Genomic DNA, 72,089 nt, shown 5'->3' on the forward strand with positions numbered 1-72,089 from the left:
ATGTGGTGCCTCGTCACCCCCTGCTTTAACCCCATTTTTGCCAACAAATGCATGACAATCGCACGCATTGCACACACTTGCAGGTCATTTGTGGTGCTTCCCTGCTTGCTGCTCACCAATTATGACATGTTGGGTAGTTTTTGCTGTAGGGTGCCGAGCATTGGAGTAGCAATAGAGGTTGCAGAGGTCGTAATTGCAGCCTCACCCATGTTCCAGGGGGCCCGTGTGGCCTACCTGTCATATTAGCATACCACAACAAGTGCACAAAATCCCACGAGTCTGGCTTGGATTTTGATTGTCTCTCACAGCCGAGTAGTTAAATAGTTCTGCAAAGTAAAGCATTGTGGCCATGGGATCTAAGCTTCCCCATCTGCTGCAATTTGTAGCTTAGAGGGGGGCGATTGGGGATACTCTGCTCAACCGTGCAATTATATTGCTCCCCAACTGCATGTTCAAATGAGGCCTAAAGTTTGCCATAGATGGATCGAAATTCCCTGCTGAACCAGGCAAATTTTAATCCATCTATGGGCAGGCTGGTGCGGATGTCTGCTGTCAAATACATAGGAGGGATTCCCCCAATCCACCTATCTGCAAGGATGAGTGCTGTGAACAAGGCTTCTCGCCGAAACTAGCCTGCTGCTGACTGTACTCACTGTGAAGGCTTGAAAATAAATACGCTTGATGGTATGGAGCTGCCGGCTGCTTTTATTCGATGACCGTTTGTTTATTGGTGTGTGGGAGGACACCTCAGCTTGGATACCTTGACTGCAAACTTCCAAAGTAAGGCTTTGTTTCCCACTGTTCTGAGCCATACAATCTTTGATCAAACCTCTCTGCAAGGAGCCTGAATTGGGTGTGTTTGGGAATTTCTCCCAGTAACAAATGTTGACCAGATTCACGGCATAAGAGCCTGGGCATGGGCTAGTCCCTGTGTGCATCTCAAGGCTTCATTTTCAGTTTAGATTGAAGGGTACCTTTAAAAAAAAAGCTGTAATGACCAAAAAAATTTGTGATATCTATCTAAAGGAAACTGCAGTAATATATATATATATATATATATATATATATATATATATATATATATATAACATCTTTTTTAAGATTATTTTTAAATATTTTTGCTTGGCTTTCAGTTGTCAGTTTAACACCAAGATCCCCCCTGTGATCTCCGCTACACATGTCCCAGTTAATTCACTGTGGGTATTGTGCTTATTCAGCTCCAAGGATCCGATGGTTGAGCTTTTAGCAGTTAGGAAATTACTGTCACTGTCACATTGCACTTCATTACTTTTTTTTCTGCTGTCTAAGCTCCTTAATCACAGAGAAAATGCCAGTAACAGGATAAAGCAACACACCATAGCGTCTCCGCTCTCATCCCTAACTCAGATGCTGCGTACAAACATCCGCTCTGTACTGCTGGCTAATTTTAGATATTAAAGGGTAACTCTTGCCGAGATGCTAAATTCTTAGTTTAAACATGAAAACGTGTTTTATTTTAGGTCCTGTTGGGCCACTCCTGTGATTTGCACACACCTGGCCACACAATGTATGGTACAATGGTACAATTAAACAGTGTATGACTCAAGGTGCCAGTCCAGAAAACCCGGAAGGGCTAAAACACCATCCCAAAATGGACAAGAAAAAAAGGAACGGATATAAAACTAGAGGAGACACCCGATCAGTCTAGAGAAGACCTTACAACTGAGAGTGAGTTAGAAATAAGTAAGGCAGATCAACAAAGGACGGAGGATCAAATACCCACAAAAGGAGAAATGACGGAAATGCTCCTGCGACTAGAAAATGCCATTAAAGCGGATATTAATTTGCTAAGAGTAGACCTAGGGCACCTTCTAACTAGAGTGGAGGTGGTGGAGGAAAGAACGGATAGACAGGCTCAGGGGGTACGTAAATTAAAGGAGTTAGTCAAATTATCACAATAAAACCAGAGGAGAATACTCTATAGATTAGAAGACCAAGAAAATTGAAGCAGAAGACAAAATCTGAGAATTCGATCAGTCCCAGAGGAAAGAGGAGAGGATTTGGGGAAAATCATGAAAACAATATTTGGTCCCCTTTCGGATAAAGGGGATGAAGAGCGAGTGCAGCAGGTTGGCAAGCCTAGAAACACAGAGCCTGATCGACCACGAGATATAATAGTCAGATTTAGATTCTATGGGGATAAAGCAGATATCTGGACAAAACTAAGAGGGAAGGCCCCAGTACAATATGAGGGAATAGAGATTCAAGTGTTTATGGATCTGGCACTGGAGACACTGGCAAGAAGATAAGCTATAACTGGGGGTTTCCAGCATGTTTGATAGGCTTCAAAGAAGGGAGATCAGCAAGGCTGAGGTTTCCATAAGAATTAGTAGAGTTCTGCAATAAATTGAACTTACAGGTGCCGGAGCTTCCGGGTTGGCTTGATGAAGAACTTGAAATATTATAGGATGCAAGAACATTAATGGGGGTGGGGGTAGTGGGGGGGAGGGAGCCAATGGAGGGCCTGGGGGTTGGCGGGGGGCCGCCCCGCCCCCTGTCCCCCGAATGATTGGGGGCAGGAGGGGCAGAGGCGCATGCGAGAGGCCTACCTCGGAAAGGGCGGCTCAAAGATGGTCAGGGTTTTCAGGGCCACCGGCGAGCCAGTGGCCGATATAGGGGGGGAGGGGGGGAGGTAGGCGGAGGGAGGGAGGGATAGACATTAATAGGTCTGATAAAAAAACTATAAAATCCCGGTATAAACAAGAGAAACAAGGGCTGCATAGGAAAATAGGAAAACCACAATGACAGCTATAAATTTTCTGACATACAATGTAAAGGGGTTAAATACTCCAAGTAAGAGGCATAAGATCTTAAAAGAGCTTAAAAGATATGGCGCAAAGGTGGTTTTCCTGCAAGAAACACACATTTAACATGAATCTAATGTTAGGTTGTACTCTAATGATTTTCCGATTTGGTATTACGGGGATACAAAAACAAAGAGAGGAAGAGGGGTGGCAATAGGGTTCGATAAGAAGATACGGTTCAATTTAGACGACAGGGCCACAGACCCAGAGGGAAGATACCTCTTTTTAAAGGGTAAATTAGGGGAAATGAAGTGTACTCTGGCAAATATATATGTCCCCAACAGCAATCCCACAAAATACTTAATAGAAATATTGGGAAAATTGATCAAGTTCAAGAGAGGATATGTGATTTTGATGGGAGACATGAATTTTTGTTTATACCCGACAATAGATCCAGTGCACAGGGGATCAGTAACGCACAATTAAAAAAGATAAAACAAAAATTATACACATGCCAAATGGTGGACACGTGGAGAAGGCAACACCCGAAGGTAAAACATTCTTCTCCCCTGTACTCGGGACGTATTCCAGGATTGATTAGATCCTAGTTGATCATAGAGCACTGGAAAGAGTAATAGAAACTAGTATAGAAATAACTACATTATCAGACCATGCTCCCGTAAGGATGAAATTGTTAATACCTGATAATCAAAGAAAACCTTTTTTGTGACGTTTAAATGAAGAATTAATCCAAGAAGCAGAAGGCTATGAAAGGGTAAGGAAAGAATTAGAACAATATTTCTCGATAAACGACACAGAGGAAATTACAGGGCAAACTCTTTGGGAGGCCCATAAAGCCTACATTAGGGGGATCCTGATAGCGGTCAGATCAAGAAAAAAAAAAAGAGAGATCTGAAAAAATTAAAATGCTAATGGAGGAAATTTTTGGAGTAGAACAACAGCACAAAAAACTTCAGAATCAAGATAAAGGGCTCTATCAAAAATTAATAATTAAAAGGGACGAATTGTAAAGCTTTAATAGAACAAAAGACCAAAAAAACATTCAATCGAATAGCCAGGGGAAGAAATTATGGAGGAAATAAGCCTACTAAATATCTAGCAAGAATGCTCCAAAAGAAAAAATCTATCAACTTTATAGGGAAAATTCTAACTACTAATGGGGATATGGCTTGTACAACACAAGAAATAGCGAAAATATTTAAAAACTATTATGAGAAGTTATACTCAGTAGAACAGAAGGAGGTGCAAGCTGAGGAAAAAAGAAGGAAAATAAGTGACTTCTTAATTAATGCCAGATTACCAAAGATCATGGCTATAGAAAAGACCCATAACCGAAGAGGAAATAAATAAGGCCCTAATGGATTCAGCCCCGGGGAAAAGCCCTGGACCAGATGGGTTTACAATATACTATTACAAAAGGTACAAAGGAATTTTAATTCCGAAGTTGTGTAGATACACGAATGGACTGGGGACAGAATATAAGATGCTTAAGGAGGCCTTGTTGGCCTCAATAATAGTGATCCAGAAGGAGGGGAAAGATGGTTCCAGTTATAGGCCAATATCATTGCTTAATGCTGATACAAAATTATACACCAAAATATTGGCAGGCAGGTTGAAGGTCCTGATGAACTCACTGGTACACCCGGATCAGGTGGGCTTTATTCCAGAAAGGGAGGGAAGGGATAATGGGGTGAGAACTCTGCTTCTGCTGTCATGGATGAAGGAAATGGGGAGCCCGGGTCTCCTCTTGTCGAAGGACGCTCAGAAAGCCTTTGATAGGGTAGACTGGAGTTACATGTTCCTGACATTGGAAGTAATGGGTATGGAACCTAAAATGATACAGCGGATTAAAACATTATATCACCATCCCATAACAACTATAAAGATAAACGGTACATCTTCCCCTCCTTTTGAGATGAAGAATGGGTCGAAACAAGAGTGCCCACTATCACCCCTATTATTTGTGTTATCCTTAGAGCCATTACTTTCTACGATTCGAAACGACCCAGAGATATTGGGATTTAAAGTAGGAAACGAAGAACATAAACTCGCAGCATTTGCGGACGACGTATTGTTCTATATAAGTGAACCAAGCAACACAGTGCCCAACTCATAGCATTACCAAACTTATATTTAACAAAGCTTAAATCATTATTAATGCATTTTGTGTGGAAAAATTAAAAACCAAGAGTATCCTTCTTAATACTGAAACAGGAAAAAAAAGAGGGGGCCTAGCAGTCCCCGATATTCAAAAATATTACAAGGTGATTGTGCTGTCGAGAATAGTCAAATGGGTAAGAGAAAATAAAATTTAAAAAAGATGGGTGAATCTAGAAGACACATATAGTAAGGCAAAACTGAATAAAGCCGCGTACACACGGGCGGACTGTCTGGCCAACTTAGTCCGTCAGACAATCCGACGGACAGTCCGTCATACTTTCGAATGAACGGACTTGACCACACACGGATACACAAACAGTCCGTCGAAAGCTTGCGCGATGACGTGTACAGCACGTACGACGGGACTAGAAATAGGAAGTCCAATACACAGCAATGCAACCTTTCGCCGTGTAAATACTTTCTGAGCATGCGCCATACTTAGTCTGTCGAAATAGCCTACTGACGAGCGGATTGTCCGCTGAAACCAAAGTATGACGGACAGTATTACGGAAATTCCGAAATACTTAGTCCGCCAGACTGCACGCTGAAGCCCACACACAAGCGGGCTGTCCGCTGAAATGTGTTTCGACGGACTAAGTTGGCCAGACAGTCCGCCCGTGTGTACGCGGCTTAAGATTGTTTGGAACCCGCCAAAATACAGGACATTTGATCCGAACACAAATGAACTGACACGGAATGCACCTAAGATTTGGGGATGGGGTGTACAAACAACTAAATGGGCACTATAACTCACCGCTAATAGCATTGAAAGCGAACAAATATTTTGCACCAGGAAGCAAGATTAATGGTGGGAAATGGTTGAAAAAAGAAAGGGCACAGGTGAGGGATATTATAAAAGAAGGGAAAATAGTATCATATCACGATTTAAAACAAAATAGGGAATTTAAGGGGATCAATGAATGGCAGTATCTCCAGTTGGCCCACTTTGTTAAGAGCCTACCCCAACCAGTAAGATCGGAGGATGAGCTGTCCCCGTTGAAGCGGCTCTGTACGACAGATAATCCTAAAGGCATTATATCTAGTCTTTATAGGCTTTTGTTGGAGGGGGAGGGGCTGGAGATCCGGCCATTTATCTCAAAATGGGAAAGGGAAATCACAGTGTGATAAATTTACAATGGGAAAAATATTTCAATTAACACACAGGTCGGCATCTGACAGTAACACCACTGAAATGAACTAAAAGTAAGCTGCTCTTGTGTGAGATTAGGGCAATTTGATTTCAGCTTATTGCTGAACATAGCCATGGTTTTGGCACTAAACTAATATTCCTCCATAGGGGATATTCTCTTGGGATTGATTAATTAACATTTGTCTTCCCTGGTCCAATGGTTCATATTGATACTAAGGATTTTTTTGTGATTCGGCACTGCGTTGCTTTAACTGACAATTGTGCAGTCATGCGACGTGGCTCCCAAACAAAATTGACGTCCTTTTTTTTCCCACAAATAGAGCTTTCTTTTGGTGGTATTTGATCACCCCTGCGATTTTTATTTTTTGCGCTATAAACAAAAAAAGAGAGACAATTTTGAAAAAAAAAATATTTTTTACATTTTGCTATAATAAATATTCTCCAAAAATATATAAAAATAAAAAAATTTTCCTCAGTTTAGGCCGATATGTATTCTTCTACATATTTCTGGTAAAAAAAAATCGTAATAAGCGTTTATTGATTGGTTTGCACAAAAATTATAGCGTTTACAAAATAGGGGATAGTTTTATGGCATTTTTATAAATTTTATAAAAAAAAAAATGTTCTACTAGTAATGGCGATGATCAGTGATTTTTAACATGACTGCTACATTATGGCAGACACATCGGACATTTTTGACACCTTTTTTGGACCATTGTCATTTATACAGCAATCAGTGCTATACAAATTCACTGCTTCCTGTGTAAATCACACTGGCAGTGAAGGGATTAATCACTAGGGGGCAGTGTAGGGGTTAAGTGTGTCCTGGGGAGTGTTTCTAACTGTGGGGGGCGTGGCTACATGTGGCACGTCACTGATCTCTGCTCCCGATCACAGGGAGCAGAGATCAGCGACACTGTCACTAAGCAGAACGGGGAGATGCTTGTTTACATTAGCATCTCCCCATTCTTCCTCTCTGTGAGACGATCACAGGTATCCCCATGGCGATCGAGTCCGCGGGACCCACGACCCGAATCACGGAGTTTGCCATGGGTGCACGTGCGTGCCTGCAGGCTGCCTCTTAAAGGGCAATGTACAGGTATGTTAGTTTGCCTGTACAAGCCCTTCTGCTGACGTATATCGGCGTGAGGTGGTCAGCAAGCGGTTAAAATTATTGGGTTTTTTTAACGACATTTTATAAAGATCTTACAAAAGCATCCCAAGAAGCTATGATTATTGTGAAACATATAGAGGCAACCAACATTTGTACTGTGACCGTATGATTATTCATGTTGTGGTTTTAAACTTCATAGATTTTTTTAACTATGCATGTTTAAATAAAATCATGAAATTTGTATTATCAATTTGATTAGATTTTTTGCACCTCAAAACTCTCAATTGTCTCTTGGTATTTCTCTGATTATATTTAGGGGAGGTGGTGCCTGTAGAGAACTATCTGGTTATAAAAGTAATACTTTTTCTTTAATTCATCTCTACTACCAAAATTTAGAAAAAGAGTCTTGGCTTTAGATTTATGTAAATATTTTACTATATTTTTTCATGAGACAATACTGAACAAATGACACTTTGCTACAATGTAAAGTAGGGAGTGTACAGCTTGTATAACAGCGTACATTTGCTGTCCCCTCAAAATAACTCAACACACAGCCAGTAATGTATATGTAGCACTTATCCCCGAAGGAGCGGCTGATAATTTATTGGGTCTGTACTCTGCTATTTCCACCCCCAATGATTCGGCTCAACCCGCTTGACACAGCTGTGTAACAGTGTTGGTGTGAAAACCAATGATAAAAGACAATTGAATAGTCACAGATTATATGCACTTTACCTGTGTTGTCACCTGGGCATACACTGCTACACCTGTCTGGAGAATGAACAGACCTCACAATAGACTGTGTTAAACCAAAGTATAAGTTTACTTGAACTGGTTTGAGCATTCAACTTATTAAACCGTAATGTCATACAATTCTGACACAATAATGAAACAATTGGTTGTGAATGACTATCACACAAGGGTTAACTGAATTGCCCCTAAAAGCGTGTCTCCAAGTGGGACTAATGCTCAAGCAGTACAATCCCAACACTTGGCACCTTCCCACTTCCAGCACACTGTTCAGACACTATAAGATCAGTGATGTCCTACACAGTATTTGAACAGGATGATATAGGCAGTATAATTACGCAATACCCCCTTACAGTTTATGGCAAGTAATAGTAACACTGCAAGGCCTTACGGTAAAGGATAGAGTCTCTTGTCTTCTTTTCAGCCATTTGTACTGCAGTACTTATAATCTGCAGGACTTCCAACCAATAAAGTAGTGTAGAATAATATGGAACAGTAACTTCGATCAGCAATATGTTTGTGAACTCCTTCCCTGGGAATGTACTTCCAGCGGCAGTCACTTGGCAATGAAATCAGGCCTGGAGGCCTATGTGAGTGTCAGTCAACTTAGAAAGAACTGCTGCTTGGGACTACAGGTCCCAGCAATGCTGTAAAGTTAGTCTAATTGTGTGAAATGCAGTATTTAACTTCTGGGCAACAGCCCTCTCACCACACCAGGCCTGGATGGATGGATGCCTCTGCTCAGACGATCTCTGTCCTGCTGCCAGTTAGCTCTGCAAAGCTGCACCGCTCCACGAGAAGACTGGGACCTCCATCTGGCTCTGTCATATACTCTGGATCTTCCGGTCGGATCACACCGCCTCTCCAGAACACAGTGGTGAGGCTCTTTCTTTAGTTGCTGCTCCGCTCCGCACGAGGTAGGCAGCGCTCTTCAAAACGCCCATATACAGATCCATGTAGGCAGGCCAAGTGTCCCAGTCACTTCCTGTTAGGCTTTCCCTATGCTCTTCAAATGAGAAAATAAACAAAAACTATTTCACGTTTATACCACTAGAGGGAGCTAAATACCAATTTATAGCATGATCCATTGTTTAGCAATACATGGCAAAAATATCAGCGCTACATATAAACTGCTGGCAACAAAAGTGAGTACACATCTTGGACGTGTGTTTGGGGTTATTATCATGTTGGGATACTGCCCTGCGGCCCAATCCCTGAAGGGAGGGGATCATTCTCTGCTTCAGTAAGTCACAGTATATGTTGGCATTCCCTCAATGAACTGTAGCTCCTCAGTGCTGGCAGCACTCATGCAGCCCCAGACCATGACACTCCCACCACCATGCTTGACTGTAGGTAAGACACACTTGTCTTTGTACCAGGGGCGGACTGACAATTGATGGGGCCCCCGGGCAATAGAAGATCATGGGGCCCCCTGCGTCCCAAGCCACACCTGGACAGGGGGACATTTGGGGGTAGCACACAGGGGGACACTGGGGGGAGCACACAGGGAGAACCTGGGAGGGGGAGAGCACACGGTGGACCCTGTGGGGTTGGAGAGCACATGGGGGACACTGTGGGGGGGAAAGCATATAGAGGGACACTGGGGAGGGGGGAACCACACAGGGGGACACTGGAGGGAGCACACAGGGAGACCCTGGGAAGGGGAGAGGGCACAGAGGGGCACTGGGGGAGGGGGAAAGCGCACAGGGGACACTGTGGGGTTGGGGAGCAAACGGGGTCACTGGGGGAGAGCACACAGAGGGACACTGTGGGGGGAGAGCATACAGGGAGGCACTGGGGAGGGGGGGGAAATCACACGGGGGACACTGGGGGAGCGCACAGGAAGACACTGTGGGGGGTGGGGAGCACACAGGAGGACACTGTGGGTGGTGGGGAGCACACAGGAGGACACTGTGGGGGGTGGGGGAGCACACAGGAGGACACTGTGGGGGGTGGGGGAGCACACAGGAGGACACTGCGGGGGGAGCACACAGGAGGACACTGTGGGGGGAGGGGGAGCATACAGGAGGACACTGCGGGGGGAGCACACAGGAGAACACTGCGGGGGGAGCACACAGGAGGACACTGCGGGGGAGCACACAGGAGGACACTGAGGGGGGAGCACACAGGGGAACACTGGGGGGGGGAGCACACAGGGGAACACTGGGGGGAGCACACAGGGGAACACTGGGGGGGAGCACACAGGGGAACACTGGGGGAGAGCACACAGGAGGACACTGTGGGGGGAGGGGGAGCATACAGGAGGACACTGCGGGGGGAGCACACAGGAGAACACTGCGGGGGGAGCACACAGGAGGACACTGAGGGGGAAGCAGACAGGAGGACACTGAGGGGGGAGCACACAGGGGAACACTGGGGGAGCACACAGGGGAACACTGGGGGAGGGGAGCACACAGGGGAACACTGGGGGGGAGCACACAGGGGGACACTGGGGGGGCACACACAGGGGGACACTGGGGGGGAAGCACACACAGGGGGACACGGGGAGGAGCACACACAGGGGGACACGGGGGGGCACACACAGGGGGACACGGGGGGAGCACACACAGGGGGACACTGGGGGGAGCACACACAGGGGGACACTGGGGGGGAGCACACACAGGGGGACACTGGGGGGGAGCACACACAGGGGGACACTGGGGGGGAGCACACACAGGGGGACACTGGGGGGGAGCACACACAGGGGGACACTGGGGGGAGCACACACAGGGGGACACACAGGGGGACACTGGGGAGGGGACACACAGGGGACACTGGGGAGGGGACACTGGGGAGGGGACGCACACAGGGGAATACTGGGGAGGGGACACACACAGGGGAATACTGGGGAGGGGACACACAGGGGAATACTGGGGAGGGGACACACAGAGCAACACACACAGGGGAATACTGGGGGGGGGACACACACTGGGGGGGACATTTGGACACTGGGGAGGGGGACACACAGGGCAACACTGTGGAGGGAGAGCATACAGGGGGTTAGTGTGGAGAGGGGAGAGAGCACACTGAAGACTGGCCTGGGCTCCATACATCTGTACTGGTCACCCCCTCCCTCCGATGGCGGCCCTCCAGTAAAAAAAGTTTCACTCACCCCGGTCATGCCTGTAATCAATACCGCTAACCGCGCGCTGCTCCCCGCCGGCCCCTCCTCAGTTCTCGTCCGTCCTAGGTGATGTAGTGTACAGTGCAAGCACCGGCGATGGACGGGAGGGAAGGAGCCGGCAGTGAGCAGCGCGCTGTTAGCAGTATTATTACAGCCGCTTCAAGGGGCCTCTCGTTGGGACGGCCACGGGCCCCTAATTGCTCCGGGCCCTCGGGCGGCGACCGAATGACCGATGGGTCAGTCCGCCCCTGCTTTGTACTCCTAACCTGGTTGCCGCCACATACACTCTACACCATCTGAACCAAATACGCCTCATCAGACCACGGGAAATGGTTCCAGTAATCCATGTCCTTAGTCTGCTTGTCTTCAAACTGTTTGCAGGCTTTCTTGTGCATCATCTTTAGAAGAGGCTTCCTTCTGGGACAACAGTCATGCAGACCACTTTGATGCAGTATGCGATGTATGGTCTGAGCACTGACAGGCCGACCCCCACCCCTTCAACCTCTGCAGCAATGCTGGCAGCAATCATATGTCTATTTCCCAAAGACAACCTCTGGATATGATGCTGAGCACATGCATTCAACTTCTTTGGTCGACCATGGCGAGGCCTGTTCTGAATGGAACATGTCCTGTTAAACCGCTGTTTGGTTTTGATCACTGTACTGCAGCTCAGTTTCAGGTTCTTGTCAATCTTCTTATAGCCTAGGCCATTTTTATGTAGAGCAAAAAAATTTTTTTTCAGATGCTCAGTTATTTGCCATGAGGTGCCATGTTGAACTTCCAGTGACCAGTATGAGAGAGTAAGAGCGATAGCACCAAATGTAACACACCTGCTCCCCATTCACACCTGAGACCTTGTAACACTAACGAGTCACATGACACCGGGGAGGGAAAATGGCTAAATGGGCCAAAGGTGGACATTTTCACTTCACAGGGGTGTACTCACTTTTGTTGCCATTGGTTTAGACATCAATGGCTGCGTGTTGAGTTATTTTTAGGAGACAGCAAATTTACACTGTTATACAAGCTGTAAACTCACTACTTTACATTGTAGCAAAGTGTAATTTCCTCAGTGTTGTCACATGAATATATATATATATATATATATATATAGATATAAAATATTTACAAAAATGTGAGGGGTGTACTCACTTTTGTGACATACTGTAATAGGCCACCCTGGGGTCTCCTTTTTAATTTTCCTTAGATATTCATTCTTTTATTGTCTGTTTAATATGTACATTGCTATTTACATCTGTGATTACAAGTTGTTATATAATTGCCTCAGGGAACCTTTTCAACTGAGTTTTGGCTGTTACTCAGGACTTAGCTGACTAATACCCTATTACAAGATTCCCTTTGAATAAGTAAAATAAGAGAGAGCTAAACAATCTGTATTGTGTGGGTGTGTTATTTAAAGGTACAAACATGTATGAACCTAGAGTGTCAGGAGGGCAGGAAAGCGTACAGGGTCAAAGTGGCGCAGATGAACATACAATTATAAGCAACCCACAAGGGGACAGTGCTACATTTGGGGGCTCATCCGAGATGTTCTCTGCTGCAAGTCTTAGCCAGTCTAGACAAGAGCCACTACATAAAAGAGAGACGGACACAGTTACTGCAGTCGGCTGGAGGAGAACAGAAGGAGCTCAAATGGAGCGAAGCACTATTCTGGAGATCTCAGGAAGTGAATGTACCAAGAAGAAGATCAGCGGGTAAGAGCATTAGTTCCAGAGCAGAGGGCCTACATCCTGGATATGGAGGTAGAATTCACTCTGGATTATGTTTGCTATTGATGGAGTGGCAGGAAGAGATACCTGCCTGTTTTCGGGAAGAAGAGGTGCCCTAGCAGAAGAGGTAATTGCTTGAGTGATCCCCCTGCAAGTAAAGGAAGAGGCCACCGAAGGGCCACCGACACAGAAGGCCAGTATGGGGAGCCCAGGGCCGGTTGGTGCCTATTTCTCCAGGACTAATGCTCCTCATGCCCAGTTTTACACCGATATGAGTCAGCAAGCTGAGAGCTTGGTGAAGAATGGCTCTGGCAATGCGAATCAAGGATACCGGAGACTTTGGTTCTTCTCGGGGCAGTTGTCAACTCCAGCCAGAGAGGAGGAGTTTGAGACTTGGATGAGTAGAGGAATGAAGTGTTTCGGAAGCTGTAAAGCAACAGCTTTATCAAACATGTGTAAATAAGTGCAGATGTGAATATACAAAGCACAAAAAAACATATAAATGAAGTCCAAATAAATGTGCTGAATGTTCTGATCCACAATGGGAAAAAAACTTTTGAAGTGCAATGGACCACAGACACTCCAGGACTTTTCAGGTGCAGACACGCAACCCCCACATGTGTCCCCACTCACCAAATGGTGATGACCCCCAGCTTTGCAGTCTGGGGGTCACTTCAGGCTTATGTGATGGTATCCAGAGAAGCTCAGGAGTGGTGTTGTGCACATCAGATCAAAGGATTTCTTGTTGGAATTTCTCAGCAGAATCACCAGACACCAAAAAAAGATAAAAAATTGAACTAATAGTGAAAAGCCCTGTTTGAAAAGGGATGTATTCCACATACAGATGGATACTTACAAAATAATTGATAAAAAAGGGCATGTAAAGGGATTAGAGATGGATCCGGACGCTGCTCACGGCGTGTATTCCAGAAACCAGGAAGTGCGTTCCAAGGAGCATAAAATTACGTCAGTGCCACCAGAAATACGTTGACATGTTTCGCCAACCTACAGGGCGTTATCAAAGATCTTTGCACTTCCTGATTTCTGGAACGCACGCCTATGACTGACAGGAGGAACTACAAGTAGCAGTATGCCCATGTGTAGAGCCCTGCCATAGAACACAGAGGAACAATGTGTTGTGGTGCAGTGAGCAGGAGAGTGACTAAAACTGTAGGGGGACAGAGAGAGAGGAGGACATTACTGGGAGTCGGGAGGCTGAAGCCATGCCATGCAGGGGACAGAGACTGGTCATGTGCTCTGTCCACCATCATATTACTTCTCCAGTCCACATCATTAGTGTGCTGTGTCCTCCTCCTGTGCCCCTTTCACCTCTACATAGGTTAGATGAAAGGGGCACAGGAGGCCACAGTACACTGTTGATGTGGAAAAGTAATATGATGGTGGGCAGGGGCGGAAGCTACTGTGAGGTGGTGGGGAGGACACTATCATGCTCGCAGCCTCTCTCCACCTCCTGTAGTATGCCCACAGTCTGTGTCCACCTCCTGTAGTATGCCCTCAGCCTCTGTCCACCTCCTGTAGTATGCTCGCAGCCTCTGTCCACCTCCTGTAGTATGCCCGCAGCCTCTGTCCACCTCCTGTAGTATGCCCGTAGCCTCTGTCCACCTCCTGTAGTATGCCCGCAGCCTCTGTCCACCTCCTGTAGTATGCCCGCAGCCTCTGTCCACCTCCTGTAGTATGCCCGTAGCCTCTGTCCACCTCCTGTAGTATGCCTGCAGCCTCTGTCCACCTCCTGTTGTATGCCCGCAGCCTCTGTCCACCTCCTGTTGTATGCCCGCAGCCTCTGTCCACCTCCTGTAGTATGCCCGCAGCCTCTGTCCACCTCCTGTAGTATGCCCGCAGCCTCTGTCCACTTCCTGTAGTATGTCCGCAGCCTCTGTCCACCTCCTGTATCATGTCTGCAGCCTCTGACCATCTCTTGTATTTTATGTCTGCAGTCTCTGAGGGGATCCTAGAAAGGAGTGGGAGCACAGCCAGGATGGGGGTTACGGGAAGAGATAGACATGTGTGGACTGTGGAGAGGAGACGATAGAATAAAACCAGAGCCGATAAGCTGGAGCCATCTGACTGAGCCCTGCATGGCGCGCCTGAGAGGAGGTCAGTGACAGTGCCGCCAGGCCAATCTGAGGAGGGGTCACTGATGTAAGGAGGGGAGTGAATACAATAATGTAAAGGGGCACTGATGTAAAGGTTCTCCCCTATATTAGTAATCCCTTACCGTAGTGTATTCACTCTGTGGAAGGTTGCCTCTGGTCACCATCTTGCAGACTCAGATGTAAGGAAGAACTCTGTGCTGGCTGGGTTATAGTATCCCGACCTTCATGTAAATTGAGAAATATGTTTTTTGACTTTTGTTTAACTTAAACACATTGCTGATAGCACTAGCTATGTGTTTATAGTTCAAATATTGACATTTGCACGGTTTAGCACCAAAAACAGTCATTTTAGGTACTTTTTTGCAGTGTCAGTAAAGAATGTGGATCCGCCAGTAAATTTCATGATTTTTTGCCAGTAAAAAATTGGTGCCGTTTGTAAATTTTGGCGTTCTGCCAGTAAATTTCACTTCAGTGGGTTGGCAACACTGCTTCCATGAGGAATGGATATCCTGGGTGCCATACTCCCTCCAGTGCCTATCACATCCCCTCTACAGTAGGGATGAGCCGAACACCCCCCGGTTCGGTTCGCACCAGAACTTTCGAACGGACCCCAAATTCGTACGAACGTTAGAACCCCATTCAAGTCTATGGGACTCGAACGTTCGAAATTAAAAGTGTTAATTTTAACGGCTAATATGCAAGATACTGTCCTAAAAAGGGTTTGGGGACCTGGCTCCTGCCCCAGGGGACATGGGTCACTGCAAAAAAAACTTTTAAAAACTGCCGTTTTGGCGGGAGCACTGATTTTAATGACGATTAAAATGAAAAAAAAAAGTGAAATATTCCTTTAAATATGGTGCCTGGGGGGTGTCTGTAGTATGCCTGTGAAGTGCCACATGTTTCCGGTGTTTAGAACAGTCCCTGCACAAAATTACATTTAACGGAAATAACGTCATTTAAAGCTGCTTGCGGTTTTAATGTTATATCTGGTTCCTGCAATATGGTTGAAAATCATTGAGAAAAATGGCATGGGTAGCCCTCCCTGCCCATTACCAGCCCCTTTGGGTCTTGTACACATATTAAGGGGAACCCCGTACCCATATTAAAAAAAGGAAATACGTGTGGCCCCACAGGCCCTATATACTCAGAACAGCAGTATACAGGCGGTGCAAACAAGACAGGGACTGTGTAGGTTTGTTGTGTTAAGTTGAATCGGTTTGTAATTTTCAACTGGTACATTTTTAAAGTGTAGCTCCAGTCAAAAAAACTATTTTTAAGCTTTTTGGAAAACATAGGGAAGGGTTATCACCCCTGTATAATTTGTTTTGCCGTCCGTCTTTTTCAGAGCACGCAGACAGCACGCACAATCTCCTAACACTGACTGAGAGCTCTATTTAAAACGAGCAAGATATTTAGCTATATAGGTGGATATAGCGGTGTATACTGCGTTCAGAGCATGCAGACAGCATGCACAATCTCCTAACACTGACTGAGAGCTCTATTTAAAACGAGCAAGATATTTAGCTAGATAGGTGGATATAGCAGTGTATACTGCGTTCAGAGCACGCAGACAGCACGCACAATCTCCTAACACTGACTGACAGCTCTATTATAAAAGATAGATATATCGCTAGATATATAGGTGAATATAGCGGTGTATACTGCGGTCAGGGCACGCAGACAACAACCACTACAGAAGAGCAAGAACGAAAAATCGTCCGATAACGATCGGTGTATACTGTGTTGAAGGTACACAGAACACCCATTAACTGCTACAGATGCCAACACACTACACAAGGCCGCCGCGCTGGCGGCCTTATATAGTGTGGGGCGTGTACTACACAGCCTGAGCTATGATTGGCCACAGGCATCCTGCCTGTGGCCAATCATGGCTCTCCTCGCTGCCGGCGCTGTGATTGGCCAAGCATGCGGGGTCACAGTGCATGCTTGGCCAATCATGAGCCAGCAATGCACTGCGCCATCGCAGTGCATTGTGGGCCGTGAGCGCCACACGAATTTGGTGCGAACGGCCCATAACGTTCGGAATTCGCCGAACGGGCGAACAGCCGATGTTCCCGACTCTACAGTAGTAGGCGGTCCATAATTAGATCAACCGGAGCTAAACCAGGAATGTCCAGCCATGGTGCCCAAATTTTGTCGAATTTTTTCACACTACCCCTGTGTTGATAAATGTATTTTTCTAGCCGAATAGTGTCACCCATTTGATTCAGCCACTCCTTCACCGTGGGGGGTTCTTCTGATTTCCAGTGTATCAAAATCAAAAGTTTCCTAGCCTGGAAGAGAGCCCTAGTTATCGCTAGTCTAGAGGATTCCTCCTCAGGGACATTGTCTATAATTCCCAACAAGCACAGTTTAGGGTGTCCAGTAAGATGGACCTGAAATATACGGTTAATAGTTTCCAACACATCCTTCCAGTAGATATGCAATTTTGGGCACCTCCATTGCATGTGGTTCAGGTCACTGTGGTCCCTCATGTATCTTGTACAGGAAGGATCATCTCACACACCCATTCTCACCAGTCTAGCTGGCGTGTAATGAACTCGCAGGAGTACATATAACTGAGACAACCTTTGGGCCACATTTAGTAAGCATAGGGGAACTGCCAAGAGAGTCTCTTCCCATTGGTCCTCTTCAAAGGCTCCTATATCCCTTTACCATTTGAATATGATCCCTGCGGTGCTGTCAGGTAGGTATTTGTTGAGCAGCATAGAGTAGCTGCACGAAATAAAATCGTTATATAAGGTTACTTCCCTCATGTAATTGAAAATGGGCTTGGGGCTCTGAATCCACACATCACTGTCCAGTTGGGGCTTAACTGCGTGTTGGAGTTATAATGAAATAATTAAACAGCATGAAGGCAAGTTTTAATTCTGACTGTAAAGCAGGGAATGGGTGAAGTTTACCATCTCTAAATATTTGTGTCATATGTGTAATCCCAAAAGGCAAAAATAGTGTAGCGCTTCTATGGTGATAAGTGTAATCAACATGTAAAAAAGGGTAGTCATATAACAAAAATCATATGAATAAGTAAAGCAAAGTCCAATTGGAATAGGTATAAGCTTCCGTAGTGTAGCTGGTACGAGGATGGTTGGACCGTTTCAAAGTAAGGGGAGGATCTTACTAAACGAATATGTCCATGTAAATCAGCTTGTCTGTAAACATTAAGGAAGGTAGATAAATACTTCTTACCAACTCTGTTGGACTCACACAGTCGTATGACAGTTGAGTCTGTAAAGCTTGAGGTCTCAATCTGGGACCAAGGAGTGGATCGAGGAAGGTCCGTCGAACTGGTGAGGAAACTCCAAGCGACTGTATGCCCAATGATGTATTTCACAGGTGGAACATCAGGATAGTTTCTAATCCAGCTCAGACGCGGCCCATTACACACCGATACTCCAATCACCCCAAAATGGAGGGGAAGATGTTAGGGGTTTAGACCAAAAAGGAAAAAAGGAAAAAGAAAAAAAGAGCTCCACATGGTGCGGGTCAGACGGTATAAAACGGTAATTTATTAAAAGTCAAAAAATTATTAATGACTTAGTGATCACAAAGAAATGGGATAAAAGTAAGAATAAAAGCAATGTAGGGTGCCAACGGCTAGCCCAAAATATGTGTAATCCCGTATTGTTGCCATCTTGTGCCATGTAATTTCTCCAACTCCAAATATCGCTTGTTTCTCCAAATGGGGCTAAACCTGGTGAAACCCTCTACATGTTATAAAGTTCTAGCTTTGTTCCATACTTTCTGAATCAAGTTGTAGATTGGAAATAGTAGCTTGTTTGATTTGGAGAACCTCAGCGCCTCCAGGCCCTCTGCCTACCCCCCCCCCCCCCGTTCTAAACCGGAGAAGGTGCGCCGAAGCAAGTTCAGCACTGGAGCACTAGGAGGGCTCAGAAACCTAGCTATGTGAGGGAGTTGGGAAGCCAGATAGTACAGCTATGTATTTGGAAGTGCCATCCCATCTGCCTCCTTAGAACACTGCAACTGTTCCAATTTTACCCTTGCTGTTGAGTTTAGCCAAATAAGGGACCTAAAAATTGAGTTAATAACTCGAAATTGCTTTAGTGGGACAACCAAGGGGGAGATGTGGAGTACATATAGGAGCTGTGGCATCAAGATAATTTTGATCAAGTTTATCCTACGCATCGGGGACAGTTTCACACCTTTACCTGGTTCCTGCAGCAATTCAACAGAGGGGACAGATTCAAAGTGATATATTCTAGAGGGCTAGGTATAACCTGTATGCCCAGATACCTGAATTCCGTGGAAACAGCGATGTCTAGTAGATTTGTCACCTGCGGGCCCGATTTCTTATACAATAGCATGAGAGAGGACTAGGTCCAGTTAATCACTAAGCCTGAATAGTGGCCAAATGTTCAGACAACCTCTACAGCCTCCTTCATGGACGATGATGTGTCTCCCAAAAGAAGCATGGTGTCGTCTGCACAAAGCATCAATTTTTCATGAAGCTCTTCGTACTGAAAGCCTCTGATTTCAGCATTAGAGCAAATACGGGCAGCCAACGGTTCTATGGCCAGAGCAAACAGTAGAGGTGACAAGGGGCATCCCTGTCTAGTGCCCCTAAATAAGCTGACCCAAACCCAAATTTATAAACCCATAATTTATGTAAGATGGCCCATGAATAGGACAATTCAATACTGTCAAAGGCCTTGTGGGCATCAAGAGAGAGTAATGGCCTGCATTATCGGAAGTGGATTGTATATTGACAAATAACCTGTGTAAATTTATGGCCATAGATTTCTGAAGCATGAACCCTGCTTGATGCAAATGAATTATGGAAGATATAACCTCGTTCAGTCTTAGGGTCAGTACCTTAGCCAGTATTTTCACATCTGATTGCAGAAGGGATATTGTCCTATACAAACCTGGGCCTAAGGGGTCCTTACCAAGTATCAGAAGTAAGACTATAATGGCTTTAGTCAGGGAGGAAGGCACCCAGTTGTTTTGACAGCATTAAATACCCCCAACAGTCTAGACAATAGCTGTTCACCATATTGCTTATACACCTCGGCTGGGATACCATCCTCCCCCGGTGCCTTGAAGTTGGGAAACATTCCGGTCACTATCTGTATCTCCTCTAGAGTCAGAGGAGCATCCAGTTGTTGTCTAGCTGTGTCTGACATAGTGGGTAGAATTGTTAGTGTAGTTCTGCTGAGAACGGTAACAATCAGAATAATATGAACTAAGAAAAGTCATAATATTGTCCTGGGAGTTGGTCAACTTTCCATCAGATTGCCTTAAGGCACCAATGGATGGCGATGTCTGTTGCGAATGGGCAATTTTAGCTAAAAGGTGACCAGTATGTTCACTCTCCTCATAAAAGGTAAGTTTGCTGAAGAAGCATTAACGCTCTGCTGCCAAGGACGTGAGACAGCCCAATGCATCTTGAGCAGACAGCCATGCGTCCCTACGATCCTCAGTGGGGTTAGAGACAAATTCGATCTCCAGTTTATGCATCAATTGCTCCACACCTTCCCTTTGTGCATTTAAAGCCCGTCTGAATGCATTAACTTCTTGAATACACAGCCCCGAAGAAAGGCCTTGAATGTCTGCCATGCCACCTCCACATCTGGGTGCCCTGCCTGATCACACCAAAAATCTGTAATTTTCTGCACTATCTGGGCCTGGGACGGTAAGAGATTAAGCCAGAAGGCATTTAGCTTCCAAGGGGCTCTAAGTAGTGCCGATGGGGGACAGACCTCCAGACCAAGAATCAGTGGAGAGTGATCTGAAATCCCACTCAATGCATAGTTTATCTCTGCCACGGATCAGACAGCTGTATCCGAACAGAAGCATAGGCCAATGCATGACAAAGACATTGTGATTTTGAAAAGCATTAGAATTGGCACTTCCCAGGGTTCCTACTGCTCCAGACATCCAACAAACCCACCTCCTCGGCCATTTTTGTCAGGACTGTATGGCCTACGCCTCTCTCTGACACAACCAGGGGGGTGTTTGCCTAATTGGGGGTCCAAGTAACAGTTAAAGTCACCCAAGATATACAGAGGTACATCTGGATGAACCAACTGAAATTCCAGCACCGCTCGCAGGATCTGATGACTATACAGAGGTGGGATATATACAAAGGCAAGTATACAGTTCAAAGAAAACATCTGGCAGACTGGCACTGTAAAATGACATTTCTTCCCTCGGTGTCCACCACACTATCCATTTCCTAGTAGTCTAGTGAGCCATGTATCAACACACTCACCCCTCTGGAAAAGGATGGGTGAGTGCAGTGATAGGCATTGCACCCAACAGAATTTGAGGCAAGACAGGGAGTCAGGGGTGAGGTGAGTCTCCTGTAACGCACAGATAGCAGGGAGATATTTTCTCAGAGATGTTGAAACCATTATGCGCTTGAAGGGGTCACCCAGCCCCCTAACATTCCATGACACCACAATCAACACATTCATCCTCCCTGCATGGTAAATACATATCAGAGCACTTGAAAAATGGCACATTCCACATTATTCCAGATACAGCCCCCCCAAGCCCAGCGGAGAGAAGCCTGCAAGGGCCTGGGGACACAGCAAAAAAAAACATAATGTCTGAGTGCTAAAGTATTGTGTTCTCTGTACTGCACTGCATGAATAGTACCAAACAAACTGAACCACTGAGTGCAACAGCACGCTAAACTCTATGTGTACAATCTGTTGAATTGTGGCCTTGGGTGTGACCGCAAGCAGATGGTGTAATGCTGTTGTCTGCCGAGATCCCAAAGGCACATAGGAGAAGACTTGCAATGAAGGATTGAACAGCAGGTAGGTTAATAGGACAACAGGTCCTGTCTCCCACTGGCATCACAACCACCAGCAGGGGAGCCACATTAGACAATTCGTGACCCATTAATCATGGGGTAGGAATTTGCTTTGCACATGCTCTCCGTAGGGAGAAGGAGAACAACAAATCAACTCTTGTTCCCAGCACATCATATATCCATTGCAAAGCAATGTAGAAGAAAGAGACAGCATTCAGAGTACTGCCTTGGCACATGTGAGCTGGTACCACCTGAAGGCCTGGAGCAGGTCAATCCTCTTCAGCCGCCAGTCTCCTGGTCTGATGAAAAGCATTCTCATTTGTATCCAACCACGCAGATGCATCAGCTGCCTTTTCAAAGAAATGGGCCTGGCCTCTCACAGTGATGAGGAGCCTCGCCAGATAGAGCATAGCATAAGGCGCCTGTAATTTCTGTAGCCCTTTCTTGACTTCAGTGAAATGGACCATTCTTTTCTGAAAATCAGAGGAAAAAAAATGGGATAAAAGGAGATATGCGCCCCGTTAAACTGTACATTTTGCCTTTCCCTGGCCGGGCGCCCCGCGGAAAAGGGCCGCAGGGGAACTCTGTGAGCTCTCTCCACAGCATATAGTGATGTAAATGGCTCCTTCCCAAAAACCTCCAGCAGCCATCTTTCCACAAAATCAATGGAGTCTCTACCCACATTTTCTCAGGGAGACCCACAATTCATACATTATTTCTTCTCATTCTGTTTTCAAGGTCATCAGCATGTTGAGCGACAGCCATCCTAGTGTTATGTTGTGAGTCTCTTATCAGAGGGGGAAGTTTGTCTTCTCTGTCATAGATCCAGCAATATTCAGGGATCCCACTAGCTTCTGGGCATAATAATGGATGTCTTTGTTCTGTTTTTAAGAGAGCTACATAGTGTCCCAGATATTATTCACAGTAGAGGGATTGATGTTACTTGTTGCTGTCCATTATTCTACAAGTCATGTCTGAACATATTTTAAATTACTCATGTGCAAGCAAGGCTGAATGTTAGGATGAACTGGCTTGCAATTACATTTCAAAATAATCCAAACATTTTGTATGATTGGGTAAAAAGCACAGTACACCCCAACCTTGAAGCATTTTGTCTGCTAAAAAAAAGTGTGCTCAAAATTGAAGAAAAGAGCTCTAGCATTTAGGTTTTGCATAAACACTCTTGCTTTCCCATTAATAAGACCAGAAATGATTTCAGTTGTATAATTCTGCTCTCTTTTCAAAAAGATAAATCTCCTCAGCATTCACAAAATAAATAATGGAGAAAATATATTTGCAGTCGTCCCACTTGCGTTGTGTTGAAAGGATTAATAGTAGATTCTGTACACGGTACAATTACTTGACAAACAATGGCTGAACCTCAATGATAATTGCACTTCGAGAAGCCATTCTACAGAAAAGCTCTATAGTTATTCCCAGGAGTATCTTAAAGCTCCCTCCAGCTACCATCTACATGCTCTGAAGAGAGTGAAGAATACAGCTAGCAATTATTGAGTAGGTAAAGCTTTCTCTTTAATTATTGCTGTATATATTCTTAGTTTTACTGCAAAGTCAACAAGGCCAATGGAAAGAATTATTCTTGAACAGCTAAACAAGGTAGTTGATAAAATCCAATAATGAGTGCAATTCATGAAACATTCTTTTAATCCTTAAAAAAAAATCTGCCTTTTTTAGGCCCATAAAACATATACTAATAATAATAATGGAAAAATATAGTGTGATCACAACCATGTCATTATTCAAGGGGATCTAGATCTTTTACATGTTCCTATCCAAAGAGAAGCTTCTATTGTTTGGTCACTTACCATCTAAGGCAGTACTGGTTTGGAAATTTACTATCTCCTGTGCCTACAGGGACAAGACAATGGGGGTTATTTACGAAAGGCAAATCCACCTTGCACTGCAAGTGCACCTGAAAGTGCATTGAAAGTGCACTTGGAAGTGCAATCGCTCTAAATCTAAGGGGTAGATCTGAAATGAGTGGAAGCTCTGCTGATTTTATCATCCAATCATGTGCAAGCTAAAATTCAGTTTTTTATTTTCCTTGCATGTCCCCCTTGGATCTACAGTGACTTTACTTCCAAGTGCACTTTCAGTACACTTTCAAGTGCACTTGCAGTGCAAAGTGGATTTGCCTTTAGTAAATAACCCCCAATGTGCTTTCCTTGGAGTATAGGGAATGTCCTATATAAACTTTCCTTGATGCTAAAGGGTCTCCTGGATGTGTGGGGTTGAACAAAATTTGACTTCTTAGGGAAACTCACGTTGCCCTGCTGCACATTTTCTAAAGCACAGCTGATCCGTGGTTTTCATGTGGGTTAGCAGCACTTTTCCCATAGACTTCTATTAGGTCCTGCAGTTTTGGTGCAGTTTCAGAAAATGCACCAAAACTCTTGCATCTTTGGTGTGCAGGACATCATAAAAGTCAATAGGAAAGCGCAGCTAACTGGCGTGAAACCCACGGATTAGCTGTGCTTTCGGCAAAATTGCAGTGCGGCAGTGTGATGCTGTCATTTTTTTAAATCAGAAAATGGGGCACATTTTAGCACATAATTATTCATGTAAAGAACAAATCCATGCTACACCCCAGTCGTACAAACCATAAAAATTCATGCACAGAAAATGATCACGCAATCCCCCAAATTCTTGTTTTCACCGTTACCTTTCCTTAAAGTATAATCTCTAAATGGATGACATATCTTGGTATCTCAGTGCTGCCACTCTTTCAGACATTTTTCAGCCACTTCCTGTCCACGTGCATTTCTTCCAGCACTGATTGCACATCTTTGCTCTGGACTGGCTTCCTGATAGTGACAACAGTGGTCAGCATGACCGCTTTTAGTCTCAACCAAGGGCGTGTGCGAAAGGGTGGAAACACAGGAGCACAGTTGGGACACAGTTGTCACCCCATAATAAGTAATAAAAATGAGTGGCTGAACAAAGATCTTGGCAGTAGGGATGAGCTCAAGGTTTGGTCTGAACACAAGTTTGAACCAAACTTTGGCTGTTTGGGTATTCATCTGAACATATATATGTTGCACCCTTGTCCCTAGAATAGGGCTACAGGTAAAGTAGGTAATCTGGGTGGTAGCCAGCCTGGCTAATTTGTAGTGTTTGAGTGTCAAATTACTTCCAAGTTATATCTTCTCCCTCCTGTCAGTAGGTGGTGCTGTTGTCTTTGTCATTAGAGTGATGAGCTACAGTATATGCAAGTTATGGATAAATATACTTCTCTCAGCCAATCATAATTGTGACTAAGCATGCTGGGAAAGGCGATTTAATTAAAAGAAGTCAGGTGATCAGAGTCAGTCTTCCCGTTCAGGATTTCAGCCTGGGTGGATGTGTGTACAGTCCCTGGCTGCTAGGCCTGTCCGAGGCCTATCCGGGTGTTCAAGTTTATGCAGAGGAAATCCTCCCATGTGTGCACATAGGATAACATAGAGGGGAGTTTATGGAGCTGTTAAAAAAAATGCCCAAACTCCCATAAACAGCCTTTTATGAGCTTCAGTGTGGATGGAGACTTACGCTGATTTTGAACATTGCATTATCTGCTTTTACTTCCTGTCTCATACCCGTCACTTCTGATTTAGGCGGTAGTTGTATTTGTTCGCACTATAGGCACTTTCCATTGACTGACACGGTATAAACCCAAGCACACAATGCGTATCGGTAGATGCTAATATTCACACATGTTATCCGGTAACAGCTGTATTCCTTCAGCAGATGGATATAGGTATCTGATACACTTGTCCCTCCCTCACAGCGAGGACACCGGTTTTATTATCCGCAATGGGGAGTCTTTCATCTGACCAGGATTGCTGATACAGGACTCCGTAGGAACCCTGAGCTTTCCCTCACAGGCCCGGGACACTCTCCCTATCTTCTCCTAACTCTCCCTCACAAGTGGATCTCTGTCCCTGTCTTTACACACACACACACGCACGCGCACACACACACATGCACGTGTTCTGTTCTCAATGTGGCTGGGCTTTCCTATACAGGCATACCCCACTTAAGTAGACAATAAGGTTTATTTACTAAAACTGGAAAGTGCAAAATCAGACTCACTTCTGCATAGAAACCAATGAGCTCCCAGGTTTTATTACCAAAGCTTAATTCAACAAGCTGGGGTTAGAAGCTCGTTGGTTTCTGTTCAGAAGTGAGCCTGATTTTGCACTTTTCAGCTTTAGTAAACAAATCCCATTGTGTACTTAAAAGTAGTGTATGCCTGTATAAGATATCCACCCAAAAATGGCTGACCAAATCTCCCGAGATTTTCTTGTCCTATCAGGACACCAGGATTCTCCAAAATGGTGCTGGAGACAATTATAGAGGCCAAACAGCTCTGAACATATGTACACATAAACATAGCAAATCGGCTGAAAAGTGACTATATACACTTGCTAACCCACTTCCTCTTGCAGCCAGCTAGGCTGCCCTGCACTACAGCTTTCTACAGGCTGAGCATCAGATAGAATCTAGTGTGTTCCAGGTATGAGACAGCAAGTCTTGACTTGAACCTGGAACATGGTGTAGTATGCTGTGTATAGGATTAAGCTACATAAAGTTTATACTGCACATTCCAGGGACCTCATATGTTGGTGAGGGACAGTTCATTTGGGCCAGCTTGGCCCAAACGAACTATGTAAAGTGTAGCAAAAGCTGGAATTCAGCTTTAAACGTTCCACCTGCAGCGTGCTATCATTTTACAGCATAATGAGATGCTAAGTTGACCGTTTGAGACAATTTTGCAAGTAGTGAATCACTCTGCATAATGTTGTGTATGAAGCTATTGTAGCCTGCTGCAGGCTGTTCCATATAGCTGCAGATTCTTCTACCACCCCCTTCCGTATCTACATTGTTATGCTGAGAGCACCGGGCACCTAATAGGCGTAAAAAAAGGTGACCTGCGAGCACCATGCTTGGCACTCACAGTTCACCCAGGTATGTAAGAACAGTGAATCAATATTCGCTTTCCTAACACTGAACTGCCTCGCCGCCAATCAGGTGCTCAGATCTGTTACCCATCACCTGATTGCCTGAAACAGCAGGCGCTGTGATTGGATGCCTATCAGGAGGAGAGGATGGGAGGAGACACCACAGTGGTGGCATTCGATGGCATAGTGGCAGCATTTGATGAGGCACAGTGGCAGCATTTGCATTTGATAGGGCACAGTGAGGCTGCAATTGATGTTTTATTTTTTCAGTTTGTTTGCCCCCCCCCCCCCCCAAAAAAATAATATTTTGAGCACCAGCTGCCACTGCAGAGGAACTTGTTTAAAATCCTCTATAATGCCGGCTGTGTACGGCTCTGTGTAAGACTTTTATGGCCAGCTCATCCCTCCATTTCTGGTAGCAGAGCAAAGGACCTAACAGGCAGCAGGATTGCTAGCCAATCAGACTTTAATGAAGAGTGCTTGGGATCATGGGAGCTGTAGTCCAAAAACAGCATCTCTATAATGCAGGAATTGACTTTCTGAACTACAAATCCAGAGAGACTCAGACTCAGGAGGAGTATGACATTTGGCTGCTGAATTGCACATTGGGACTTGTAGTCCCTTGGAGAGACTGCTGCATTCTGGAGGATATCTGCAGAACTACAGATCTGAATAGATTGTTAGACATCAGAAGGATCTGTGTTACTGTGGATCTTGATACTGTACTACCTGAGAAAGTTTGTGGCTTATTGCACCCAGGATCTTGAGGAGCAAGGCCCCTCATCAGTTCCCTCCTCTCTCCCAAGAGCCAGCTAGAGAGGGGGAACTTGTCACCAGACTGGAGGAAGGAAGCCGACATCCAGGCTACCGTGCTGAATCCACAGGCACTCACCTTCCAGTGCGGTCATAGCAGAAGCATCTTCAGCCACAAAAAGCTTGTCAAATTTAAACGTGCGCTAGAAAATGAAGGTTTAACCACTTTAATACAGGGCATTTATACACTCTTCCTTCCAAGACCATTTTTTAGCTTTCAGCGCTCTCACACTTTGAATGCCAATTACTCAGTCATGCAACACTGTACCCAAACAAAATTTTTATAATTTTTTTCATACAAATAGAGCTTTCTTTTGGTGGTATTTAATCACCACTGGATTTTTTATTTTTTGCTAAATAAGTGAAAAAAGAGCGAAAAGTTTGAAAAAAAAACACTTTTTTTTAGTTTGTATGATAAAATTTTGCAAGTAAGTAGAGTTGAGCGGACACCTGGATGTTCGGGTTCGACGGGTTCGACCAAACTTCGCAAAAAAGTTCGAGTTCGGAACCCGAACTTGACTCCAAACCCGAACCCCATTGAAGTCAATGGGGACCCGAACTTTTGAGGACCAAAATGGCTCTAAAAAAGTAATGGAAGGGGCTAGAGGGCTCCAAACGGCAACAGATTGTTGTTAAGAGCATGCAAGTGCTCTGCAAACAAATGTGGATAGGGAAATAACTTAAAATAACATAAAATACATAAAAATAAAAATAATAATCTTGACCTAGGAGGGCGAGGTCCATATGGAGTAGGAGGGTAAGGTGGCGGTGGATGTGGATTTTGTACACCCCAAAAGAGTGAGAAAGATCAAAAATACAATAATGGCTGGGTAAGGCCGGTATACATGTCTATTCTGCACCATGTACAGACAAGTCCTGTGGGATCCATGCCTGTTCATTTTAATGAACGTGAGCTTGTCCACATTGGCTCTGGACAAGCGGCTGCGCTTGTCTGTGATAACGCACCCTGCCGTGCTAAATACACGTTCAGATAATACACTGGCTGCAGATGACTGCCCTGAAAGCCTTGGAAATGATCCCTCTTCCTCCTCTTCCTCCTGTGCCACATCCTCTTCCACCATCGCCCAAAGTGTTTTTTCAAGGAGGCATAGAACTCAGATAGTAACGCTGAGAACGGCGTCATCGGTACTGGCCATGTTGGTGGAGTACTCGAAGCAGCGCAACAAGGCACACAGGTCTCGCATGGAGGCCCAGTTATTGGTGGTGAAGTGGGGCTGTTCCGCAGAGCAACTCACGCGTGCGTGCTGCAACTGAAACTCCACTATTGCCTGCTTCTGCTCGCACAGTCTGGCGAGCATGTGCAAGGTGGAGTTCCACCTTGTGGGCACGTCACATATGAGACGGTGAGCGGGAAGGCCGAAGTTACGATGCAGCGCTGACAGGCGAGCAGCAGCAGGGTGAGAACGCGAAAAGTGCGCACAGACGGCCCGCACTTTCTGCAGCAGCACTGGCATATCGGGGTAATTTTGAAGGAACCTCTGCCCAACCAAATTAAGTACATGCACCAGGCAAGGGATGTGCATCAAACCGGCTAGGCCCAGAGCTGCTACGAGATTTCACCCATTATCGCACACCACCAGGCCGGGCTTGAGGCTCACTGCCACCAACCACTCATCGGTCTGTTCCATTTCCCTCCACAACTCCTGCGCTGTGTGGGATTTTTATCCCCAAACAGGAAAGTTTTAAAACTGCCTGCTGTCGTTTACCCCTGGTTGTGCTGAAGTTGGTGGTGAAGGTGTTACGCTGACTGGATGAGGAGGCGGTAGAGGATGAGGAAGTGGAGTAGGATGAGTTAGCAACAGGAGGCAAACTGAAGCACCCTGCAATCCTCGGTGGTGGAAGGACATGCGCCAAACTGCTATCCGCCTCAGGCCCAGCTGCCACTGCATTTACCCAGTATGCTGTTAAGATATAACGTCCCTGACCATGCTTACTGGTCCATGGATCCATAGTTAGGTGAATCTTGCCACAAATTGCGTTGCGCAGTGCACACCCGATTTTGTCCCCCACTTGGTTGTGCAGGGAAGGGATGGCTCCCCTGGAAATGTAGTTGCGTCTGGACACAAGGTACTGTGGGACAGCCAATGGCATCAGGCTTTTAAAACTCTCCACCAGACGGAATGACAGCATTTCAAAGGCCAGGAATTTTGAAATGCTGGCATTCAGGGCCAGGGATCGCGGGTGGGTAGGGGGGTACTTCCTCTTCCGCTCCAGTGTTTGGGAGATAGAAAGCCGAACGCTTCCATGGGACATTGTGGAGATGGTTGGTGACCCAGGTGGTAGTGTTGCTGGCAGATGCTCTGTTTGTAGGGTGGCAGGTGCCACTGTCAGTACAGAGGTGGATGAAGAGGCAGAGACTGCAGCAGAAGAGGAAGCAGGAGGAGCCAGAGACCTTTCTTGGTTTTTGAGGTGTCTACTCCACTGCAGTTCGTGCTTTGTACTTAGATGCCTGGTCATGCAGGTTGTGCTCAGGCTGAGAACGTTTATGCCTCGCTTCAGGCTCTGCAAGCCACTCATCTCTTGTCATCAGCACATTGTCTGAAGAACTGCCACGCTAGGGAACTCCTTGGACCTGGCTTTGGTGTGCTCGGTCCCTTGCTGCGTTGGGCAGTAGCAGGCGTACTGTCTAGGGGACGGATGCTCCGCTTTTGCACCCTGCTCCCTCTTCTGCTGTGCTGGTGGCTCTGTCCGACCACCGCCTCTTCCTCCGAACTACACAGGCCACCTGCATGAAGTTGATTCCATGTGGGGTCGAGGACCTCATCGTCCTCCACATCATCTTCCACTCAGTCTTCACCCCTGCCCTCCTTGTTGGTCTGCACAATTGCAAAAGCAGCAACAGTTGGCACCTGTGTTTCGACATCATCCGAGACGTGCTGCGAAGGTCCTCCCATGTACTCCTCTTGAAACATAAGTGGTTGGGCATCGGTGCACTCAATGTCTTCCACTTCTGGGGCAGGGCTAGGTGGATGGCCCTGGAAAACCCTGCTAACAGAGTCATCAAAAAGCAGAAGAGACTGCTGCATGATTTGGGGCTCAGACTGCTTGGCTGATTTGCAAGGGGGTGATGTGAAAGACTGATGGACATCGGCTGCATGTGCCAACTCTGATCTTTCAGCAGGAGACTGGGTGGGAGACAATGTGAAGGAACTGGAGGCACTGTCAGCAACCCAATCTATTATCGCCTGTACTTGTCATTCATAGAGCTGCATTAGGCCTGACCAAATACCGCTGCAGGCTCTGTCGCCTACTCTCACCTGAGGAAGGTGTTTCACTTGTGCGTGTAGCTGGCACAGATCGACCACGTCCTCTCCCTGCAACAGGAGCTCCACCAGCAGCACCATGACCGGGGCCACGTCCCTTATTTGACGTTCTCATATTTCTCAAATTTAGGATCTTGCCCTAAATGGGTGTTTTTTGAATAGCAGAATAGAACAACAGTATATAAAGGGTGTATCTCACATGTACAGATATGCAGCAAACACTGCAAAATATATATTTTTGCCCTAAATGTGTTTTTTTTAAATAACAGAATAGAGCAACAGTATCTAAAGGGTGTATCTCACAATAACATATGCAGTGCTGGTGCACTGAGCTTGCATAAAATGCCCGCCAACGCCAACCTAACTAACAGATGGATAAAAGTTATCTTTTCCCTAGCACTGGGCTTAGGGCAGGGTAAAAAGATTGTGCACTGCACCCACACAAAATTAAGGTAGATCGCTGAGTAATTTGAGATCTGAATCAGGACTCCTATCTAATTCTCTCCCTGAAAGCAGCAGCAGCAGCAGCAATCTTTCTCTACACTACCTAAAGTAGAGTGACGTGCTGTGCTATGTGCCTTTAGCTTATATAGAGGCTGGGTCACATGCTGCACTGGCCAATCACAGCCATGCCATTAGTAGGCATGGCTGTGATGGCTTCTAAGGTCACACGAGTTAAACAAATGTTGATTGGCTGCCCTGCAGCTTATTAAAATGCGCCATTACATTGCCAAACACTGAAATCGAACATACAGTAAATTGTTCTGGTTCGCTCAACCCTACAAATAAGTCATTTTTGTTTTATAAATTTGGGCCAAAATTTATACTGCTACATCTCTTTGGTAAAAATAACCCAAATTAGTGGATATCATTTAGTCTCTTTGAAAGTTATAGAGTCTACAAGCTATGGTGCAAATCATTGAAAATTGATCACATCTGATCACACCTGATGCACTGATGGCCTATCTCATTTCTTGAGGCTCTGAAATGTCAAGAAAGTACAAATACCCCCCAAATTACCCCTTTTTGAAAAGTAGACAGTCCAAGATATTTAGTAAGAGGCATGGTGAGTTTTTTGAAATTGTAATTTTTTCCCACAATTTTCTTTTTTTTTTTCCAAAATTGTCAAAATAACAAATTATTTCTCAAACACAGCATACGCATACTTCCAGTTACACCCCAAAATACATTCTGCAATTCCTCCCGAGTATGGCGATAGCACATGTGTGGCACTTTTACACAGCCTGGCCACACAGAGAGGTCCAACATGCAGGGAGCACCGTCAGGGTTTCTAGGAGCATAAATGACACCTCTAATTTCCTAATGACCTATTACATATGTGAAGGCCCTGGAGCACCAGGACAATGGAATTACCCACAAAATGACCCCATTTTGGAAAACAAACACCCCAAAGTATATTCTATGAAGCATTATGAGTCTTTTGAACGGTTAATTTTTTTACACAAGTCTTCAGAAAACGTGGAAAGAAAATTAATTTTTTTTTTTTACACAAAGTTGTCCATTTATAAGATATTTCTAACACATAGCATACATTACACCCCAAAACACATTCTGATGCTCCTCCTGAGTATGGCGATACCATATGTGTGAGACTTTTACACAGCCTGGCCATATACAAAGGCCCAACATTGAAGTAGTGCCTTCAGGCGTTCTAGGAGCATAAATTACACATCTCATTTCATTCCTACCCCTCACACTTTTGAAGGTCTTGGAGCACCAGGACAATGGAATTACCCCCAAAATGACCCCATTTTGGAAAGCAAACACCCCAACGTGTATTCTATGAGGCATGGGCTGCAAATAGGTACTCGGGTACTCTGATGGGCTGGAGACAGGTACTCGGTTACTCCAATGGGATGGCGACAGGTACTCGGGTACTCAGATGGGCTGTGACAGGTACTCGGGTACTCCGATGGACTTGACAGGTACTCGGGTACTCAGATGGACTTGACAGGTTCTCAGATGGACTGTGACAGGTACTCAGGTATTCAGGTACTCAGATGGGCTGTGACAGGTACTCAGGTACTCAGATGGACTGTGACAGGTACTCGGGTACTCAGATGGGCTGTGACAGGTACTCAGGTACTCAGATGGGCTGTGACAGGTACTCAGGTACTCAAATGGGCTGGGACAGGTACTCAGATGGACTGTGACAGGTACTCGGGTACACGGGTACTCAGATGGACTGTGACAGGTACTCAGATGGGCTGTGACAGGTACTCAGGTGCTCAGATGGGCTGTGACAGGTACCCGGCTACTCAGATGGGCTGTGACGGGTGATGACAGGTACTTTTATGGCTGGTGACAGGTCCTCTTTATTAGGGGGGTGCAATCAGTGTGATTGGTGTACACTTCTCACACACAATAGGTGTGTGAGGATGAGAACCCGGTAACATCTCGTTACCGCGGTTTAACATTCTGTGACCGGCTGTGACACAGCCGCTCATGTGGTAAAGAGCCAATTTCATTGGCTCTTTACTGTGATCGTGGTTGAGCTGTGTCAGGGTGACAAGCCTTGTCCCCGATCGCCTCTGTGCACGTGCCCTAGGGGCGTGCACAAGCACGTTCATGTAGCCAGTACATGTGACTAGCTGTCATTGGACACGGCTGGTCATGTGTATCAGGGGTGGATCGGGGATGGCAATCACACGGATCGGGGATGGGCTGAGTCCGAGGGCCCGCAGGAGCGGCGAAATACCAAGGACATCATATGACGCCCACCCAGGATGGGAGATCCCATCTGTGGGCGTCATTTGACTATGGTCTGTTATTTAAGTGGTTAAATCTGATTGGAGGCTATGGGGTTATAAATAACTTTAAGGATGATTATAAAGAGATTCTGTAACTGCAATTTGTATCAACTCTCCTTAGAGTTTTTCCTGCTAGAAAAAAATATGAATTGCAGTTAATGAAAGGTCTTTGTAGCTGAAATTCCAAGAAATTGACGTTTTGAAGCTAGCGACAGAAAATCGCCAATTCTATCTACTCGTGTTAACCAATGCAGCTGCATATGACCATGGCACATCAGTGATTTGTAGATATTTAAAGAAGCACCCCAGTTATCCAGCTACAAATCACCAGATAAGACAAGCAGGAAGATTTGTAAATGCTACAGATCATTGATAAAGAAGTTACTAATTTGACATGGCCTTCAGGCCTCGTGTACATGGATTCTATAGGCATCTGACCTAAATTGAAATAATTTTCACGCTTAAGAGAGGCACCTGTCCTTAGTAATGAGTGGCTGTACATAGATCTATGCTGTACATGCATAAACCCATGCACGCACCCAGACATAAATCCCTGAACGTGGCTTTACTGCATCCAGGAATTTTGCACCCTTGCATGAGTTTTCACATCACTTCCTACTGAGAGTTTTCTGACCCTCCAGTAGAAGGACATAAAAAGCTAATAACAAGTACTTTCTGATGAAAAGTATATTAAAACAAACAAAAATCAATTCAAGCTGTGCGTTTATTCAGAGGATACACATGTGCAACCCTTCTATTATATAGCAAAATAATATCTGGTGAGCAGTGAAGCACTGTGTATGGTACCAGGCCCTTCTGTACTGTAGTTGGTGTCATATGGTAACAATTTCCAACAGTATCTATATGGTGTCCTGGCATCAAGCATAATATAAAAAAAATATATATACAATGTATACGACTGCAATCTAGGCACTGCACCAATGTCAGACAGACACTTTCTAACCTTCATTAAAGGGAATTTCCAGGTTAGGTATAAAAGTCCCATCTGCCTAGAGGGCCAGTTGTACTGTAAATCTGTAAAGTAATGGTTATAGAACAATACTAGATTTCACCAAGAGGTGGTGCTGCAGAGAAATCTGTTAGTGCAGCTTCAATAAAATCCAGAACATCCTTTGTCAACCTCTTTACTCCAGAGGAACCCTTCAAATAATTTTCAGATCTCAGAGAACCTATTCTGAAAGCAAATCATTGGAGCTCGTAAGGAAAATGCCCCTTACATTGATGATCAGTTGGAAGAATGCCCCATTACAGACAGCTAAAAAAAAAGGTTATCAATGTCATGCTACTGGCTCTGCCAAGTGGAGTTGGATCTTAAACTATGTAGGTACCATCAGGTGGGAGATTAATCAGCCAAAGCTCAAGGAACTCCTAAAATACTTCTGGAGGAAACCTGGTTGGCAATGGATGCTCTAGAACCTATAGAAGACACAGGGACTCTTCTGAGGTATTGTATGTATAGGTTAAAAACCATTAAGGAAATTTTGTTTTAAAACAGATTCCCTGTCAATTCTATTGATTTCCATCATCATCTATCTCTTGTTGATTTCCATCATCAATTTATTGTTGATTTCCATCATTGTCTATTCTTTTCTTGAAATTTCTATTGCACAGGCAGCATTGATAAATACAGTGTGTTATTAATACAATCCTTATTTTTATAGATATTTTTAAGGTAAAGTCTCAGAGTGAATAGCATTGCAGTGATATATCAAAGTAAAGCGTTACTAAGGGTTATGCATTTCTAGTGTTGGTAATGCAGATGCTATTTTGTAGTTCCTGGCTTTGTACAATGCAGTAACACAGGTTCCGTTCCTCTATTCTCAGCAGGAGTTCCTCTGTCTGGAAAACAGCACATCAAAACATGTTCATTAACATTATAAATTCATTGATTGCGATTTTACAGAATGAAAAAAGGAAGGCTAAATGACATCAATCTGTGTTAAAGGTACACTAACATTTAGATGAAAAGCCAGTACAGTAGTTTGAAATATTCTCACACACCAAAAGGGGTAGCTCATAATGTTTATCAAAGTGCACCCATTTTCCATAAATTCTACTTGGACATCTAAATTATTGGATTCATTTTTTTAATATAATTATATATATATATATATATTCTGCATCCAAAATCCTCACTAGGTCTGGTACAAGTGACATATTACCCCTATCCTGGAGTCTTTTCACTGTCTAACCATCAGATTTTGCATACTGTAGACTTTAAGAGCCTCTTGCTCACCTAGACTTGTCACCCCACTATCTGTTTGAATTTTTATCAATTTACTCTCCCCCTCGTAACCTCTGCTCCTCAAATTCTGGTCTTCTGTGTGTCTCCTCTTCTCACCTACACTCAATGGGAGACAGAGCCTTCTCCCGCTATGCTCCTAAAATTTGGAATTAATTTCCAAACATCAGAGAGTAATTTTCTCTAAACTCATTCAAATCTAAAAACTTTTTTCTGAAGACAAGCTTTCACGTAATTATCCCTTTTTTCCCGTTGTCTTATTCTGTAAATTTTTTGTGTTTTCTTTGTAAAGTGCTTTGAGAAGCTACCTTTAAGGCCTCATGCACACTAGATATTTTTGGACGTTTTTACAGCTGCTGTTTTTGGCTTCAGACTTTTTTTCTACAGTCAATAAACTCCTCATCATGTTAGCCCATGTGTCCATGCATATATAGGCTGTTGTCAACTGTTTTTGGCTGTAAAAAAAACCCAAAATTAGTGGGTTATGAAAGAAGTTTTTGCAGCTGTAAAAACGCGCCAATGTCAAAAAACACTGATAAACGCCAATAAACACTCAAAAAATGCAGCTCACCAGCGTTTAATGTTTTGATCCATTGAAAAAAAACAAAAACGCTAAAGCATAAAAAATAAAAACGCAAAAAAATGCTATTCCAAAAACATTGAAAAACTCACTGCAAAGCTACTAGCGTTTTTGGAATGTTATTTTAACGTCCAGTGTGCATGAGGCCTAAAGGTTTTTTATTATTATCAGATGTGAATATTTACATTGAGCATAGCTGGACCAATGTAAGTTTGCAAAAAAGATAACAGAGTCAGACCGCTGCCCTTATACCCAAGCTGCAGCCTGGCTCTCAAGCAGTCCAATACACCCTCTCCAACACTGTTCTGAACAATATGGATGGGGGAATAGGCTTTTGAACTTTTGACAGAGTAGCCTTAAAAAGTAAACATTCCTTAAAAATATGGAGGCTGCTATTGATCACTCTGCAAATAACAGTTGCCTGGTGATCATGCTGACCCTCTTACTTCAAAAACTGGAGTTAATAACCCAGGAAAAGTATGCACATAAGAATTTCTGATTTTCCTAATATGCATATTTGTTCTGTACCAAAAACTTAAAAGAATTAAAGCCAAGGGTCCAGCACAGAAGCCAAGAGGTTAGCCATTGCAAACTCCATTTATTAATTTATTTTGAATAATATCAGCGTCAGTCTGTTTTTTTTTTTCCCCTTAAAAGGCTGCCGATGCACCACAAAGCACATATATAACCGGGTATGCAATTTTTTTTTAATGCAGCACAACACAGCACTCATCTATGGGTTGGGTCGTAGTGCACTACACTACTTTTATGCATTGCAGTGTGTTCCAGTAACTCGTACAAAATTTTCCTCAAGTCACAGTGGTATCAAATATCCCCAATGACCCTTTTGGGCTGATAAGTGAACTCATTATTTGTCTGTTTTTACAATGATCAAAAAATCTTGAGTCATTTCCACACATAGCATCAAAAATCTGCTTGCAAGGAACATGCAGGACTAAGGCTCAATCCCTCAGTCTCACGTGATACTCATCACATTTGCATATTAATAACTCACATTAAAAATCACAGCAGTAGTAACACATCCTCCCTGCCCCCAATAGCACCGAAGACTGTGTGTGAGATGGCTGGTTAAAATAAACTGGCTAATTCATCAAAGTCGTTAAAAATACTCTGTTAATGAATGGAGCTTGCATAATGACTGCTGTTTTGTGTCTCCCACTGCTCTTTATGGCCTCATTCTTTTCTAGATCTCTAAATATATCTTTGATTTGCTAATTAATTAAAATGGAGCTTGTGTGAAGTGGATAGAGACAGAGAAGGAACTTATTTAGTTGAAGGGAGGTTTTGCCTGTATATGCAAAAGGACTGGTATATAATATCATTGATTACTGCTGGTCTATAGTCATTATGTTAAAAGGGGTGTTGATGAGATGGGGCTGAAGACTCACTATAGTCCAAGTAATATAAAAACCATTGTGGTTTGTACAGTACCATTTCTGTGAATATTTTATTCCCCCCCCCCAATTAATGTATATGTATAGCCAAAACTTTTTTTTGATCTAGATAAAGTAGAGAGAATTTAGAACACCTTGTTATGTGTGTTACAGCATGCTGCCTAGGTGCATTGGGGTGCCATCCAAAGTTATTGGCAATGTCCTGGTCCACCCTCCCAGTTCATCCTGGTTTTCTTTCTCTACGCTTGTCCCAGGCTCACCCCACTCCACTTGGCACAGGCTCACCCCACTCTGTTTGTCCCGGTATGCATTGTCACAAGAGCAAGAGGTGTGGGGAAATCTTCCAATGCATCTTTGGGCAAGCAGTAAACATAAACCTTCCCCATGGAATGCAATTGGCAATACCCTTCTCTGTTCAAAACCACAAATGTTTGGCTATACATACACTTTATTATTTTTTGCTAATACCATAGCATTCATATCATAGAGCATTATTTAGTATAACTAGTGGTGAAACAAATACCTGGGTGTCCAAATTGTGAGCTGCTGTATTGATGTCCTGCAAAGCTCGCTCCATGAACTCAAACGCATGGCAGTCTACACATGGCCGAGCTTTGGAAAAGATTGTACATAATAGTACATTAGTGAACATATATTTATATATAAGAAAGCAGTATAAGACTTGGCAGCGCCAAAGTAAAGAATTGTTTTATCACATCAAGACAATTGTGGCTAAATGTAATGCCGCGTACACACGATCGGAATTTTGGTCGGAAAAAGCTCTGATGGTTTTCGTCTGGATTTTGCTCAAGCTGTCTTGCATACACACGGTCACACCAAATTCCGACCGTTAAGAACGCGGTGACGTACAAGAAAAAGGAAGTTCAATACCCAGTAGCCAATAGATTCCATCTCGTAGTTGAATCTGAGCATGCGTGAGTTTTTTCGCCCCCCGGAATTGCATACACACAATCGGAATTTCCAATAGAAAGTTTTTCCATCAGAAAAATTGAGAACATGCTCTCAAATGTTTGCTGGCAGGAATTCGCCAGGTAAATTCCGATGGAGCATACACAAGATCGCATTTTCAGACGAAAAGCTCTCATTGGTCTTTTGCTGGCCGAAATTCTGATCATGTGTACGTGGCAAAAGAGTTGCAAAACTCTTTAGGGATAAAAGTGGTAGAACCATGCAATGCAAAGTACAGCCCAACGCCACTCTCTGGAAATCCCCTCAGTTGAAACTGAGTTCATGATTTTTCAAGAGTGCCTCACAAGGAGACTGTGTAAGCTTTATCTGTTTTTATCTCAGGTTGTAAATTAAGAGTCTTTGAAACATAAAGATAGGAAGAGGGTTTACAGTGTTTAGACTAAGAGACTCATATTTAAAATGAGCTCACAGGCCTAAATTTTGTTTCCAGGAATGAGCAAAGGGGCTTATTCAAATACGACCATATGAAACATATTGTATTATTGTCATGACTCTGCAGTAATACTTTCATGCTCTGTCTGTCTCTTACCTGGTCTGTGTATCAGCTTTAGAGCTTTCACTCTCACACCTGCATGGTTTAGTAATCTTCCCTCTGTGTGGCTCCACCCTAGCCTCAACGGGAACAACTATTTAACACCACGTTCTCCAAGCCTGCCTTGCCAAGCAATATTATGTGTTTGGTTTCCTGTTTGCTCTTTGCCTGTCTCTGTTACCGATCTTGGCTTGTTCTTGACTATCCCTGCTTGCTTGTGACCCTGACCTTTTGGCCTTTCTGTCTATCCTTGTCTGCTAGTTGCCCTGACCTTTGGCTTATCTCCTTACTATCCCTTGTTGTCCTGGGCTGCTGCTTTCTCTCTGTCCTCCTGTAGCCTATCATGAGCATGGGCTGGGACACCCTGGGGGATGCAACGTGGAGTCAGTTACAGTGCAGTCCATCCTCACCACTAGAGGCTCTGGTGAACACCTGCTGACTCTTAGACTGCCTGGGGCAGTGATGGCAAACCTTGGCACCCCAGATGTTTTGGAACTACATTTCCCATGATGCTCAACTACACTGCAGAATGCATGAGCATCATGGGAAATGTAGTTCCAACACATCTGGGGTGCCAAGGTTCGCCATCACTGGCCTGGGGAATCTTAGGCTCTAGCTCCCAGTGGGATCCGTGTTGGTGCTCCAGTGGACCTGCCTGCCTGAACCACCCAGAGTTACATCCGCAGCAGTCAGCTGTAAGGTCCACATGACAACAGAGTAATTATCTGAATAATTTTACATTTATTAGTTTAATATTTTTATTATAATACTAATTATATATATATATATATATATATATATATATATATATATATATGTGGCTCCTGAAGAACACGCGCTATGCGTTTTTTCTAAAGTTAAAGTTGCCTAAACTGCAGTTTGGTTTGGGTACAATTATCTAAATTGGGCCTCGACATCAGTCTGACTGGACTGTGAGATGTTCAGCCTGGCCACAGGGGGCACTGTCTCCTCTGGCAGGCATCGAACTATGGTCTGGTCAGGTGCTTAAGTTACTCTCTCACGGAGCCCGCCCGGGGGAATGGCGCTCTCGCTGTGCTTTCTGGGAGAGGGTATTTAAGATGTGGATATCACGTGGTTCAGGTTTCTGGTCCAGAATGATGTGCTGACTTCATGGTCTTGGTCCTCCTGACCAGCCCCCAGGAAGGCTATGGCCTGGGGTGCAGATCCATCCGACTTTAATGTCTCGGGGATGGCTAGCCCGAGGCATATATACACATATATATATATATATATATATATATATATATATATATATATATATATATATATACACACATACACTCACTCATTATCTATTGTTGAATGTTAATCATGAAATTATAAAATTATTAGTGAACGAGAGGTATATGGTTCAAATACTGTATATGAGTTGGCATGTATAGGAGTTCTATTAATGAGAATATTCATGAATAACCGTTATACTTCTAGTCAGAACCAGGACTTAACTCTCAAGGTATGTACAACACAAGATAATTGTGTAGGTTAGATCCACTTAGTAGACATATAATTCATGGGTAGAGACCATAATTTGGAGCATCTGACATCAGTTAGACAGCTCTAGATATTTTATAGTCTTTTTCTAAGCCAAAGTTAAAGGTTACATGAAGATTAATTTTGGACAAATGAAAATTTTCAATAAAATTCTTATCCTATACTGTCCCTGGTGGTGAAAATATTAAGAGTCCAAGATGGTCGCACAGATGAGGTTGTCATGGTTACATAGAAACAACCTGTCATTTGACATCATCAATTACGTAGTAGTTACACACACTTTTTGGGTAGAATAAAAGTGGCTACACATAGCTGAAGGGAGGACTGGAAGGGGGCTGAAAGAGTTTTTGGGACGGAAAGAATCTTGGAAGAAGAGAGGAGAAGGACAGAGCACAGAGATGTAGGAATGTTGGAAGAAGTCTTTAGGGACACCTAACTTGATGCTTCTCAAAACAAGAGTTCTTAAGCCCTGGTAAAGTATTAATCTTTTTATTTTTACCTTTTGGCAATTTAATTTTTTAACATATACAAAACAAAACCACTTAAATATATGGCAGAGCAAATTGGAATTATGTTATTTTTACCTGCAGCATGAAATAATTATATTCCAAATATTACAAGACATACACATTTTGGTCTGTCTCTGTAAAGTGAAGGCCAAAGTCTGTACAATGGTTTTGTCGTGATATGTGTTTAAAAATAAATTAATCCTAAATGTATTTTTACTGAAATAGTGGTTTAAAGCAGAGTTCCAGGCTTTTTATGTTTATTAAACGTCAGCAGCTACAAAAAGTGTAGTTGCTGACTTTTAATAAACAGACATTTACCTGTTCCACAGTCCAGCGAAGTGGCTGAACGGATGGTCACTCCTCTCCACCTCCGCTCCACCGGCGCCTCCATTGCCACTCTGGGCACCCGGCTGTGACAGCTTTCGGCTTCACGGCAGGGCACGCACAGCACATGCGCAGGACACGCACAGCACGTGCGCGAGTCACGCTGCGCTCCCGGAGTGGACAGGCGATCTCCTGGGACCTGTCATGTGTCCCAGGAGATCGCCTAGAGGGAGGGGCCGAAAGGAGGAGTCACCTTGGCGGTCCCTGGGCGGAAGGAGGAAGTGGGACAGGAATTCCCCCCCTCCTAACGAAGCCCCACTCCCCCCCCAAAAAATGACATGCCAAATGTGGCATGTAAGGGGGCGAGGAGTGCTTAAAGCTGAAGTTCTATTTTTGGGTGGAACTCCGCTTTAAGCTTTAGGGCCGGTTCACACTGCAGGCGAGGCGAGGCGACTCCGACTTGCCTCGCCGCGACCTGCCTCGACCTCAGCGGCAACTTGCAGATGACTTCTGTATAGAAGTCAATGCAAGTCGCCCCGAGGTTGCCCAAAAGTAGTACAGGAACCTTTTTTCTGAGTCGGAGCGACTCGAGTCGCTCCTCTCAGAACGGTTCCATTGTACAGAACGGGGGCGACTTGCGAGAGCGAGGCGAGGCGAGTCGTGTCGCCTCGCATCGCCCGCTGTGTGAACCGGCTCTTAAGGTCTGTTTGTTTTGAGAAAGAATCATTATTAAAATCAACACCTAATCTATTTACATAAGTCCGTGGAGCTATGGAAAGCTATTAACCACTTCCCGACTGGCGCACAACGATATACGTTGGCAGAATGGCACTAACAGGCAAATGGGCGTGCAGGTACGTCCCCTTGAATTTTCCGCGCGCGCCGGTCGGGACCTCCGTGAGTCTGATCGCGGGTCCCGCGGACTCGATTGAAGGAAACCACCGCTCCAAGTCGATCCACCAGGATGATCGCTTCTCTTACAGACGGAGAGCCCCAGGTGCTGGCTAATGCATGCACAGGTGAGAGAAAATGAAAAAACTCTGGACAGCCGCACTCCGAAAGGGATCTATTTTCTTGTGCCTTTTATTGTAAAATAAAGATCACATAGCACGATCCACAGCAAATACCGAACAAAATGCTGAGAGTTTTTTCATTTTCTCTCACCTGAGGAAGAACGGGGAGATGCCGATGTAAACAGTATCTCCCCGTTCTGCCTAGCATCAAGTGACACTGATCTCTGCTCCCTGTGATTGGAGCAGAGATCAGTGATCTGTAAAACACAGCCACACCCCCCACAGTTAGCAACATGCCCCTAGAACACACTTAACCCCTACACTGCCACATCCTGGTTAACCCCTTCACTGCCAGTGTCATTTACACAGGAATCAGTGCATTTGTATGGCACCGATTGCTGTATAAATGACAATGGTCCCATAAATGTGTCAAAAATGTCTGATGTGTCCCGCATAATGTCGCAGTCACAAATCGCCGCCATTACTAGTAAAAAATATATTATTATTATATAGATTTTTTGGGGATATTTATTATAGCAAAAGGTAAAAAATAATGTTTTTCCAAAATTGTCGTTTTTTTTGTTTATAGCGCAAAAAATAAAAACCGCATAGGTGATCAAATACCACCAAAAGTAAGCTTTATTTGTGGGGAAAAAAAGGACGTCAATTTTGTTTGGGAGACATGTTGCACGGACATGCAATTGTCAGTTAAAGCGACGCAGTGCTGAATCGCAAAAAGTGCTCTGGTCTTAAACCAGCAAATTGGTCCAGTCTGAAAGTGGTTAACTGAGAGTTACCAAGTCTAAAATTTACGTTAAGTTATCATTCAGGTTTTGAAATATGGTATTTTGTAATAAGAACTTGTGGTAAAAATATATTATGTGTATTAACCCCATATATTTGATATTTGAAAGTATATCATCACCAAATATATCTGATATTATTACACTGCATTTTTAGTTAATATATATTTTAGCACATCGTTGTTATCTCTTGTCTTCAAAATAGCACAGATAAACAAACTTAAATTACTTGGTTGTATTTGTGGAGAAATGTGAAAATCTCCCTAAAAACACAAACATTTGCATGATTTTGTATATATAATACTGTTTTAATATTTCAGTATAAACATTCTGACATAACTGACAGGGGTTATAATCCTCCCACTACTCCTACTCTAGCCAAAATGAAAAAAAAAAGTTTTGCTCATAGTTCTACTTTAAAGGGGAACTGAAGTTCTGTTGTAAAAAGTTGAGAGCGGGCAGGCTTTTTTTTCAGAAGAGACATGCACTGTCACTATTTGCCTGCTTACCGTCTCCTCCAGCACTGTAAACTGAGCTGTGCAATCACAGCTCACCTTGTAGGTGCTGGGCCGGTCTCCAAGTACTGGGATGATGGCCTCCTGTGCCCTCAGAAAAAGATGTCAGCAAAGGGTAATGGGACATGCAAGTATGAAAACTTTAGTTCCACTTTAAGGTTTAGCGAGCATATGGCTCCCTCCTCTTCCTCTCAGGTAAATTTGGGAGGTTGGGAAACAATAGCATTTGGGACAGATTTTTTGCCCCGTTCAGTTGCAATTTCCCCCCCAGAGAGTCTTCTGTGAGATTGTTGACTAAAAATGTTTAGATGGCCCTCTGCCCTCTCATTTCTACCAACTGCTTTAGACAGTCCAATACACTACTTACTTTCAGCCGGGACAACAGTGCCTTGCTCAGATAAACTTCCAGTCACCTTCTGAGCCAGGGAGGTGACCGTAAATATGCCTGTGACCAGCCCCAGAAAAGTCATCATGGCGGCAATGTAGGACATGATGAAAATCTGCAAAATATGAGAAATAGGAAAAGCTACAATAATGCTGTTTATCCTTAGAAACATAGTCTACTCCAATTTCTGACCTTCCTCTGTGTTGTCCTAGTCTCTTTAAAGCACATGGTTACCCCCTTTAACTTTTTATAAAATCTAGACAAGAATGATGTAGGTATCCTGTCCACTGTCTGCTGGGATACCAAAATGCCACTCATCCCAGGAGGCTTTGAAACGGTCTACCACACAATATACATGCACAGCAGTGTGTCATTGGGGTGGCCTGCTGCAAGAACCTGGAGTCAGTTGGATTTTGATGACGTCACACAGAACTGTTGAATTTACTAAAGGCAAATAGACTGTAAACCTTGCAAGTGCAGTTGACTTCCATAATCCAAACATGTGCAAGCAAATAATTATTATTATTTTTTTTCCCCTCTTCCATGAGATTGGGTATTCTTTGCAAAGTGAAGCTTCATCATCATTTACTGAGCTCTGGAACAAGTGCACCGGCACAGTCTATTTGTTAAAAATATACACAAGTCCATCAAGTCCAACCTATGTGTGTGATTTCACCAGGCAACATTCGATTTGCTGAGCATGTGAGTTTTTTTTTTAAGACAATCCAGTGAACAAAGTAAGAAGGGGCTGAAAAAAATGAAAGGCGCATGGGTTCCTCTTGAATTTGTTTTACTTTTAGATAGGAGTATGGACATGTTACAATCCCTGTCAGGTTTAGTCCCCACTGGGAAGATTTGATCTAGTGGCCAAAATATTATAGTTTTCACAAGTGCATGAACTGGATCAAATCCAATGATGAGGGGGTAGGGCCAAGTCCGACATTCATGTCCGTGGACGTAAATGCTGAACTTAGGAGCATGCCCACAAAGTAACCCCCTTGGGAGAGTGCTTCTCCTAGGGGGTTATCTGATGCGGGGGAGGAGCTGGGGGAAGAGGATGTTCTGGGCCACTCTGTTAAAAACAAACTGCACAGTGGAGGTAAGTAGAATATGTTATTTAAAAAAAAATAAAAAAACAATCCTTTACAATCACTTTAATCTAACTCAAGTTATCTCTCTGTCCACGCCAACAACACTACACACAGCTGCCGTTTAACCACTTGCCAAATATGAGATCTGAGGACTTTTTGACACCTTGTAATAGGAATAAAAGTGACCCATTTAAAAAAAAAAAAAAAACAGTGAAAATATAAATAAAATCAAGTAAAATAAATAAGAAAAAAAAATGTTTTAAGCACCCCATTCCGGCGAACTCTTGCGCAGGAGCGAACGCTTACGTGAGTAGCTCCCGCATATGAAAATGGTGGTCAAACCACACATGTGAGGTATCATTGCAATCGTTAGAGCGAGAGCAATAATTCTAGCTCCTTTGTAACTCAAAACATACAACCTGTAGAATTTTTTAAACATCGCCTATGGAGATTGTTATGGGTAAAATTTTGACAACATTCCAAGAGCGGGCGCAATTTTGAAGTGTGACATGTTGGGTATGAATTTACTTCGCGTAACATTATCTTTCACAGTATAAAAAAATTGAGCTAACTTTACTGTTGTCCTATTTTTTTAATTCAAAAAAGTGATTTTTTTTCCAAAAAAAAAGTGCGCTTGTAAGACTGCTTCATAAATACGGTGGGACAAAAAGTATTGCAATGACTGCCATTTTATTCTTTAAGGTGTTAGAAAAAACAATTATAACGTTTGGGGGGTTCTAAGTAATTTTATAGCAAAAAAACGTGTTTTTAACTTGTAAAAATGAGTCTGAAAAAGCAGCCTTATATAGTGTGGGGCATGGACTTAGTCCTTCTGAGCCCTGATTGGCCAAAGGCATCCTGCCTTTGGCCAATTATGGCTCTCTTAGAAGAGCGCGCTGTGATAGACCAAAGCATGCAGGTCAGGTGCATGCTTTGGCCAATCATCATACAGCAATGCACTGAGATCTCGCAGTGCAATATGGGGCATTCCGCGGTGCTCACAATCTCCTGCAATGCGAATTGGATGTGGGGATACCCGCATTTAATTCACAATAGTCTGAACCCAGCCTAAGAGGGTGGACGGCACCAACAGGTAAAGATAATTTAAGCATTATGTATTGCTCTGTTAAAAAATAGAGCAGCAATTTCAGACATCACTGACCTGTCCTGTGCAGTGAAAATGGAGATGTGTCTGTGTTCAGGTTCTAAATGGCTTCTATATATACAACACATGGGATACTAAAGAGGTATGACCACATGTTAACCCTTACATATTCAAAGTAATCTCTTTCTTACAAAAACAGGGATTCTTAATTTGCATATATTGCAATACATGTTCAAAGTAATCCCTCTCCAGCCAGTCCTTACTCTGTCTTGCAGATTGCCAACCTCTGAAAGCCCACCAAAGGTCCTGCATGCTGCATTTTTGGTGCGCTTTCAGAAAACACACAACCTTATAGCAGTCTATGGGAAATCGAGGGTACACTGTGCTGGACCCTTGCTGCGGCCAAACCGCACCTCGGCAGTGTGAAACTGCCCTTATTGCATAGCCATGTAGTAATGCCCCCAGCAGGGGTTGCTGAATGTTGTGGTTCATACCCCAGAAAGGCTGACCCTGGTTATTTAAGGAGGCCTGCCCCCTGCCAATCCAAATTGGGGATTGGTTAAGGCTCCTTAAATTACCCCAGGCAGCTCCACCTCTCCTCTCCTTCTCTCTTTCTAGCACCTTCTAGAAAGAAGAGGGAGGTGACAGTGATGCTACCTGTGAGTCACCAGCCCTGCCCTGAGCCACTTCCAGCGCAGAATGAAAACAAACAAGCCTAGCCAGCAGCTAGGCCTGCTTAAATTTTCCAACTCTGATAGAAAAATCCTCACTCTAATACCTACCTAACTAGAGGGTGGAAATAGGGAGCAAACAGACACAACTGGAGGTGAGCTTTTTTTGGGACCCATCTGGCTGCTTGCATAGATTGCTATTTTTACCTGTTGGTGCTGTCCCCCCACTTAGGCTCCATGCACACTGGAGCTCAGAAACTGCAGCTTATTGGAGTTTGGGCATTTTTTTTAAAAGCCCATAAACTCCACTCTATGTTAGCCTATGTGTCCATGCACACGTGGATGTTTTTTAGCTTTAATGAGCAGTAAAGTTTATGGGCTTTTTATTGAACACCAGAAATTTGCGTTCAAAGTGCAGTTTTTCACTGCCAAAAAACGACAAACGCTAATAAACGCGCGTAAACGCACATAAACACGCGTTAATTAGTGTTCGGTGTTCTATTTTTTCAATGCATTGTGGGAGTTTGGAATGCACTGTGGGATTTTTGGAGTGTCCTCTGTGTATTGTTACTAAAAACGCCCATAAACGCTCATAAACGCTAGTACGAAATGCTGTTAAAAGCAGGTTTTTCAACCAGCGTTTTCTGCCAGCAATCTGGCATCCAGAAAAAGCTTTTTTGAGCTTCAATGTGCATGGAGCTTTAAACTTTGAGTCTTTCCCTATTGTGGACATGGATCTCTGGATCTTGGTCATAGCTCACCTCCAGCTGTGTCTGTTTGCCTTTTATTGGCTCTATATTTCCATACTCTTAGGCTCCATTCACACTTATATGACTCCAAGGACGGGTGTAACTTGGATACGACTTTGGCTTTGACCAGTGATAATGGACACTGTTGCATTGTATAACATTCAGGTACGACTTTCATGCAACTTTTGAGGGATAACATTGAGGTCTATGGCCCTCAAGTTGCATGAAAGTAAGACCAAAGTAGTGCATGAACTACTTTGATGTGGCTGTAACTTTAAGTCGCACATATATGAATGGTTATCATACCACGACTTGTCATGCAACGTCAGTGTCCAGGATTTATGATCATCATGTGTTAGCAAAAATCCCCCTGCTCCCCTCCAAAAATTAAAAAGGGATCACTAATCAGCATACTTAGCCCTAAGCATAAATTCCCTTTGCAAGCCAAAATCCTCAACAAACAAAAATTCCCCCTCCTTCCAATACAAATTTCTCCCTGCTGAAATCCCCCCTTCCAGCACAAATCTTCTCCTCATCCTCTTTCTAAGCTCAAATCCTCTCTCTTCCCAAACGTTCCCTGTTAGCACAACTATCCCTCTCCAAAAAAGCACCCTGTTAGCACATACCCTCACCCCTCAAATTTCCCCTCCAAGCGCAAATCTTCTCCCTCTGCAAATCCCCCCTCCCAGCACAAATCCTCTCCTCCCCCAAATATCCCCTCCTAGCACAAATACCCCCCCCAGTCACCCCGAGTAGCATAAATAAATTTAGCACAAATATCCATCAATCATCCCTACTAGCACAAATTCTCTCCTTCAAATCCCCCCAAAAAATCCCCCCTCCTAGCACAAATCCTCTTCCCCCATCCCCCAGCACAACCCCCCTCCCAACCACCCCCCAATTTTTCCATCCCAGCACAAATCTTACCCCTGCCAACCCCCAAAATCCCCCTCTTGGCACAAATTCTCCCCCCAAATTTACCCTCTAGCACATATACCTCCCATCATCTCTACTAGCATAAATCCCCCCCCCCATCCCATGATATTTCCTATCCTAGCACAATTCCCCCATCACCTCTTCTAGCACAACCCCCCCCCCCCAATCTCCCTCTAAGCACAAATCATCTTCCCCCCTCCTAGCACAAATCCTCATCCTCCCAGCACTAATCCCCCCTCTGAGAACAAATCTTTCCCCTGTCACCCCCCAAATCCTCTTCCCCCATCCCCACAGCACAAATGCCCCCTCCTGGCACACATCCTCATCTACCCAGCACAAATCCCCCCTCTGGGAACAAATCTTACCCCTGCCACCCCCCAAATTCCCCCTCCTAGCACAAATCATCCCTACGAGCACAAATCTCCTCCCCCCACAATCCCCCTAACAGCTCTAGGATTTCCCCTTCTAGGATAAATCTTACCCCTGTCACCTCTCCCAGCACAAATCCCCCTCCCCAAAACATTTTTTCCCAAATACCCCCCCCCTCATCCATACTAGCACAAGTACCCCCCCCCCCCCAATTCCTCTAACAGCCTCCAAAATTCCCATTCTAGTGCAAATCCCCCCCCCCCCCCCCACAAATCACCTCTTCTAGTACAATCCCCCAATTCCCTCCTCCTAGTCCAAATCGTTTTCCTCCCACCCCCCAGCACAAATGACCCCTCCTAGCACACCCCTCCCCCCAATACCCCTTCTTGAAAAAATCTTATCATGGCACCCCTCAAATTCCCCATCCCAGCACAACCCCACCAGAATTCCCGTCCTAGCACAGTGGCACAAATATCCCCCCCCCATCGATCCCACTAAGAAGTAAAGAAGTAATAATTTTCTCCCTACAAATACTCTCATTCCTTCCCTTGTGTCCCCAGTGCAGTTCTCCTTTTCTCTTCTTCCAAAGCTCCTCCTCATGTTGACATAGAGCTGATGAGGAGCGGGGGGGGGGGGGCGATTTCTAAACCTGCCTATGCGGCAGTTGGCGGGAGAGATGCTGCTGCTGAAGGGGACTGGGATCACAGCTTGGGGATTCCACTGGATGTCAGCTCTGGGTTTGCACCCTACACACATTGCTGGGAGGAAAAGGGAGGGCAGGGGGGGCAGGCAAGCAAACTGTAAAGTCCTGTTTTTACATTCCCAATGGAAGAGCGCTACAGTGCCAGGAGAGTGAAGCTGGAGAGGAGAGAGAGCACAGCCCACTCTCTCCTCCTCTCCACATTTGGCATATAACATACAACACTAAGCTGACAAAAGTAGTGATGCCACTGTCACTACTTCTGTCAGCTAATAGTTGCAGAAACTCCCCATATAGCGCCCCCTCCACCTCTCATGCTACAGATGTCCTGGGCAGCCGCCCCTCCCGCCCCCCTTACCGGCCTTGATGTGGCTTTGGTAAATCTAAAGAAAAATTATACAAGGAAATTGTATAATGTGTAGCCAGCTTAAGAGTATGTTGTTTAGCAAGTATGATATTGGCAAACTGCAAGGTAGAGTAGGGACTGACCAGATAAGGATCACTTTGATACAGTTGGCCAGCTTGAATGCGTATTAATGTGTATACAAACTACAAATCCCTGAATGTAAGCAAGCGTTTGCTATGAATATGTATATACTGTATATATACTTTTTTTTTTTTTTACTTCTCGATAATGTCCAACCTCTGATACTTTATGGCCTCATTCAAATGGGCGTACCTATCCGTACTCCTGTGAAAAAGGTCATCTTTGCCCGCATGCGATGCACAGGTGTTCCATGCATCCATGCAGGCATTCCAATTTGTGGCTAGTGGGGCGCAGCCACAACACTGACACAAACCCTAGACCCAGTTTGACAGCCAAGCAAGTGCCTGTCCCCAAACGCACACTGTCTGTGTTCAGGCATCTGCACCCACGCAGCTATCAGTTTGGGATCAGTGGCTATATCCGTGCAGTTGCTGCATTCCAGTATACAGAGGCGGAATGGCTATGGGGCTATGGGCAAACACCGGCCTTTACATGGGTGTGCGGCTAGGGTCATCGCTGTGCTTAATATATATATATATATATATATATATATATATATATATATATATATATATATATATATATATATATATATATATATACACACACACACGTTTTTGCAGAGAGCCATAGCAAGTAGTCAAATTCTGGATTGCTATCAGCCCAGTGTAGAGATAATCTGCGATTCTTGTGGGTTTTTGCATTATACACATCTTTGTACTTGTTGAACAAGTCCGCTTATCTCCTCCCTGAGCTCTGCTATCCATCTTCCTGAGGTGAGAGAGCTCTCATCGGAAAGACCAGCACGGGGCACCTCACATGCAGAGACTTGTCAGCTTGTTGGAAAATCACTATGCAAGCGGTCTCGGATTATTTCTTCTCAATGGAAAAAAAAGCTTACTACCTGATGCGTACCACATTTACCTGTTGGCCAAGTTGGAAAATCCATTACGGGTTTGAGGACCAGCAAAAGCCTTATTACTGTTCTGGTTTAGACGTCTACCCTTCTACACTCAGCAAGAGTAGACAGTACAAAGCTGGGACTTTGTACTTAAAATATACATTCCCCCATACTAACTAGACACCATACATGAATGAACATGTTTCTAATCATTATGACTGTAAGTTTATTTGTTAAAGAGGTTTTGCCTCAGAATGTGTTTGTTAACCATTCCCCATCCAGCACTGGTGTCCATTTAACAGGGTCTTTATGCCCAGGGGGCAGGAAGGCCTACCCGATCGTGTGACCTCTTTGATTGGCTGTCACAATGGTCACATGAGGGAGAGCCGGTCCCACCAGCTCCCAATCATTACTAGAGACTAGGAACTGTCTAAGCCCTTGTACACACGGTCTGAGATTCCGACGGAATGTATCCTATCGGACCATTTTGTCTGATAATCCGACTGTGTGTGGTCTTCATCGGACTGTTTCCGTTGGAGTATCAGACGGACCAAGTTTTACAACTTGTCCGTAAAATTTTCTGACAAAATGCTCATGACATACTCCGATCATGTGTAGCCTACTCCGACGGACAAAGTGCCACTCATGCTCAGATCAAATTCCTAGACCAAAGCCATTGGCTACTAGCCTGAACGTAGTCCCGTCATAACGAAATAACGTCATCACGTTATGTACAATCGGATTTTCCGACAACTTTGTCAGACCGTGTGTATGCAACAGTTTCGGACAAAATCCAATGACTGTGTGTACAAGGGCTAAGACAGGTTGGTCACTGTGCTGGGAGAACTCACAACAGAGAAACCTCAGCTGCACATGGATCCATACGTGAGTGTTATGGACCACCCTTATTGCCGTCGCATATGTGTGATGTGGGTGGAAAAAGGTTAATGCAGATCTTAGGCACATTAATTATGGATTTGTAAATAAAATACAAAACGTTACATGTTTATCACCCTCTAGTGTGCTACTAGCAATAGTGAAGGTAAATTCTAGTCTGGCTCAGGGCTAAGCCTGAGCCATTGAATCTGGGTCAGGGTCACTGTGCAGGGCTGGATGACTCATCCCGATTCTAGAAGGTAGTGGGTGGAAGCTAGGAGGGTGTTCTTGCATATTTAGGGGCCAATCCCCAGGAAGTGGGCCTGGCAGGGAACTAAGGAGCTCTTAAATAGACATAAGCCATGCCAGCAGGGGACTCAGGTGGAACATGAAGAAGCAGTGCTGAGGCAGTCTGTCAGTGACCCTTGAGAGACCCCTGCCGGCTGGGGCTTGAGTGGGCTGGAGCTTGGGTGGGTCTTGGCCTAGAAGAAACCTACCACAGGAGGCAGTTGGAGGGACCTTATCCGGAGAGGCAGCAGGAGCAGATAGAGACGGAGTGACTAGATCAGCACAGTGCAAGGACAGACGAGGGGAGAGACACACAGAAATTGTCTTTACTGTGAGGTTTCTGTAGAAAAGTAATGAACAGTAACAATGCACATATGGCCAGGAATCAGTTGAACAATAATAACTAAGACACAGAGCAATATAGCTCAATACTGTATTCAGGTAGCTAACAGGGGATGTCCAACCTGAGAATAACCCCAAACACATAGAAATGAAAATCCTATAGCATTAGTTACCTCTATATAAATTGGCTCTATGAGTCCAGGCAGGAGAAGAGCAGAAGAATGACCGTTTTGACTCCTGACACCACAGGCCCATGTGGAGCCTTATTAGAGCCTCTGGCTCTAATCACGTGCTTCAAAAAAAAAACACCCTCCCATTGGAATCCATGCGCCACCATGTATGTAAATTAGGGGGCCGGACACATGGATGGGGGGGGGTTGCGCCCGTGCGCCTCTTATGGACGGGCTGCCACTGGTCTATAATGCCTTATTCAGCAGGACTCAGATTGGCAGAGGGTGAGGAAGTAACAGGAGCCAATCAGGCTCTGCTGCAATGCACATGTGCTGACACTGAATATGCTTACAGGAGAGAGCAGAAGAATGATTTCATCAGATTTCCTCATTTTCTAATCAATAGGTTGAGGGTGTGTTCTTGACCACCCTGGGTCGCTGCTGCAGTGGAGGTCGGGGATCTGGTAGGGCTCTTTGACAATGGTGGCCCCCGGCCCCCCACTAGAATTCTAACAGTACAGCTTGACAGGGTCCCTACACATGCCTTGTTCCTTACTCTGTCTCAGGTAGAGAAAGAATTGAACTTTTAAGAGCTGCTCCCTGATGATTAGGTATTTACTTGGGGAATATTCAGGCCCCATTCACACTTGTGTAGCGGGAACTTATGTTCCCACTCGCTATTCTATGTGGGTGACTGAGAAAATTCCATAAATAGACATGGGCCATGCCAGCAGGGAAGTGGAAGATAGAGATGGAGTGTTGAGGAGAGGCCCTTGGGGGACCCCTGTCGGGGAGGGGTTTTACCTCAGGCTGGAGGCTCGGGATAGCTGGCTTGGAAGCATCCCACCATAGGAGGTAACTTGAAGGTTTTCTGCCAGAAGAGGCAGCCGGAAAGAGCAAAGCAAAGACAGTGAGTAATATTAGCACAATATAGGGACTACACAAGGGGAGACTGTTAGCTGTAGAAGTGCTCTCTGAAGACAGAATTGTGCTCAAGTCTTCATCCTTGCCCTGGGTAGTCTCCATGGAAGTGTGCCAGTCAGGAAGTTACTGGGGAAGCATGCAAGTCAGGAAGGACTGAGAAGGAAAGCAGCCAGGTGGGCTGGTATCTTCTGCGGCAGTAGAACTGGGCACAGGGTCTCAGGAAGGCAGAAGGAGATGCTGTTCACTCCATGTTGTGCTCCTTTATCCACTAAACCAATGATCATCAAACCTGTCCTCAGGGCCCATTAAAAAGCCAGGTTTGCAAGATAACTGAAATACATCACAGGTGATATCATTTGCTGCTCAGTGATTGCAGTATTCTAGTCTGCATCTCCCCAAGGTAATATATAAAACCTGGTCTATTAGTGGGGCCTGAGGACAGGGTTGATGACCACTGCACTAAGGGACAGGTTGTTCCTAGTCTGTAATGAGCAGTTGCTGAATTAACACTAAATACTGTTCGTTCCCCTGGAGTAATCAGCAGGAGCTGCTCATGTGAACCAAGTTTGTGCAGGCGGAAGGAAAAAAGAGGACTTTGTGTAAATGACTTTGTGAAAATAAGGAGGGAATTGTCCCCTTTGTTCATATTTCTGGACATTTTACAAGTAGGGCATTCCATAAATACCCTACCCATTCCAAGTTATTAACCTCTAATAAACAACAAAAAACAAGCCAAGGACTGTTTTTCTGTGTTAGAATGCATCAGAAGTTCCTACGTGGGGTGTGCTACATGTTATTTTGGGGTTTTCTTTTTTGACATATTTTTGTAGTGGGTCCTATTTTTTATTTCACAAACTTTCTTTTCTGTTATATTAGGCAGATGTGCATATAATCATTGAATAATGGAATATTACTGGTCTATAGCATGCATAGACATGCGCAATAGCTCCCCCCTGTTTTGAATTTTACAGATATCCAGATTTAGGAGTTTCTGATTGCTGGAACACACTGAGGGCAAGCTGTTTACTTCCCTGATCATTGATCATTTATAAGGGCTGGAACCTTACCTTTTTTATTTTCCTATGGTAGTTTTTGGCTTAATTGTGCCCCAAACATAGAGGTGACCAGAACCGATCATTGGAAAGCCTCAGATACACAGGGAAGGTTGTGTTTTGATTGATGGGTGTAAATAGGTGTTTAGTTAGCTTGCACGTTGTCACATCGAGAAAGGGTTTCTGAGATTCTCTGAAATGTTGGTGTTTTTTACTGCGTGTTTTGTTATTGAGATCTCAGTATGGTTCTGTTTCAGGTGGGACTTGAGTTGCACAGAGTCGCATGAAAATGGAAATCACATTGTTTTCAGTGGTGTCTGTGCACATCAATGCAAATCATCATGGTGCTTGGAAGAGGTTCCTGTACTACTTTGGTGAATAGAATATTCAAACCTTATCAGAGTTGCATCCAAGTTGCACTACATAATCGCACTGAAAATCAATATCAGATGACCGCAGTGTGAACCTAGCCTTAATATTTGAGATCCTCTTTTTGCTGTGCTGCCCATGTTTTGGCTAATGGATTTTTGTTTATGTCTCCAATTGGCCATGTACCAGGATCAGGCTAAAAATTTGAAGGTGGATGGATGGTGTGACACTCTGGTCTGTAACACTAATGTCACTTCACATGTGATATCTTTGCTTCACAATAATTCTATAAGTAGCCTTATTGGTATGTTTTATCAATGATTTACTTATATCTAATCCAGTGTAATGGTATGACAGCTGCAGTATTACAGACATCTCTACGTCTCTGTACCTGCAGTGCATTGTGGGAAGCAGCCTGGCAGCAGCGACTAGAGGGTTTCCTACCTTTGGGACAGAGCCGTGTTGCTGCAGCAGACAGGAGCAGTGTGGAAAGCCAAGCGGATGTGACATAGCGGACAGACGGGCTTCTCTTGTACTCCTTCCTCGCTCGTTGGGTCATTGCTATGGAGAATTCCCATAGTTACATTCAGATCTGTCAGGACACAGCTGGCTTATAACAAGCATTTCCAGTATCTACAGTGTGGGACGTGGAAACTATTTTCCAGAAAAATAATACTGTGCGACAGCTGTAAATGCAAGATGGCAGATATGGGCCTCATGCACATGGACGTAATAAAATTATATCTATGCAGGATCTGTCTGGCAGAAAGATGCTGCAAAAAAAAAAATGCATTTAGTAGTACAAAAACTTCTTCCGTTTTTAGATGGCGAAACATCAGCAAAATTTTCACATCTAAGATTTTTCTTCAATTTCTCTAGCTCAGTTTTCAGTCCCAGCATGTATACAGGCACATGCATTTACAAGTGAATTATGCAGAAATACTGGTCAATGATGCAGAATTTTCTGCTTTAATGGGACTAGAGGCCAAATTCAATTTAACTTTAAACTTTAAATATAACAAAACCCAATGGTCTTAATATGTGGTATGAATGGCCGTGGCCCTTTATCACTGGTATGACAATATACTGTATATAACCAATAATAACCAATATATTTTATTTTGACGATATAACATTTATAACCATACATTGATTATAAATACCAATGCTTTAAAAGCTCGAACCAACCAAATAATAACAAAAACCGCTATCCCTTATAATTAAAGGAATATTCAAAAAGGGTGAAGGACGGCGACAAAGGGAGGGAGGGGTGCCTTTTCTTCTGCTACAGTCTTTGTTCTGAATAAATTTGTTGCTTCAAATTCTTTTACAACCTCTTCTTTTTATAGGTTCGTTGGATCACCTGACCAACTGTAGAATTTTCTAGAAGTCAAGTGTCAGCTGACAGGTAAGTGACCATTTAAATAACAGATTTTTTTTTTTTATTATTTAATTTACCTATTTCCATAGGTAGGGGGCGCTATTGCGTTCCCCCTACCTTCATTCTACTCACTGAATGCAGCACAAGATTACTGAACACAAGGCAGCTATACAATTGTAGCTAAATATGGAAAAATAAGGCACTTAGTGAATATGTGAATTGATTAAAAATGAAATGATCAAATTGACAGCAGCACTCACAACATTGTACACAGCAGCATCCAGAAACATGATAAAAAAACGTGTTGCGCAGTCCTATGAAAATCAATTAAAAATGTGAATCAAAAATCAAAATGAATTAAATGAGAACAAATAATAAAAATATATTATACAAATATATAATATATAAAAAATATATGAAACACCAAAGTCCATAAAGTGACAATATGCAAGGTCTTTGAATTCAGTGCAACACCCAGTGCTTAGATAAATGAGGCAAAAATATCTTCTAACCAGATCCAAAGACCTATCAAGGTCTATATTCGCATCTGTGAGCTTTATTACCCCTCACATTAGGTGCAGATCATCTTAGCTTATCCAGCCTCCTTGTGGGGAACCGTTGGTGAAAACAAGCCAAAGGTAATAATCACAGGATATCTACAGAAGGCGATCCAACAGATTTTATTGTTGTTGTTGCTGCATATTTTTTTGTAGAGATGTATGCATCTTATCCTGAGGAAGTGAATTTCAGACCACGAAACGTGTCGAGCCTTTCACATATTTTCCTATTCCTTAAACTTCAGAACAGCAATATTTTTGTTTTCACCACACAGCAGCTTTGGTTTAAATGATGCAACCTGTGGCACAACAGCTGAGATGCTCATAGGGCTGGAGATACAAAGGCTCAGGGGAGGGTCCTATCTTGAGGGAATACAGACAGGATGGAAGAAGGGGGTGGGGCAGTGCTTTCAGCAGGTCTAACCTATGTTCTGTGCTCGCTGGCCTATTGTAGCGCTATTCTTGATCAAGGGCCACTGATTTAAAGTTTCAGGTTCAATTCACGCTAGTACAGCAGCCAGGTAAACAGTATCTTCACCCACTGACTCCATAAAGTCAGCTGAAATAAAGACCATGGGTGTTGCCTTTTTACATTTATTGCTGTAGTAACTTGGATAGGGTTCAGGGGGAGCTGTGGGATACTTCACATTACTAACTGGAACAACTTCCTTCTAGTAGCTCTGCTGAACAGACCCTCCAGCCAATTCCTGGAGAGCTGTGTCCAGATGATGGTTGGGGAGTGCATAAATATTCAAATTGCCCATACAGCTCTCTCACTCACTATATTCTATAAAGCTCCAAAAAACAGGGGGAAGCAGACAGATTAGCAGCCTGTGGAGCACAGAGCAAGCTGCAACAATTACACACACAGCTCTGCTGGTTACAGAAAAGCAAATAAAACCTGCCAACCCCAAAAAAATAGCAGCCTGGCACGATACTGTTGTGCTCAGATCTGAAAGGCCTTCTTCGCATGGTTAAAATAAAGTATATACATATGTGAGGGATGTGTTTACGCACATGGGATGCACATGTGTTCCATGCATCCCTATGCAACGCAGTCCCATTGCTGCCAATTGGGATGCAGCCAACTGACATGAATGGGACTGCCTTTCTGGGAATGTATGCAGCACCTGTGCATCCTAGTGCAGGTAAACATATCTATCACATGGGTATATGTGTACAATGTAGTACGCCCCATTTGAACAAGGCCTAAAAAAAAAAATAGATTAGATAGTTCTATAGCTCTAAAATGCAAGGTTCTCCTGTTTTCCTTCATTGTGCAAGACCTGTGTTCAAATTTACCTGCTGTTTATTCAATCAGCTACAAGCCCAACAGGCCATCTCCCTTCTATTTAGGCTCCATGCACACTGAAGCTGATTAACTGATGGGAGTTTGGGCATTTTTTTTTTTTTTAACAGCTCCCCCTCTATGTGTCCATGCACACATGCACGTTTATTGAAGTTTATCAGCAAGGGAGTTTTAATGGGAGGTTGTCTGAACGCCCTAAAATCACGCTCAAGAGCAGTCCTAAAAATGCCAGACGCTGGTAAAAGCTGTTAAATGCGGTTTAACGCTGTATACAGAGCGTTAAGGCTCTGCACACACCTAGGCATTTTTGAGCATTTTTCTGCTATAAGCCTCAGCTCTAAAAACGCCCAAGAAGACAAATCCCATTCATTTCAATAACCCTTGTTCACATCTGAGCGTTCTGCCACCTAAAGCAAAATGCCCGTTGCTCAAAAAAGTACAGGAGCTTTTTTTTTGGCAGATTAGAGGTGTTATTCATTCTTTTACATTGGTGACCTTTTGACCTGTACAAAATCGTGGCAAAAATCACGGTAAAATTTCAGCACAAATCGCGCGATTTTCTGCCTGAAAACATTTCGCACAGGTGTGAATGGAGCCTAAGCCTCGTCAGGTTTTTCTCTGCCTCTATTGAAAATCACTGGTTCTCTGTGGGAGCCCATTGATTTGAATAGAACCAGTAATCGGATCATGATGATCCAACTTGCGGTGTTACTTGTGTGCTGAGGATCTTGAAAGTGAACCCCGGGCCAAAATAAAATAAAAAATTGGTGTGGGTCCCCCCCCCCCCCCAGGACGATACCAGACCCTTCGGTCTGGTATAGATTTTAAGGGGAACCCCATGGCAAAAAAATGGCATGGGGCCCCCCAAAATCCATACTAGACCCTTATCCGAGCACGCAGCTTGGCAGGTCAGGAAAGGGGAGATGAGCGAGCGGCCCCTTCCCTCCTGTACCATACCAGGCCACATGCCCTCAACATGGGGGTGCTTTGTTCTTGAGGACAAGGGCCTCTTCCCGACAACCCTGGCCGGTGGTTGTCGGGGTCTGCGAGCAGGGGCTTATCGGAATCTGGAGGCCCCCTTTAACCGGCCCCTCATCCTATGGGAATGAGTATGGGATACATTTTACCCCTACCTATTCACCTAAAAAAAGTGTCAAAAATTAACAATGTACACAGTATTTTATTAAGGCGGCTCCGGAGTCTCTTCTGATATCTTTTTCCTCTGCCAGTCCTTCTCCCTCTCCGGTGCTTCTCCTCTCTGCGCTGTGTTCTTGCTCTTTTACTGGGTCTTTGCCAATGTCTTCTCCCTCTGTTCATCTTCTGATGACTCAACCTGATCTCCCGATTTAATGCTGGGTCCGCCATGTGCAATTACTTATATTGGCATGGGTTGGGGCACCCGCTGATGTTATTGTGACATCATTGCCCCCATCATGCCCCTGCTGGTGGTATTATCGCAAGGGGCGGGGCCTCCAAATGACATCTTCGGGTGGCCCCGCCCCATGCCAATATAAGTCATTGCACACGGCGGACCCAGCATTACACCGGGAGATCATGTCAAGTCAAGATCGGGAGAAGAACAGAGGGAGAAGACAGCAGTGAAGACCCGGCAAAAGAACCAGAAGACAGCACAGAGGAGAACCAGAGGGGGAGAAGGACCGGCAGAGGGAGAAGACATCGCTGGAGGAGGGAGAAGAGACGGAGAGGGGAGAATAAAGCGGAAGAGAAGCCGGAGCTGCCTTGTATAATACAGCTTATTCTTCTGTTTCTACAGTAGACATAATGGGCATTTAACCCTTGTAATGCAGGGAGACCCCACTGCAAGAGTCATTTTTTGCTGTTGTCCATAGTGGACTTTTACGTATTCTATTGATGTCCGTGTACTTGTTAGGGAGATGTCTCTTTACTTTCTGTCCCAGAGAAACATTGTGATAACCTGGAAAAGAGTCCCAGGGTCTAAAAATCTCCCCATATTCTTCACTCCACTAAGAAGGCGTTTTAATTGCATGTCCTACCCTGGTTACAAGGAGACAAGAAGTGAAGAGGAAATTAAACATTTGGCCCGAATTTTGGGCTGAATTCGGACATGAAACGGACCAAAAGACGCACAGGGCTGCTGCGGATATGTGTGAACCGGCTCCATAGAAAGCTGGTCACAATCTCCTGCTATGCGAATTGGATGTAGGACAGGCTGTGTCCTATGTGTTGCATAGCTCCCAACTGATCCTCATTTTAGGGAACTGTCCCTCTAAAACGAAAATCCCTCTGACCAACTAATATAGAGTTCATCCACCTTTCGCCAATGATTAGTAATGAACCAACAGTGAGGTGTAGGAGGTGGAAATGTGTGGGTCAGCACTTATAAAGTCAAATGTAATGTAGATTGCTGAAGGTGTTGGCAGCACTGGGTATCTCCAGTTTAATAATGTTTCAAGTTATTTCCATTTGTTGAATGACAAGTTTATTTGACCTATTAATGGGCCAAGAGGGGGACTGGATAAATCATTGGTTAAAGCGGAAAACCCTTGAAAGAAAATATCACTTTTGACCCCAAAGGTTTCTCCAGTATCACAGCAGTTTTACACATTTACTGCTTGCTGGCAGTGGGAATGTATTGTTCATAGAACATCAATACCTGCGTGTGAATATATTACTAGTTAGTTACTGAGAAATGCTGTGCGAGGCATTATGCTGAGAGTTAGTATTGATCCATCAACTAGATGACTGATGGCAAAGACAAATCTGTTACTGATAAGAGCTCTATCTAGTCAGCCATCTGGTGATAATATGAGGTTCCTCTGCCCCTCTGAGAATCATTTATAGATGTGTCTTAAAAGAAAGGTATAGTCTTTTAAGATATGCACATGCATCAGTATTGATTTTATTCATGTGTAACGCCCCCCACCCTGGTCCCCCGTCTAAAAAAATCGGCAGAGTACTCCAAGGGACAGAGAGGGCCAGCATTTCACCCCAAAGTCCAGAGCAAAATTCTGTCTTTTAAGAGGTTTTATTTCTCGTCACATGAGGAGGGAGGGCCAACCCAGTGTAGCGTTACCCATGTCGGAGCCGCTGGTTGAGATGGGTCCTCTGATGCTGACCTAAACCTTCTCAAGATCCTCAGCCTTCCTGACACACCTGGCTGAGTATACTAACACTAGGTATCACAAGAAAATCATTCACGGTAAACCAAACACCCAACGGTAATGTTATTTTAAAGAAATAGACACCAAATCTGTCAATAAAGGCAAACTTAGTATATTGATCCCTATTGATATCGATACAGTGTGACAAGAGTGTGGTAATTTAAAGAGGAATTAAAGTGGTTCTAAAGCATGAAGCCTCCAATCTTTGCATGAAAGATCTTCAGTGTGCAGCTTCCCCCTCAGCCACTCTTATACTCATCTGAGCCTGATCTCGATCCAGCAATGTGCACAAGAGCAGAAGTTCTTTTGGGTCTATACCTCCTCATTGGCTGAGACACACTGACAGGAGCCATTGGCTCCTGCTGCTGTCAGTCATAGACAATGAGGAGGGAGCGGGTGACGGGCTGAGACATGCTCCGTGTGTCTTTGAGATACACAGAGGCGGCTTGGGAGTGGGCAAATACGAGTGCCCCCAGAGCAAGCAGCTGTCAGAAACCATGAAATCAGACTGAGACAGAAGTACAGTTAAATCACATTTGTTTTAATCATAAAAGTAAAATCGAACAAAACGTAGTCAAAACATAGCCAGAATTCAGGAACCAGACAAGCCAGATGTCAGGGAACCGGAGATGAGCGTAGTAAAACAGCAAGCAGGATCTCGAGCCAGAAGGGATGTCAGCCAAGCAAGTCTTTTTAAGAGGAATGCAGGAGAGCGTCTACATGATGTTGACTAAGGCAACGGCAGAGATCCTCTGGGCTGGATGGCTTAAGTAGGCAGGACTGACGAGCAGGATATCATCAACAGCTGAGTAACTGTGGAGAGATAGGTGCTGGCAATGCCCTGACAGCAGCTTAATCTGGAGGCACTCAGCAGGGGGGGGGGGGGGCAGCAGTGCCGGTGGGGGAGCTGATAAGAGAAGGATCGGGACTGCTCTGTGCAAAACCATTGCACAGAGCTGGTAAGTATGACATGTTTGTTATTTAAAGAGAAAAGTACATTTACAATCCCTTTAAGTACCAGATATAATGATGCACTAGGCGTAACAAAGAAATTGGCCATACCTGGAGCCTAAAATTTCACCAGCCACCAAGGTCAGCTTAAACAGTAACACTGCCACCCTATGGGCTACAAGGGGCAGCAATAAAGTCAGATATGTATAAATCCCCAGGACTACACTGCCCAAAAGCACAATAGGCAGCTATGCCAGGCCTAAGACTGCCTGAAGGACACCTTCAGGGCCTGAGCAGTTAAAGATAAGTAATAGGACATGTCATGAGAGCTAGCTCAAAAAAACAGTGTTTAAGTTGTTCTGCCAGCTTCCATTGGGGCCCTGTAAAGCGTTGGTGCACTTTAAGACTATTTAAGACTATTTAATGAGCCTGCCTTTATTGGAGGTGCACTTGGGGAGCTTGTATAGTCTTTTTGGCTCAGATGTAAGATGTTTGAAAAAACAGAGATTGGATCAAGTCAAGTTAGGTGCAAGAATAGTTCAATGAGGCAGTATTATGTTGAATATGCACACCATATGTTATATACTTTTCCAGGCAGTCTGATAAGAATCCCTCTGCCACTCCCTCACAGTCCTGTGGCTCCCTGGGAACTGTAATCTTCTTCTTACTCCCAGAAGCAACTCGTGGCTGTGTCTTTCCTTTGGCCACAAACTTCTCCCTCTGTGCTCCTTTCAGTGCCCTCTGTACAATTTCCTAGGCTTCCATGAATCTTCTGCAAGAAACTCACTAGGCCCTGCAAGTAAACCAGCCTACATCCTGGCTTCCTTCAGCAAGGTCCTCCTTATGGCTCTCATTTTGGCACAGTTTACCTTACTGACGGGCAGTACAGCCTCCAGCGCTACTTCAGGCCTAACTCCCTGTCCAGAGCACATATGAGGGCTATAGGCCTAACATAGATCAGTCCAGCATCAATCACCTCCCATGGCTCTCACGAGTAGGAAGAGAGAGTTTACATTGTCTGCCTCAAATATTTATAACCTTCCCCAGCATGCATCAGTGGTAATAAACCTGCTACTGGTTGGTTGGAGAAAATATAAATATTCATAACTCAGCTTCTCTGTGAAATCTCAAACTATTGTCAGAGGTACCAGTGACGCCCACTGGCAGCAGAGAGAAATCACAGCTCCACTGAGTGAATAAATAGACTACAAATCCATACTGGTCTGCTACCAAACATGGCTAAATTTAGGTAGTAGTCCCTGTTTAGAACAGGGTGCTACATGACTATTTACTTACTGTGTATGTATTGATTTATATTGATTTATTTATGTCTGTGCTGCTGTTTTTCTTCCTGACATGTAAAACTGTTGTCACTGTGATAGTAAATGAGAGGAAAGCATTTAAATAGAAAACACATTTTTAATTTTAAAAAAAGGGATGCGCTTAACCTGTGATTCAAATGTACCTTAATAGGACATGCTGCATCCAAATAAATACAGCGCAATGCAAACCAGGTCAAACATGGCCTCTGAACTGCCATATGTGCTACACAATTAAAGTCAATAGAACTTTACTGACATGAATTTGATGTATGTTCCAAACACATTTCAAACACAAAAGATTGACACCAGTAGACACTGTAGGGTGGGGGGCTTACAACAGTAAACGCTTATGCCTAAAGCTTAAATCTTTTGAACAAAAGAAAAAGCTGTTGCTGTAATTGCTTAAAAAATGTTATGCCACGTACACACGACCGGACTTTCCAGCAGACTAGGTCCGAATCATTCCGTCGGATAGTCCGATTGTGTGTGGGATAGTCCGATCGTTTTTCTATAAAAAAAATCTGACGGACCTAGAAAATAGAACATGTTTCAAATCTGTCCGATGGACTCAATTCCTATCGGGAAAACCGTTCGTCTGTATGCTGGTCCGACGGACCAAATGCGACGCAAGGGCAGCTATTGGCTACTGGCTATTGAACTTCCTTTTCTAGTCCCGTCGTACGTCATCACGTTCAAAATGAACGGACTTTCAAACTGACTTTAGTCCATTCATTTGTGGGCAAGTCCGTTCGTTCAGAAGTCCGTCTTAACTCTGTCGGACCTTTTCTGCCGGAAAGTCCAGTCGTGTGTACGTGGCATTAAATTGGTTTAAAGGCAGAAGGTTTTTTATCTTTTTTTTTTTTAAATATGGAACGCTTCACGAACCCCTTCCTGTCAGCCGCCTCCCAGCCTTTTAAGAGTTCTAAACGCCAGGAGGCGGAAGCGAGCATTCAGGTCATGTGACCACTGTGAATGGCTGTCACAGTGGTCACATGATCGGAAAGTTCCAGATTGCTGGTATGCATTGGGAGCTTTCCAGGAACCACCGGCTAACGTGCTGGGAGCGCTCTCAATGGGGTAAGTGGTTTACACAGGGGAGCATATATGGGGTCGCTCTGCATGAAGGCCCATATGCCGAGAGGCCACATATGTGCGTGAAGGCCGTCCTGAAGAGGTTAATGCATTCTGTAACTATCACTAAAGATGATTTAAAAAATCCACTAAAAAGTAAATTCATCAATTACAATAGCTGTGGCTTGGGGGCCCCCATAGCAAGCTACTTACTGTGGGGGCACTTAGCAGGAGGGAGGAGCCAGGAGCGCTGGCAAGGGACCTGAGAAAAAGAGGCTCTGGACTATTCTGTGCAAAACCACTGCACAGAGCAGGTAAGTATAAAATGTTTGTTATTTTTAAACAACAAAAACCAAGACTTTAATATCACTTTAACTTGAGCAGGGCTTTAATTTGTTGCCTATTTAACTGCTTCAGCCCCAGAAGATTTTACCCCCTTCCTGACCAGAGCACTTTTTGTGATTCTGCACTGCGTCGCTTTAACCGAAAATTGTATGGTCATGCGACATTGCACCCAAACAAAATTGACGTCCTTTTATTTCCCACAAATAGAGCTTTCTTTTAGTGGTATTTGATCATCTCTGCGTTTTTTATTTTTTGTGCTATAAACAAAAAAAGAGCATTATTTTTTACTTTTTGCTATAATAAATATCCCCCAAAAATAGTTTTCCTCATTTTAGGCCGATATGTATTCTACATATTTTTGGTAAAAAAAATCACAATAAGTGTATATTGATTGGTTTGTGCAAAAGTTATAGCTTCTACAAAATAGGGGATAGTTTTATGGCATTTTTATTTAAATTATTATATTTTTTTAATTAGTAATGGCGCCGATTTTTGTCAGGACTGCAACATTATGCCAGACACATCGGACACTTTTGACACTATTTTGGGATCATTGTAATTTATTCAGCGATCAGTGCTATAAAAATGCACTGATTACGGTGTAAATGACACTGGCAATGAAGGGGTTAACCACTAGGGGGCGATGAAGGGGTTAAGTGTATCCTAGGGAGTGATTCTAACTTTTGGGGGATGGGCTTCAAGTCACATGACATCGATCTCTGCTCCCGATGGCAGAGAGCTGGGATCTTTGTCATGACACAAGCCAGAACAGGGAAATGCCTTATTTACAGTGCCTTGCGAAAGTATTCGGCCCCTTGAACTTTTCAAACTTTTGCCACATTTCAGGCTTCAAACATAAAGATATCAAATTTAAATTTTTTGTGAAGAATCACCAACAAGTGGGACACAATTGTAAAGTGGAACGAAATCTATTGGATAATTTAAACTTTTTTAGCAAATAAAAAACTGAAAAGTGGTGCGTGCAAAATTATTCGGCCCCTTTACTTTCAGTGCAGCAAACTCACTCCAGAAGTTCAGCGAGGATCTCTGAATGATCCAATGTTGTCCTAAATGACTGATGGTGATAAATAGAATCCACCTGTGTGTAATCAAGTCTCTGTATAAATGCACCTGCTCTGTGATAGTCTCAGGGTTCTGTTGAAAGCGCAGAGAGCATCATGAAGACCAAGGAACACACCAGGCAGATCCGTAATACTGTTGTGGAGAAGTTTAAAGCCGGATTTGGATACAAAAAGATTTCCCAAGCTTTAAACATCCCAAGGAGCACTGTGCAAGCGATCATTTTGAAATGGAAGGAGTATCAGACCACTGCAAATCTACCAAGACCTGGCCGTCTCTATAAACTTTCAGCTCAGACAAGGAGAAGACTGATCAGAGATGCAGTCAAGAGGCCCATGATCACTCTGGATGAACTGCAGAGAACTACAGCTGAGGTGGGAGAGTCTGTCCATAGGACAACAATCAGTCGTACACTGCACAAATCTGGCCTTTATGGAAGAATGGCAAGAAGAAAGCCATTTCTCAAAGATATCCATAAAAAGTCTTGTCTAAAGTTTGCCACAAGCCACCTGGGAGACACACCAAACATGTAGAAGAAGGTGCTCTGGTCAGATGAAACCAAAATCCAACTTTTTGCCCACAATGCAAAATTATATGTTTGGCGTAAAAGCAACACAGCTCATCACCCTCAACACACCATCCCCACTGTCAAACATGGTGGTGGCAGCATCATGGTTTGGGCCTGCTTTTCTTCAGCAGGGACAGGGAAGATGGTTAAAATTGAGGGGAAGATGGATGCAGCCAAATACAGGACCATTCTGGATGAAAACCTGTTGGAGTCTACAAAAGACCTGAAACTGGGACGGAGATTTATCTTCCAACAAGACAATGATCCCAAACATACAGTAAAATCTACAAAGGAATGGTTCACAAATAAATGTATCCAGGTGTTAGAATGGCCAAGTCAAAGTCCAGACCTGAATCCAATCGAGAATCTGTGGAAAGAGCTGAAAACTGCTGTTCACAAACGCTCTCCATCCAACCTCACTGAGCTCGAGCTGTTTTGGGCAAGAATGGGCAAGAATTTCAGTCTCTCAATGTGCAAAACTGATAGAGACATACCCCAAGCGACTTGCAGCTGTAATCGCAGCAAAAGGTGGCTCTACAAAGTATTAACGCAAGGGGGCCGAATCATTTTGCACGCCCCACTTTTCATTTTTTTATTAGTTAAAAAAGTTTCAAAAATCCAATAGATTTCGTTCCACTTCACAATTGTGTCCCACTTGTTGGTGATTCTTCACAAAAAATAAAAATTTTATATCTTTGTTTGAAGCCTGAAATGTGGAAAAGGTTGAAAAGTTCAAGGGGGCCGAATACTTTTGCAAGGCACTGTACATAGGCACTTCCCTGTTCTGAGGCTCCGTGACACGACTGATGGGAGACCAGCGGACTTCGAGTCCACCGGTCCCGTGGGCGCGGTCGCCTTCTATCCCCGGGTCTTAAAGGGGATGTACAGGTATGCCCATTGGCCACCGCTGCCATTGTGCCGATGTATATCGCCGTGCAATGGTCAGCAAGTGGTTAAAGTCAGTCTAAAACTTTATCCACAGTGTGATACCACTGATGTGATTTCACCACAGAATGAACAGCGTTGTCACCCTGTTGCAGAAAGAGGAAAACCAGCTGGTCTGCTGGCAGGATCTACAGCTAATAGAAATTTGTTACAGGGAGATTTCGAAAAACAAAAAAAGGTGTGTTACTGATACTGACATATGTATCCTTTTTATTTGACCAGAGTTCTTCTTTAAATATGTTTATAGTAGGACAGAACTTAGGATGAGCATTAGGTCGGTAATGATGTTTAACCACTTCAGCCCAGGAAGAATTTACCCCTTCCTGACCAGAGCACTTTTAGAAATTCGGAACTGCGTCTCTTTAACTGACAATTGCGCAATCGTGCGACATTGCAACCAAACAAAATTGATGTCCTTTTTTTCTAACAAATAGAGATTTATTTTGGTGATATTTGATCACCTCTGCGGTTTTTATTTTTTGTGCTATAAACCAAAGCATAGCCTCCTTATATTTGTAGCCTTATAGCACATTAGCAGCTGGTTGTATCCCGAGAGTGCATGTATTCATTAACAAATCCTGAGGCATGCAAAATGGTTTCTGTATATCTATTCATCTCACTAATTTTTGTTGAAGTTACCCTTTAACAAACAAAAAATAAATCTTTCCTTGCTACTGTGATTCGGGCTCATCGAGATTTCTAAACACCCTTTTACAGAGCAATTATTGCTCTAACAAGCGTCAAGCAGAAGTGTTCATCCAACCTTGCAGACATCAATGACAGCAAATGAATTGTTAATGGACTCAGAAAATCTGATGCAATCTGCTTCAGCCGCATTGGGGGAAGGACGCTTCCATATCAATATCACTGATCAGCAAAAAAAGGGAGTGCTTCTCTGTTCTCCTTGTGGTTTAATTCTGTGCTTGCTCAATGCTTGGGGCTTGATTACCGCAGTCATATGTTTTCTTCATTGTGGCCATATGTTACTTTACACCTATGTGGGGAATAGAAAGGAATTATTTTCTCCTTAGAAAGTATTGTACTGTACTAATTCTAAAGAGAACCAGCCAAATGCCAACAAACATTAGGAGTACACCTATTTTACACTACCGTTTGGATCCTCCTGGGGTCCCGTGAACATAGGGGCCAGGAAGCATGGTGAATAATGCAGGAAGCATGCAGCGCATGCCCCAGCATTCAGGAGAGGACAGAGTCCACCTCTATCCACCTTCCACCCTCTGCCATGATGCTGAAGTAAGGTATGGCTCTGATGGGAAGAAGAGACTGTAACAGGGAGACTCTTTTATGTGGGGAACTGTGTTATGGGAGAACTCTGATGCTTAGGGGCAATTTTGATGAGAAGGGCGGGGCTTCTGATGGGATGAGAGGTTCTGTGATGGGGACACTGCTGATTTGATGGGGGGGGGGGCTATGACATGCTAGGGAGTACTCTGACATGGAGGGGGGGGTTCTGATGTGATGGGAAAGGGGACCTTCTGATGTGAAGATAACTTCGTCAAGGCAGTTGTGTGCATTGTCATTGTCCCAGACTCAGGTTTCCTCTTGGCGGTAAGTAACATTTACAGAGATTTTGTGTGCTTTTAAAGGGTACCGTGACTGAAAAAAAGTTGAGAAACATTACTATAACATATTCTAAACAATCTTTGTCATCATTAGAGAAGGGCCGAACACCCCCCTGATTTGGTTTTCATCAGAACAGCCGAACATCACATCGCAAAAGTTTGGACCCGAACACTGAACTGTATTAAAGTCTATGGGACCCGAACTTGAAAAATCAAAAGTTGTAGAAGGATCCTGAGGATGGATGTAAATGTTCCAGTCTCGGCATCCCATTGGGCTAGCAGGATGGAGTCCAGAAACAACCTAGTCTTTCAGTAACCTTTTTGTGCACTCATTAACTCCCACTACAGTCCACAGGGCTCAGGGCCCGCAGGTCCACACTCTTATCCCTTTTCTAATACACAGAACCAGTGGGTTGGACCTAGAAAAGCCCGCCAAGAAAGAATTTTGAAAATACAATTAACACTAACCCTCTGGAGCAGCATGAAACTGTACCTGCCTACAGACCCCCAGGGGGCTCAGTAGCATTTCACCTTCCTGCAGAATCTTTGACTCTTTGTGGAGTGGAAGAAATAGGATGCCCACCAGCAGTAGCATCTACCTGGCTTCATCTTCATGCTCCAGTTCACCTTCACTCCTCCCAGATAAGCCCTCCAGCAGAGCAATGTAATTTTCTTCAGGCCTGGACTCAGACCTTCCTTCTTTAAAGAGTTTTTGTATTTAATAATCATACGTACCTAGGTGAATACAGCACCAGTCCGATGCTGCATCTGTCCCCCGGCTCCTCTAAGACTGAGAATTAAGCGATCTAACACTGCTGATCACACCTCCCCAAGCAGAGAGCTGGTGACTGTCAGTCATCACTCTCTGCTCTGCCCTGCCCCCCCCGCGCGCGCTCACTGGAGTGCTGGGCTGTAGAGGAGGTGGGAGCTGCCGGCTCAGGCTCTCAGCGAGCCGACATCAGCAGAACAGCAGACTTCAGCCTACTTTCTGCTGAAAACGGATAACAGGAGTGCAGAGCGAACTGCACTCCTGTGATCCACAGGAGAAGTACAGCCAAACAAGCTTTGGCTGTACTTCTCCTTTAAAGCTCATGTGTCCTCCCCAGGCAGCATTCTTGGGAGGGTAGAGAGTACCACATTTGGGTTTCCATTAAGAAATAATGGCATCACAAACGCATCTTCGGGTTTGCGACTCTGCCCGCGATTCAAAATGCCTAGGTTTAAACAAAGCCTTAGGAAGCTGCCTAAATTCTGACTTTTACTCATAGTGTAGATTTCTGGGAAAATCTGTGAGCCAATCACACAAGCAGGAAATTCAATTTTTGGAAGTGTTCTGTACACCTCCAGGTTGCCATATTGCATTGAATTACAGAAAATTACAGTGCTGCTGATTAAGATGAAAATTGTCATTTTGAATACCATTAAATTATGTGGTTTGTGCAGCAATTGAATATGCTATATTTTTTTATTTGCTATATTTTTTTCCACAAAAGTTGTTACCCTTTAAGGTATCAAATTCACATTTTATATAGAATCACATGTGTCAAATGATATTAGGAGAATGGGAGTATATTTCATATCACCTAATTAATGCAATTTTCTCCTGTCACGTAAGGATGAGCTGAACACCCTCCAGTTTGGTTCGCACCAGAACATGCGAACAGGCAAAAAAACTTTGATGAACACGCAAACACCGTTAAAGTCTATTGGACACAAACATGAAAAATCAAATGTGCTAATTTTTAAGGCTTATGTGCAAGTTATTGCCATAAAAAGTGTTGGGGACCTGCCCCAGGGGACGTGTATCAATGCAAAAAGAAGTTTTAAAAACAATTATTTTTTCAGTAGCAGTAATTTTAATAATGCTTAACGTGAAACAATAAAAATGAAATATTACTTTAAATTTCATGCCTGGGGGTGTCTATAGTATGTCTGACATCACGTGGCATCAGAGGGGGGGCAGGGTCACCCGTTTACGTCACAGAGTGGCCCCGCCCTCAGCTATATAACAGCTGTCATCGAGAAGAAGCGTAACTCATCAGGGAGCTTCCCATGTTTTTTTTTATTTTTTCGGGTTCGTTGGCGTGAGATGGATTTACATTGCAGGACATTTTTATTTTTTTTATTTTTTATAAAGGACTTGTCCCAAAGTGTCTTCTGCCTTTTTTACTATTTTTGACAATTTTTTTGTGACTTGGCAGGGGTACAATGTACCAGTTACCAATTCACATAGGGAGGGCTCTGGGGGACCCCTTGTTAAAGGGGCTTGCAGATACCAATAAGCCCCCTGCCCGCAGACCCCCACAACCACCAGGCAAGGGTCATGGGGATGAGGCCCTTGTCCCCATCAATATGGGGACAAGGTACTTTGGGGCTCTCTCATCCCCCC

At 44.1% G+C, this 72,089-nt stretch overlaps 1 protein-coding gene across 1 annotated transcript; it reads right to left on the reverse strand.

Annotated features, from left to right (window-relative positions):
- Positions 1-34,280: 34,280 nt before the first annotated feature.
- Positions 34,281-56,016, reverse strand: NICOL1 (NELL2 interacting cell ontogeny regulator 1). The gene is made up of 4 exons (XM_077477918.1): positions 55,890-56,016; positions 44,398-44,530; positions 38,356-38,444; positions 34,281-35,434 (listed from the first exon to the last, which is right to left on the reverse strand). The coding sequence occupies exons 1-4, from the start codon at positions 55,953-55,955 to the stop codon at positions 35,327-35,329; spliced, it is 396 nt and encodes a 131-aa protein (XP_077334044.1). The 5' UTR covers positions 55,956-56,016; the 3' UTR covers positions 34,281-35,326.
- Positions 56,017-72,089: the final 16,073 nt, after the last annotated feature.

Source organism: Lithobates pipiens, unplaced genomic scaffold, assembly GCF_037356315.1.
Source record: "Lithobates pipiens isolate NorthernLeopardFrog02 unplaced genomic scaffold, aLitPip1_a1.2 Scaffold_13, whole genome shotgun sequence".
Lineage (NCBI taxonomy): Eukaryota > Metazoa > Chordata > Amphibia > Anura > Ranidae > Lithobates > Lithobates pipiens.

Coding starts and splice junctions, on each gene's coding strand:
- NICOL1 (XM_077477918.1), bottom strand. CDS start 55,955: ATGTCACATCCGCTTGGCTTTCCACACTGCTCCTGTCTGCTGCAGCAA. Junction 38,445..44,397: donor CACTGTTGTCCCGGCTGAAA/GTAAGTAGTGTA, acceptor TCTTTTCCAAAG/CTCGGCCATGTGTAGACTGC. Junction 35,435..38,355: donor CTCACAATTTGGACACCCAG/GTATTTGTTTCA, acceptor GCTGTTTTCCAG/ACAGAGGAACTCCTGCTGAG.